General features: G+C 38.7%; 3 protein-coding genes across 4 annotated transcripts in view; all 3 read right to left on the bottom strand.

Annotated features, from left to right (window-relative positions):
- Nucleotides 1-6,053, bottom strand: part of rps19 (ribosomal protein S19) — a 6,741-nt gene extending 688 nt beyond the window's left edge. The window contains exons 1-5 of the mRNA XM_028823198.2: nucleotides 5,974-6,053; nucleotides 5,205-5,275; nucleotides 4,392-4,492; nucleotides 680-863; nucleotides 516-570 (exon numbers count right to left, since the gene is read on the bottom strand). Coding sequence (XP_028679031.1) covers nucleotides 516-570; nucleotides 680-863; nucleotides 4,392-4,492; nucleotides 5,205-5,275 — 411 coding nt within the window. The 5' untranslated portion in view covers nucleotides 5,974-6,053. The remainder of the gene's footprint in view (nucleotides 1-515; nucleotides 571-679; nucleotides 864-4,391; nucleotides 4,493-5,204; nucleotides 5,276-5,973) is intronic.
- A 1,722-nt stretch (nucleotides 6,054-7,775) lies between these two features.
- LOC114668147 (adenosine receptor A1-like) lies at nucleotides 7,776-10,875 on the bottom strand. The gene is made up of 2 exons (XM_028823777.2): nucleotides 10,534-10,875; nucleotides 7,776-8,546 (listed from the first exon to the last, which is right to left on the bottom strand). The coding sequence occupies exons 1-2, from the start codon at nucleotides 10,857-10,859 to the stop codon at nucleotides 7,817-7,819; spliced, it is 1,056 nt and encodes a 351-aa protein (XP_028679610.1). The 5' UTR covers nucleotides 10,860-10,875; the 3' UTR covers nucleotides 7,776-7,816.
- Nucleotides 10,876-33,794: 22,919 nt separating this feature from the next.
- Nucleotides 33,795-65,734, bottom strand: LOC114668194 (guanylate-binding protein 1-like). Of its 2 annotated transcripts, XM_051920591.1 has the most exons (19): nucleotides 65,583-65,734; nucleotides 62,719-62,941; nucleotides 58,514-58,638; nucleotides 58,305-58,399; nucleotides 56,378-56,565; nucleotides 56,093-56,293; nucleotides 55,643-55,818; nucleotides 52,870-53,001; nucleotides 51,170-51,250; nucleotides 50,816-51,053; nucleotides 50,190-50,317; nucleotides 48,092-48,201; nucleotides 45,223-45,416; nucleotides 41,476-41,718; nucleotides 36,884-37,164; nucleotides 36,570-36,782; nucleotides 35,976-36,078; nucleotides 35,088-35,281; nucleotides 33,795-34,952 (listed from the first exon to the last, which is right to left on the bottom strand). In XM_051920591.1, the coding sequence occupies exons 2-19, from the start codon at nucleotides 62,903-62,905 to the stop codon at nucleotides 34,797-34,799; spliced, it is 3,045 nt and encodes a 1,014-aa protein (XP_051776551.1). In that variant the 5' UTR covers nucleotides 62,906-62,941; nucleotides 65,583-65,734; the 3' UTR covers nucleotides 33,795-34,796. The 2 variants fall into 2 exon arrangements, with proteins under 2 accessions (XP_051776551.1, XP_051776552.1); XM_051920592.1 differs by lacking the exon at nucleotides 52,870-53,001.
- Nucleotides 65,735-72,089: the final 6,355 nt, after the last annotated feature.

The following is a 72,089-nucleotide window of genomic DNA, read 5'->3' as shown; positions in this document are numbered from 1 at the left end:
ACAAGCAAGTTTCTTGTAAAATTACAAGACCAATTTGAGATGGCCAGTCTATATTAAGGCTGCTCAGTTTCCGCTAGATGATTTTATTGCCAAGTTGCATCACATCTGTTAATTTAACCACCACCAATGTGCAAAATCCACTTGGGTGATATGACTGCAGCCATTTTTGCATGAGTACACTCACGAAAAATTAGCTATTATGTGATAAAGGGAGGGAATACAGATATCCCATTAGAGACGGGATGATTAGAGGGCAAGAATGGACAAGGCAGAGAAAGCATTTCTAGAACCTTTGTTGCCACTTTCTATTGTACCCACTTCTCAAAGTTTTCAACAATCCAATATCATCAGTCTCATAGAGACAAGACTACCAAAGCAATTTCACACTTTTCTACACATTAATAAAATGCAAAAAAATCCAAATTTAATTAAATTCGCATGGCCTTCCATACGTAAATCATTAGAATGAAGCTGCTAATTGAGCAACAAGATTTTATTGCTAACAATATACCGACCTGTCCAGCAATTCTGTCCAAGTCTCTCTGGCCCTGAGGAGTCAGTTTACGACCACTACAAATATAAAAGTAAACATAAGTTTCAGAACAACTACTTCAACAACTGAACAAGTCAACTTTACTCAGGACTCTAAATTAGACACTAACTTTTCATAAATCCTTACCCATTGGGGTCTTTTTCAACCATCTTCACACCTTCCAGAGCTTGCAGAACCCTTCGAGCCACATTTTTTGAACCTCTGCTAAAGTGGCTGGGACAAACACCATTTCTTTGGCGCCCACCATAGATTTTAGTCATGGCTCCAACACCAACTCCTCCTCGCAGGTAGAGGTGGCGAGCTGTGGAAGCTGCAAAAGCACCATTTTTATATTCATATTAATACATAAAGTAACAAGATATGAAAGAAGAGTGAACAAAGACTATTGTTTGAGAAGCTGCATCCCAGTTTATTGAAGACTGGCAACTCTAACTGTAAAGCATTACTGGCCTTTCTTTACCCTTTTCTAAATTTTGCAGAGAGTCCTACAAGGGAAACCTGTCATTTTTTGCCTTCCAAAACATTTAAGTGATATTGGAAGTCAAACTAAACAGTAAACTATTTTTTACAAGAAAGGCTGCATACAGCAGAAACTATTTCATAAAGGTGAGGAATGACGGCCTTTTTCCACAATAGCAGCACCTCCTGGAGCCTAACTGGCATTCTGAACAGGTGGCTGGGGGCATCACAAAGCCTTTTAGCACAGTATTCAAGTACCAACGACTGAGGAGCCTCCTCAGTTTCCTATAACTTGGTCATCAGTTAGGAGGGACAGTGTACAATGATTGTAAAAGGTGGCGTCACCATTTGCAATACCAATTGAAGGGGTAGGAGTAAATAAAATATGCAATCACTTTTAAAAGTGAGCTATGGTTATGCAGTATACCGTTACAGAAACTCCCATCTTGCAGGTGCATGTGTAAATTGCGGGTACTTAAATTCTGATCTAAGATACTGCTTGGGCGTGAACACCTACTATCTAAAAGGGTGGCCAGATTTTGTTTTTTTGAAGTGGCTGTGATGTAATCAAACCTTGACAAATATCATCATATACAGTGTATTTTTATTAGGGATGCACCGATACCGAAACTGGTATCTGGTATCGGCCTCGATACCACATTTTCTAAAGTACTCGTACTCGTTAAAAGTCCCCCGATACCACGGTCTGAGAAATGTCTATGTTTGAGCGGCGTGTAAGGGGTTAATCACAGGCACCGAGTGCCCGCCCCAGGCCCAGGCCCAGGCTACAGCTCAGAGCGGGGAGAAGGCGAGGCGAGACATGTCAGCCGTGTGGAACTATTTCAAAGTGAATGAAGACGACAAAACAAAGGCGGACTGCAAATTGTGCTCAGCGAAATTGTCCAGAGGAGGCTCAAAAGGTAGCGCATTTAACACAAGTAATTTAATCAAGCACCTAAAATCCCAACACGACAACGAGTACAAAGAGTTTACCCACGCTTCTAAACCAACACAACCCACGCTGGAGCAAACTCTTGCAAGACGAGAGAAAATGTCCAGAGACAATCCACGTGCTGTGAAAATAACACAGGCAATTATCGAGTACATTGCATTGAGTGACCAGCCACTCTCGGAGGTAGAAAATGTGGGATTCCTGCGTCTCCTCCATGTTCTGGAGCCCAGATATGATGTCCCAAGCCGCCGCTACATGACTGACACGGAGCTGCCTAAACTACACGACTCCGTGAAAAAACATATCCACAGCCTACTGCAAGCCTCCTCTGCGTTTAGTTTCACCACGGATATTTGGACAAGCAGTGTTAGCCCCGTGTCGCTAATTAGCCTAACCTCCCAGTGAATAGACGAGAGTTTCTTGTTTTTTTTGTTAAATTATATGACTAAAGCTGTTACCTGTAAATTTAAATCATGTTTTTATTAAGTACTCGGTATCGGCAAGTACTGAAATGCAAGTACTCGTACTCGTTTTACAAAAAAGTGGTATCGGTGCATCACTAATTTTTATTTTCTCTTCTAATCAAACAAATTGATCATTTTAAATGTCTTAGTTTATATTCAATTACTTAGTAAACTACTGAAGGACTTGTTTAAAAGCAATTTTTTTTAATGCACACTGACAATATTTGAAGTAGAAATGAAGATGCTACATGTATGCTAACCTAGAAGCCTCACTGGTTTTAAAAATGATCCCTTTTATAGAACTTTTAGAAATACAATAAAGCAGGCATCACCAAGAAGTCTGCAGCTTCGGTTGAGGACCCCTCGTGAAGTCATTTTGTGCTCAGGAGTCGCACAGTCTGGACTCATGATTACATATTTGATTTGTCCTATCAAATATGTGGGTAGTATTGTTTTTATTTTACCTTTTTATGGGGGGCCGTGGGATTGAGGGGGGGAACAGGACGGTTTGTTCTTTTACGTCGGTATTGAATAGGAACAGGGGTCAGCCCAGTCCTCCAAGCAGTCACTTCAGTCAAACTGCCCGGTGTTCTCCTCCCACCCCCAAAAACCTTGTGCTGCACACGAATAACAATGACCACAAAATATGTATGTGTCACACATGGATTGGACAAAATCTGAAGGACTGCTATGTGGTTACACAGTCTAAACAACTGTCAAGTCAAAATCTTGGATAATTTTTGTGACTATATAAATACAAGTCAAACCATTGTTTCAAGTATCAAAAAGAGGACAGCGTTAGGAAAAGAACACATCTGGTCACCATTTACCTATTCATCTATTATTATTATTTTTTTTTAAACAGTATCAATAAATCAACTGACATTACTGTAAAAAAAAGAAGAAGAAAAAAAAAAAAAAACAGTTGCAGATCTACTCACATCTGCGTGACCTCATTTAATTCAACCGAAACAGAGAGTCTGACTCAAAAGTCTTTCAAAGGGGAAACTGGGAATGCAGTCGGGAGCAGAATGGAACATAAAGTGGGCATGAGATCGCAGGTGGGTACAGACAGATGGAATGGAATTTTCGGTTGGAACGGCAGAGAACAAGACAGTGAGGCACGCAGTAGGCTCTGTGTAGGACAATCACCCTGAACCCACCATTTGACGGGCTTTAAACTTCAAAATGTAGCAGTGACGCATTTGATTATGTGGGGCAACGCGTGAAAAAGATGGTACTGTGAGGGAGGAACATATTGCCACCAACTGCACAAAATCCATGTAGAAATTACCAACAATATATTTTCCTTTAGCGTAAAAGCAGAAATTCCACAAGATAAATTTGGATAATAAAATTCTGTAACTTTTAAGCAAATACATTTTTTTGCCAGGCAGTACAGTAGCCTTTGAAGTTTGCACAGTCTCCTTCTTCATGGGTTTTTTTTCCCCACACCTCCAAAGATATCCACGTTGGGTCTGGTAAATCGTCCCAGTGTGCACACACCTTGCTAAGGACTTGTGATGCATTCAGGGCTGGTTCCTGATCTGCCAGGCTCCAGGACCCCTACATTGGATAAACTATGTAGGAGAATGTGTGAGGAAAAATTTCAAAGAGACACAAACTTAACAGTTTAATAAGGCCATATAGCATAGGTTTCCGGTGCATTGTAGCCTTAATAATACAAATGGGTAATTTACACTATTAACATTTAGTCAGTAAAAATACATAAGGCATACACAAAAACAGAATCCAAGGGTGATTTACACACATTTAAAATGTACAAAACATACCAACATTTACAACACTCTAGTATAAATAATAGTCTAATTAAATAAGCTCCTACTGAGATTTAACACAGAAATAACATTTACAAGTAAGCAATTTAGTTGCAGTTCTAAAACGCAGTCAACAGTAAAAAATATTTTCAAAATTTCAAAGGGATTTTCCGTCACTCACATACCTGCTCTTGTGTAGAACCAGTTTTCATCATATGGAGCTAACTCTTTGTGCTTGGCAAGCTTGACGGTGTCAACCCATTCTGGCACCTTTAGCTTTCCGGACCTAAAATAAGAAACATCATAAACAGCTGCATTAAATGCCGCACCATAAGCAGATCTATTAAATGGCCAAAGTAACCAAATTTATATACAGCAAAAGGTAAGCCACTCTGGCAGCACTGAATACACAGCAGGAATCTACCACAAGACACAAAAGATCTAAAAATTTAAAAATATTCTATTTACATTAACATACACAAAAACAAGCATCCACTCAGAGTGGATCAAACTGAAGTACAGATAAATGGATGGATAGTATTCTTTGGTCTAAAACCAACTTTACTCGTGTTGAATAGAACAGTACATAAATATTAACACAAGGAAACTTAATTGGACATGGTTAACAAAAAGCATAGAACTAAAAACTAAGGTTTTGGGTAGATTTCTTAAGGCATCAGATACAACAATAAGACTAAAAGAAAATGTTATCTTAAATAAGCAATTACATACAAATGCACAACTTTCATAGAAATGTATTTTTCATTACTGCATTGGTTTAGTATACCACTCGCAAGCTGAAGAGGGGCAAGCGAGATGCAACTAAACAGGTAGAACAACACTGTCCTATATGAAACATGTCTAAATTCATTACCACCAAGATTAACACATTACAATATTTACTTCAAATGTGTAAATTAATTTCATGTTTACAAGTACTTAAATTACAAACACGTAAAACTATGCTAGTTTATAAGTTTCAATCTAAAATCGCTTACTTCTTGAGGAAAGCTGAAAGGGCTCTGACAAATTCTTGCTGGTTGACGTCTTTCACCGTTACTCCTGGCATCTAAAAGACGAAATAGAAAAGGCATGAAGAGCTGCAACATAAGTATTTTCTGTTTGGGAAACTATTCAGTGTTATGAAGCTAGCGCAAAAAAAAAAATGATTAAAGGCAAACGTGTAAACGTTTTAAAAACCTTCCCTGCCTCACCTCTACTGCAAATGTTTGTCTCCGAATTTCGTTATTCCACCAAAACACACACACAACTGAAGACATCATACTGAAAAGTTGTAAGGATACAAAGGTTTCCCAAAAGCAGTTACCAAAAAAACCGAGTTTCAGTGATGGTCAACTTGAGTTGATTTAACACGTACAGGCGGAAACTGCGTCCACATGGAACTCACATGGATAGACAAACGCCACCACATAATATTGCAGGCTTCAATCTGGTGAAGCAGACACTAGTTATGTATACATTTGTCGTAAAAGATCTGTCCAGGGCACTTAATCAAGCCTGCACAAACGCAAGCAGCTCCGAGATGCAGATCAGATTCAGCGGAACTAGGGAGACAAATCAGCACCACACTAGGCGGCCTCAGAAATAAATCAGCGTTCTAAGAACCAAAAGCCTTTATAGAGGCAGTTTAATCACAGTAGTAACTGCACTTTCAAATGATAAAAACCTGAAACATGCCGCATACTACTTTCTTTGCTTAGTTAAAATTGTTTCATAATTAAAATTCTAAGCCATTGCAGCACCTACCTTGCTCTTCGGCAGGCCGGAACGAAAAGGGAAGAACGGGGTTGCCTATGCGCTTAGGAAGGGGCGGATCTCGCGATAAACGAGAATTGTTTTACTGTCAGTCCTTTTGCATTGATGCCACCTGCAGGTGCGGAGGGGTATATATTTATGCATTGACTTTCAGCAGTCTATTTCCAGAGCCCTTTTAAAAACTGGGAATCCCTAATGAGAATCCGGCATGACCTTTCCATGAGCATCAGTAGAAATGCAACAACCAAACGTGAAGATTTCAATTGTCAGAGGTAGTTATGGTTAGACCTTTCTAAAACACACTACACTATTCATACATCCTTCAATTTTTATAAACTGAATTTAGTTTCACCCAGTTCTCAGTAGAGACCTGAAAAAAAGTGCAGGTGTAAACTTATGAAAAAAGGGATCAGGGTCCTGTAGCAGGAGAAGTCAGCAGAGACCCACACTTCCCAATAAGTGACATCTTTTAGTAAGAGTTTGCATGTTGTCCTCTATTATTGAAGGTTCAACTTGGAAGATGAATGGCACCACAAAAAGCAAAGTCATTCAGCCATGGCAGACCTACAATTTTGGGGCCCTGAAGGTTGAACTGTTTGGTAGTCAATTTGCAACCAGCAAAGAGGTCTGGGTACCCACTGTTATCTTCTTCAATGTGGTTGTTTAATGACAGATACAATACAATACAATTTATTTTTGTATAGCCCAAAATCACACAAGGAGTGCCACAATGGGCTTTAACAGGCCCTGCCTCTTGACAGCCCCCCAGCCGTGACTCTCTAAGAAGACAAGGAAAAACTCCCAAAAAGACCCTTGTAGGGAAAAAATGGAAGAAATCTTGGGAAAGGAAATTCAAAAAGAGACCCCTTTCCAGGTAGTTTGGGCGTGCAGTGGGTGTCAAAAAGAAGGGGGTCAATACAATACAATACACAGAACAGAACAAATCCTCAATACAGTATAAAAATTAAAATTTTCCAAGTACGGACCAGAATTTAACAGTAGATGATATCATATAATATGATTTGGATTTGTTTAGAGTCCTGAAGACCTCAGCCATCAAGCTGCCTCCCCCATTTGGCCATTCCACAGCTGAAACAGCGCTGGGCCAGCCAATCCTATGAAAGGATCCCTGTACCCCATGACTCCTGCGATCCTCCATCAGGGATGACTTTACCTTAGGCAGGCAAAACAACATGGCGTGTGGGCCGTGGCACCAAGTGATCACCAGAATTTTTTTTTTTAAAGTAACCAGTACATCTCTGATTTTGTTTAAATATGATATACTGGATTATCTCACATGTCAAGGTCACTGGTGTGAATAAAAAAATCCTATGCCTTATAGTGTTCAAGTTATGGAGGGATGAAAATTAGGGAAATGTTATATAAATGCATTATGCATCATAGAATGACAAAATAAAACATAGAAAAGACCAGTCAATATAATCTTTTATTTTAGACACTGTTACCACCAGAGGGTGCACATCTCCCCAAACACCGGACACAACAGGCACAGACACAAGTGCAGCACAACACAAGGCTTTATTATTTCAGTCCCAAGCACACAGTACTTTGTTTTTCTTCTCTCTCTGTCACCTTCTGCCTTCACTCCACCTGGCAAGCTTCGTCTTTCTTCCTCCTGACTCTAGCTCTCTGTATGGAGTGAGGCAGCTCCTTTTATGGAGCACAGCGGAAGTGCTCCAGGTGTCCCGTGATCTCCTTGGACCCAGCTTTCATCAGTTCTTACCTTGCTGCAGCTGTTTCAGTTGAAGGCTACTTTTAAAGAGAACGCCATTGCTCAGGGAAGAAGCCCTAGCATACTCCAGTCTAATTGACCTTACACTTTGGGGTAAACCTTTGTGTCAGGACAACATCTTTTACATCGAGGGATGCAAAGGATATAACGTACAAACACCAGACGCAGAGCAGCTCCAAAGTTCTTTTTCCGCATGGCATACAGTAACGGATTAGTAAGAGAGTTCAGATGAGATAAAAACACAGTCAGTTGGGAAACCCAAAGAGGCTGGGAGCACGTTGAACAAAAAAGCCATAACATGTTGTTAACATTCAGTGGGACCCACAGCAGGCAGAAAAGGCCTAGCATAAGGAAGAGGCTACGTGCGGTCTGCACTTCACTCCTCTTCGCTGTTGGCATCCCTTGGGCTGCATAATAGCTCTGGACAATTCGGAAAAGGTCTACATAAAGTCCCAGCATGATTAACAAAGGCAGAAGAGTGCAGACGAGGAAATGAAAATACACAAGGTACTCGGGGCTCACTGTAGCCTCAAAACTGCACTGGCCAAGGTGACCTCTGTGGATTTCTGAGTAGCTCATGTTCCTTCGGTTGTTGTAGTAAACCTTGGACAGAAAACCTCCATATGGAAGGTTTTTTCCAATGATTGAACGCTCCAGGGGCTGCTTGATGCTAGTGGTAGTGATGTTTCTCTCAGTATACGTCTTCATCTGGTTCCAGCCCATGAGAGGAGTAAATCCAGCAATCACTGAGACTACCCAGCAGAGGAACACAAGTGCTATCACCTTTCTCTTGTTCACAATTGCTGCGTACCTGCAGAGGAAGGATAGATCAGACAAGAGGAGAAAAGAAACAGAATTAGGCATTGTTCTGACTCACAAGGAGACAAAAAAATATTTTTTATGAGAAAGGACAGAGAGATGGATGTAGTCAAAAATTTAGCAGATTAACTAAACAATCTAGACTATCTTACGCCAATGCCAAATTGCTAATCAAGAATTAAAGTTGCTAAGCCAGAAATAAATTTAGTTGAACCGAAGAAAGTATATCTAAAGAATCAATGACTAGCACAATGTTTATTCGAATCACAAATACTTAAACGTCACATTAAAATATTTTTATATGCATATTTTGAGTTATTTTGTTTATGTGATGTATAGTATCGCACCATGTGACCATAGTCATCACTTTCGTTAATTGGGAATATACTGTGACATTTCTGTTGTGAATTATCCCTTAGGTTGATAAAGAAATAACTTCTTAGTGTCAGTCAGTTTCTACTTTAAAGTAGGCCTAGCATCAGGTATCATTTTCAGTTTTTTTCATCCTTGACTTTGCTACTCATTTTTGCTCATTGGTTTTGGTTTACCATGCTGATATTTTTTCTGGCTTTGACTCAGCTTTCGCTTTTCAACTGAGATTTTTGCCTTACATTGCCATCTTCTGGTCAGTTCAGACACTCACAGTACCCTTCAACACATCTGTGTTATACCAAAAAGCACCTGCCAGCCTTTTTAAGGTCACTACGGTGACAGCATATGCCATGCACCTCTCGATGAATTCTAGTTAATTTTGCCATGGTAACCATCAACACCAAACTGCGAAACAAATAGTTAACAAGAAAGTGGTGTTGCAATATTATAATAAAAATTGTAACTTTTTTCAGAAGAAAATAAATGAAGAAAATGAATGCCTTGGGTAAAAAAATAGATGCATATAAATGAAAGAAGGTTTTGAGAAAACTCTCAAAAATGGATGAAGAGAAAAGCCAAGCAAAATGACACCTTTTATTGGCTAACTAGAAAGATTACAATATGCAAGCTTTCGAGGCAACTCAGGCCCCTTCTTCAGGCAAGATGTAATCCATCTTGCCTGAAGAAGGGGCCTGAGTTGCCTCGAAAGCTTGCATATTGTAATCTTTCTAGTTAGCCAATAAAAGGTGTTATTTTGCTTGGCTTTTCTCTACATTCATAATGGCTAACACGGTACAACACCCTAGTACTAAAAATGGATGAAAAACAAATCATAACAGATTTCCTTCTAGCAGTTGAGAAGGCAAATCAAGAATGTGGGTAAGAAATAAAACAGGAGAACGCTGAGGTGAAACCTAGAAATGGTGATGTGATTTCTGGTATTTGGATGTACATACAGGTTACTTTCCATGACAGTCCATCCATCAGTTTTCCATCAGTAATCTCACGTTATAACTCAGATGTTCGTAAACATTAACTAACAGCAGATGATTCAGATCAGCAGTTGATATATTAGATCAAATGTCTGGAGGTAGAGTAGTCAAGAGAACACGCACAAGTCCTCACATCAAACATCTTAGGCCGGAATCAAACTGGTGTCCAAGTGCTGAGTATAATACCTTCCAACCAAGTCAGAATTTCTTTCCAAGCAGAGAATATTTGATCAAACATCTTTCATTGTACCTCCCAGTGCACTTAACCTATATACAGTAGGTCAGTCTTTACAAACCATCTAAAATATGCGATTGGATCTTGCCATCCAAAATGAATTCAACTTTTTAGGCCTCAGGCTCATGTGTGTTCTCAGTACTTCTGAGCTTTCTAGAAGTCAAAGGTGGTTTAGTCACAGCGTGACCAAGATCATGTGTAGTGCTGGGACCGGTTTTTAATACTCCCATTCTTTTCAGTGAATTACACCAGACATTTCAATTCTTGAACATCTGCCCCTCTTCTTTATGTTTTAGGTGGGTGTCTGGTCTAGGGAGATGAGAATAGTATTGGGCAAATGGAAGGAAACTGTTCATTAGTTTCACTATCTAAATACCCACCTGGCAGAGTGGCGAATCTTGAGGTGCATGTTGATGGCAATGACCAGCAGAAGTAGCATTGAGAACTGTGCTGTGACCAGAGGGAAGCAGGCCATGAACAGGCAAGAGTAGAAACAGAGCGTCTTTCCCAGGCTCAGCACCACAGAGAAGGGGATACCCAAGGCCCCCACGCCCAAGTCTGCCATAGCAAGGCAGGCAATCAGATAGTTGGTGATTGAGCGCAATTCCTTGTGCAGGTAGACAGTGACACACACCAGGATATTGACCAGAACCACCAGCAGTGCTAGGATGGACTCCATCATGATATAGATGACCAAAGAATCCATTCTGGAGTTTAGTTTGATGAAGCCAATTAGAATATAGTAATAGTCACTTCCTTTAAGGGTGGACCAAACTCATGTTCCCTTTCTGAGGGACTAAGTGGTCTGTCAGCATATTTCCATCAAGTCAAGGGTGCTTCACATTCTCAGAAACCTTAAATGGACATCAGGAATTGTTCAAAGATGTAAAGAACCAGAATGGAGATTTGAATCAAGATTCTCAATAGGTCAGTAAGACGCAGAATCACCTGCAATGAACATAAAATGAATTTTTTCAACAATTGAAAATGACTTTGTCTAATGAACATAAATGGTTCAGAAAATTCCTCTCCTGCTTTTAAATTCACTATATTTCATTCTTAATCCCTGGTGTTTTCCCCTAGATATCTTTTTTCCCTCCCTCCTTCCCAAAAAGGCAAGCAGGCTAGGCTAATTGGTGTCTCTAAAGTGACCCTGCAAAAGTGAGTGCAGGTGTTTGTGTGAGACTGTCTACAATTGGTGCCCAAATTACATTTTCTCCTGTCAGGTTGGACTCTGAGCTAAACGTCCTTCCATCGTACTGGCCTCCAATCCTGGAAAGCAACTCCTATCTATGCAAGCTGGGACACTAGTCTAACTGCATATTCCTGTCACCTGGATGGGACCAGCCCAGGGTCCACCTCCATACAGATGGTTGTCCATTCAATACATATATAAACTGTATGTCTGTGTGGGTTTCCTCCATGTGCTCTGGTTCCCTATCATAGTCCAAAGACATGAGGGTTAGGTGGACTGGTGATGCTAAATTGGCCAGTGTGTGTGTGTGTTTATGTTCACCCTGTGATGGACTGGTGCCCTGTCCAAGGATTATTTCTGCCTTGTGTCTTTCCGATGACTGCTAGGATAGGCTCCAGCTTCCCCACGACCTTGCTCAGCATACATATATAATATATTGCATGCTACACATACTTTTGTATGTGATTGTCTTTGAAAGTATATTTTTTATTGTTAACTGTTTTGTGGACATATACAAGCAATAATCTCATTGTACTGTGTACATGTGACAATAAAGTAAAACTTGATGGACTAGCACCCTGTCCTGTGCTGCTTCCAGCCTTGAGCCCACTGCTTGTGAAATTGGCTCTGGCCCCCTCTGAACTTGAAATGAATTAAGGGTGTTTCAGAAAAATATGGTAACTTGCAAGTGGGCAGCCTGTTATAATTGAGCATTTTTGTATGCATGAAGGTGCCCCTACAATTAATTGGCTCCACATTGGGCTGGCTCTATGCTTTGTGCTGCCAGGTTGGGCTCTAAATTCCATAACCCATATGACTGGTTTAAACAGTTTTGAAAATATTAGGATGGAGTTTCCATTTCCCTTTCTTAAATTCATTACTCATTTCCCTTCCTTTACTTTCTCTTACACTCATGACCTTCCATTTCTCTTACCTTTTCTGTCACTCTGTCTGCCGTCCATGGGGATGAGGATTTATTCCATGCTTTTAAGGCATTCCAGCGGCTCTGTGCATGCATGCATCTGTACCCTTTGCTTCTCAGTCTCAGTTGCTCTGTTCTCTTTTATAAGTCTCTGATTGACCAATAAGCTGGGAAGAGTACATCCCCGGGCTCTGAATAAACACATTTACGAGGCAATGACTTGAGAGAAATCAATCTGCTATTTAAAAAAAGACCACAGCGATGTCTCCTACTGTCATTTACGCAGGGGTGCCATGTTTGCAAAGGAAGTTACTCTCATTGATTTGTAATGGATGACTGGAAAAAAGGAGATATTAAAACGAGAACGACAGCAAAAACAAATAATTTTAGAATGGTTTTATGGATTTATTAACAAGTTGGACAAGAGAAAGAAAAAGCATGGGATTAAATTGTTGCAGGCACAGCCGTGTTGTTTCCGGAGTCTCCTGGCTGAATCCAAGAGGGTGATGGTTTGAGGAAGAGGGTGCTTGTTATCTGTATCAGAGATTAAGACTGGGTTCATTATGGTTCAAATGCTGCTAGCTACCAGTCAGACTTTAATTCCTTCTTTTTGATCCTTGTGATAATATGCAGAAGTGCACAATCGTACTTTAAAAATTTTTTCACAAAGTTTATACAATGAATAAATCATTATCTGTTGATACTACAACAAGTCAAGTCGAGTCAAGTTGGGGAGCATGCACTGGTACAGTGCGTTGCCGCACCCACTACACGTCGAAACAGCTCGGGATCCCGGTTGCAACCACCCAGGCAGACACATGGTCCAGTCCTACCCTCCGGAAATGACCATCTATCTGGCGCAGCCAGGTGTTACATGGGCGACCCCTTTGCCTGGTCCAGCCACTCGGGTCCCCAACAATGAGGATCTTATGAGCCAGATCACCCTCGGGGAAAGGCGCCACATGGCCGTAGTGCCGTAACTGACACTCCCTCTCAGTGCAGGTAATGTGCCTCATTCTGGACTCCATGAGTAACTGCTCATTCGACACAAAGTCAAATCAACGGTACCCAAGGATTTTTCTGGATAGACACAGTACCAAAGGAGTCCAGTCTTTGTCTCAGGTCACTGGATAGCGTTCATGTCTCACAACCATATAGTAAGACAGGAAGCACCAGGACTCTAAAGGCTTGGACCTTCGTCCCTTTGCATAGATATCGGGAGTGCCACACACCCCTTTCCACTGACCTCATGACCCCTCATGCTCTTCCAATTCGTCTACTGACTTCACTACAACAACAACAATATTTATTTATATAGCACATTTTTATATAAATGATGGATGAAGAAAGAGGAAAAAGACAACATATTAAAATAAAATTAGTCAATAATAATTAACATAGAATAAAAGTAAGGTCCGATGGGCAAGGAGGACAGAAATACTACTTGTTCAGCAAAAGCTTACTGTTGATTCTTTCTCTTTTCATTTAAAGCCTTGGCTTGATACTAAAACTTGTCCATTGTGAGTCCACTCCGCCTGCTTTTACTAAGCAGATTATTTTTAAACTGTGATTATAATTATGGAGAAAGCAACAATGGGACTTGTGTGTACTGCATACAAGACAAAGACAGATTAGAATTTTGGCTGTTTGTTGGGTAATTAAGGCCTTCATTTTATGACACTCGAACTATCTGAGGTGTACTGTGCCCACTTGCTAAAGTGCGATGGTACCCATTGTTATGAGAATAGTGTAATAACATTATAATTAAAACATGTACTTGGGAAAAAATACTTTAGAAATTAATTGTACTTGCTACAGGTTGTAACTATTACAAATAAAATCTTAGGAAAGGCCAGTTAAAAATCAGGAATTGACTGGCCAGCTAGCCTGGGGAATACAGGTTTGCTAAGATGAAAGGCCATTAACAGGCCAGTAACAAGATTAGCATGAAGTAGAAGGGATAAGATGAGTTTATGAGCCTGTGGAAGAGAGGTGGGCTTTTAGAAGTACAAACTTAAGCTGGAATGGGAGCTGAACCTACCTGAACTCAGTTATGCCTGAGCAGAACTGCAATGAATTGGGGGAGCTGGCCCGCACATTGATATCTCATTGGTCCAGGAGGCACATCAAGGAACATAAAAACAGAGTAACAAAGAAACTCTCAATCTGCCATTTTCCATCCTGAGAAGAATCTATGCCATCGCTCTCTCCATTTAAAGGCCATGTGGGGACAAAGACCAAGGCAGGTTTGAACTCTGCTTATATTTTGGGCATATTATCTATAATACATAAAAATAAGAGTGTCATTTTTTCTCCTGCCTGTTCTGACACTTTTGTCTTCTTTCCTGAGTTTATAGATATTACAGCAGGCTAGAGCTATCAAACTGTCATCTGTCTTTATTCTTCTAGATCTCTTTTTTACCTCAGACACGGTCAACCACCAGATCCTCCTTGCCACCTTCTCTGCCCTTGGCATCACTGGGACTGCCTACAGATGGTGTGAGTCCTACCTGTTTGGCAGATCCTACTTTATGTCCTGGTGAGGAGAAATTTCAGGTATGCACAAGGCAAGCATGAGGGTTCCCCAAGGATCCTTGCTGGGGCCTCCCCACTTTGTCCTATATACCTCCTCACTGGGCCCTATCATCCAGTGTCATGGTTTCTCTTGAAAATGCTATGCCGATGATATGCAGTTGTTAACTCAGTCTCTGCATGTCTCACTAATATTGCAACCTGGATAAAGAAACACCATCTCCATCCCAACTTGGCAAAGACAGACCTTTTTGTTATCCCAGCTTGTCTGTCTGTTTAGCACTCCATCTCTATTCAGTTTGATTCACAATTGCTGACACCTGACAACTTGGGATGATCATTACTAGCTGTCCTTCAGGGACGATGTTGCTACAGTCTCTTGGTCATACAAATTCACTCTATACAGTCTGCACAGGATCAGACTGTATCTGATGGAGAATGCAACACAAATCCTGGTTCAGGTTTTGGTCTAGTAATGTCTGGACTACTACAACACTCTGCTGGCAGGAGTACTGGCATGTGTCACCAGTCCGCCGCAAATGATTCAAAATTCAGTGACATGTCTGGTGTTCAATCAGCTGAGGCGGACACATGACACTCCTCTCTTTAAAACATTACATAAACTCCTTGTAGCAGCAAATTATAAGTTCATATCTTTGATGCTTGCCTATATAGTAGTCAATGACTCATCACACACACACACACACGCACACACGCACACACACACACATATTATATATATATATATATATAGTGGGTAGCGCTGCTGCCTCGCAGTTGGGACATCTGGGGACCTGGGTTCGATTCCCGGGTCCTCCCTGCGTGGAGTTTGCATGTTCTCCCCGTGTCTGCGTGGGTTTCCTCCGGGCGCTCCGGTTTCCTCCCACAGTTCAAAGACATGCAGGTTAGGTGGATTGGCGATTCTAAATTGGCCGTAGTGTGTGCTTGGTGTGTGGGTGTGTTTGTGTGTGTCCTGCGGTGAGTTGGCACCCTGCCCAGGATTGGTTCCCTGCCTTGTGCCCTGTGTTGGCTGGGATTGGCTCCAGCAGACCCCCGTGACCCTGTGTTCGGATTCAGCGGGTTGGAAAATGGATGGATGGATATATATCTACTGTATATATATATATATATATATATATATATATACCTATATGTTGTGGCATGCGGCTGGGGGTGGTACCCAGCCGGGACGCTCAAGAGGACCGGAGGAGGGCTCACGCCTCCTCCAGACCACAAGGGGGTGACCGCCCTGGTTGTTGTGGGGACCACAGGTACAGAGCTTTGAGGCTCAACTCTGTAGAGGCCCGTGGTCACTGCCAGGGGGCGCCTCAATGCCTGGAGAGCCCTGGACCTCAGCACTTCTGCCACACCAGGAAGTGCTGGGGGAAAGAGGAGCAGGGACACCCGGAGTGCTTCCGGGGATGCAGCTGGCACTTCCGCCACACTGGGGCATGTCGGTGGAAGATTGCCGGAACACATCTGGAGCACATCCATGCAGAGCTGGAGTCGGGTGGAAGAGGATGAGGTCTGGGAGAGGAAAGAGGCGGCCTGAAGAAAGGAAAGGCATTTGTTGAGGGCCTGGACTGAGGGTGATTGGTGCTGCAGCACTGGGTTTTGTGCGTGTTCATATTTGTACATATTGTAAATAAACATGTGTTGGGTGATAAAATGATGTCCGTCTGTCTGTGTCCAGGCTGCTTCCCACAATATATTTATACATATACAGTACATAAATTGTAATTGTAATGCCCGGCCGGGACCGGACCTGCTGTATATGGTCCGGGAGAGCAGCCATGGGCTCCTCACTACCTCCCCCGGGACACTTGGTGGCAGCCTCCCTAGGTGACAATGGTGCCTCAGTTTCCCACAGGGCTCCATGGAAGATGGAGTTCTCCACAACCCTGTGGGGATCTGGGGTGGCCGCCAGGGTGTGCTACATGGATCCCGGAGCCAACCTGGACACCTCTACAGCCCCACCCAGAAGTGCAATTAGCAACAGATAATCAAGCACCTGGAGCACTTCCGGGTGGGCTATAAAAGGGGTCAACTTCCACCACTCGACAGCCAGAATCGGGAGGAAGAGGCCTGGGAGGAGTGGAGGTGGCGCCAGAGGAAGGATTTGTTTGTGCTGTGTTGACTAAGTGCTTTGGGACTGTGTTGGGCCTGTGGGACACGGGGAAGACGTGCCCCATGGCTGAAGAGAAAATAAATAGACTTGTGATTTTACACGTGCCTTTGCGTCAGTGTGTGCTGGGTCGGGCGCTATATAGCGCCCTATCACAACATATACATAAATACACGAATGAGAGTGAAAGTTTGTGATACGGTTTGCATATTTGTAGTTGGAGATCCACAAAGGGAGAGAATGAATCATGTATCATAAAGTAGTTTTTATTCCTGAGCTTTCAGCTCCTGCCAGGAGACGTCATCAGAGGGGATAATAATTAGACATTCCCACACCCATTGTAATAGGAAGGAGATAAAAACGAATGAAAGACGCCGTCTTTTCCATCTTTTCACTTCAAACAGCTACCAAAAGACATTCATTAAACAATGCCTACATAGGAGATGCCAGAGAACCCAGTAAATAGTCGACTCCAATCTGAACCCCCATCTCACCTGGTACACACCTCCTTATCATCACGGAGTGTCAGAAGGAGCAGCACGTATCCTGTCCAAATCAGGCATCAGAATAGCACACAAACCTATGAACAATCTGCGCACTGTCCTTTTTAATTCCAAAAACAAGAAATCGGCAGCAGAGACGCGAAATGCGGTTTATAGCATTCCATGCAGTTCTTATCCAGCGGTATACATAGGACAAATGTCAAAAAGAATTGTGACACGTATACAGGAACATCAAAACGCCGTCAGAAGGAAGGACTTACTGATCACTGATTTATACGCACACAAATTCAACTGGACATACATTCAACTGGGACAATGTACAAGTAAGATTTAAGGCCAATACTAAAAGTGCCAGAGAAATGGCTGAATCTTGGCTATGAAACGAAAACGCCATTAACAGACATTTGGACATGAACCCAGCATATGCAAACTTAAGAAGAAGAACATCCTCATAATAAATAAAACTTTACAACCAACACCCTCCTAACCCCACCTCTTTACCTCCCCCCCCACCTAATTTTGCTATATATTGCCTTTGATTCTTGTATGTCTTCTACCCTGTTGCTATTAGGGCACTGAATGCCACCTAATCACCTCCAGTGCAGCAGTGCAATAGATGACATCTTGTGCAATAGTGTTCATGTGCAATTAAGGTCTTATGTTGAATGTTTGTGTTCTATCTTATTTCTTCTTATCCTTTCTTATCCTTTTTTTAATTATATTTTATTTATATTTTGACACCGCAGGAACTGCACCTAATTTCATTGTGTTACAATAATAGATAGCAATAATAAAAATCCTTAGGTACTGTTTAGAACAGTGGCTAAATTAACAAATGGAAATTCAGATCAACAGTGCAAAATACCAACAGATATTAGCAGTACAGACTTTATGAACTTCTTCAATAAGAAAATAAAAAATAAGATCCCAGATCTCTGCATCACAGTACAAACCAAATACTAGCTTAGCAGACCCTGTCTCACATTGCATTCAGCACTTTAATAATTTTAATCCTGTAACTGAGCAGGAAGTCTTAACTTTAATTTCTAAAATGAAGCCCACTACTTGTTCCCGAGATCCAGTGCCAACAAAACTAGTAAAAAGTGCAATGGATGTTCTTGCAGCGCCTATTCTAAGCATTATTAATAGTTCATTATTGCATGGCACAGTACCTGAGTCAGACCTAGACCCACACATACTAAATAATTATGGGCCTATTTCAAATTTACCGTTTCTCTCTAAAATACTAGAAAAAGTAGTCGCCAGTCAGCTTCAGTCACACCTTACGCATTACAATTTATTTGAGAAATTCCAGTCTGGTTTCCGCACTGGTCATAGTACAGAAACGGCACTAACGCGGGTTGTAAACGACAATCTGATATCCTCTGATGAAGGAAACTCCACTGTAATTATGTTGTTAGACTTAAGCGCAGCATTTGACACCATCGACCATTCTATTTTACTACACAGGCTAGAAAACGATGTTGGGCTAAAAGGCACAGTGCTCGCTTGGTTTAGTTCTTATTTATCAAATCGATTCCAATATGTACAGAAATGTGCTGACAGTACTCTATCATTATACACAGAAGTTCAGTATGGTGTCCCGCAGAGCTCAGTACTGGGACCTTTACTGTTTTCACTTTACATGCTTCCACTGGGATCTATCATTAGGAAACATAATGTTAATTTTCACTCATATGAAGATGACACCCAATTATACCTTTCATTTTGATCAAATGAAGTTTCTCCGATGTTGTCTTTAATTAGTTCTGTTAGTGAATTAAAGGAGTGGATGGATGAGAACTACTTGTCTTTAAACACAGATAAAACAGAGATGTTCATTGTTGGAGGGAATGACGCTGATCACAACAATATTTTGTCATCATTTAACTCAGTTGGAATCCCCATTAATTCTACTGAATCAGCCTGCAATCTAGGAGTTATCTTTGACTCTAAGATGTCATTTAAAGCGCATATTACAAAGTTGTCCAAATCATGTTTCTTCCACCTTAAAAATGTTAGGAAATTAAGGCGCTTTCTAAATAAACAGGACTCTGAGAAATTAATTTGTGCATTTGATTCTAGTAGGATTGACTACTGCAATGCGGTGTTCACTGGATGTTCAAACTGTTCTTTATACAGCCTCCAGTTAATCCAAAATGCGGCTGCAAGAATTATTACAAGAACAAGAAAATACGAACACATAACTCCAGTTCTTAAATCCTTACACTGGCTCCCAAAATCCTCCTTTTAACATATAAAGCATTAAATGCCAAGTATCTCAAGATGCTGGTCTGCTTATGATTCCAAGGATTAATAAAATAACAATGGGAGGTCAAGCTTTTAGTTACAGGGCCCCTAAACTGTGGAATGGTCTGCCTGCTACTATAAGAGATGCCCCTTTGGTTTCAGCTTTTAAATCCCGGCTGAAGACTCACTACTTCAGTTTAGCATATCCTAACTAGAGCTGCTGATTAACTGTACAGACTGCATCTCTGTTGTTAGTCATTAGCACTAAAACATAAGTAACATGATAGTTATAATTGGATACTAACCCTCACCTATTCTGTTTCTCTTCTCGGTACTCAAATGTGACACTTAGTGCCATGGCCCACCTGTCAAGTTGTTTTGCCTGCCTAAGGTAAAGTCATCCCTGATGGAGGATCGCAGGAATCGTGGGAAAGAGGAGTCCTTTCATTGGATTGGCTGACCCCCTTCTTTTGATACCCACTGCATGCCTACCTGGAAAGGGGTCTCTCTTTGAACTGCCTTTCCCAAGGTTTCTTCCATTTTTCCCTACAAGGTTTTTTTTTGGGAGTTTTTCCTTGTCTTCTTAGAGAGTCAAGGCTGGGGGGCTGTCAAGAGACAGGGCCTGTTAAAGCCCATTGCGGCACTTCTTGTGTGATTTTGGGCTATACAAAAATAAATTGTATTGTATTGTATTGTAATGACAATAAAGATATTCTGAATTCTGAATGATGACAGCTCCCGGCAGGAGCTGAAAGCTCAGGAATAAAAACTACTTTATGATACATGATTCATTCTCTCCCTTTGTGGATCTCCAACTACACACACACACACACACATATATATATATATATATATATATATATATATATATGTGTGTGTGTGTGTGTGTGTGTGTATATGGGCTAACCAGCAAAACGCTGAGGAAGGGGGGCGCCCACTTGATAACCCAGAAAGTCATTTGACAATTCCACAGAATCTAAGCTGAAGGTCTCATGTATGCAATTAGGGATGTAAACTAGTCCTATGAAACAAAACTAGCTGTTTTATAACCTGGGCATTTTTACTAGTTTATAATTTTGTTCTGAGCTCATCACTAGTGTTGGTTAATTTTGTAACCTTGCCCTGTAACACTTATTCCCAAACAGTCACCCAGACTTCACTTGATTGTGTTGACCCCCTTTGTGAGTCACTTTGAATAAAAGTGTCTGCTATGTAAATACTGTACATTTAAATGTAAAAGGTAGTGTAACATATGAGTGCTATAGCAGGAATTTGGGACAATTTGTTAAGATCTTCAAAGGAAAGAATACGATCACCCTAGGAGCCTACTATGACAGAACTCCTGTTTTAAAATGTGTACCCAGACCATCATCCCAATGTATTACAGATTTGGGACAAGACAGCAGGTGTAAGATCCATGAAAACATATCTTTGCTCGCATTCCAACTTCCAATCAAAACACTAGATGAAACATCCATGTGTGTACACAAGAGTTTTACTGGGTAGGTAAGTAAGTATATCTGGTACCTCTATAGCAATTAAGGGAAGAATTTTACTAGGTAGGCAAGTACAGTATGAACCTTCATAGCAATCGGATACTACACATATTGTTAGAGGGTAGCGGCTTTTCTTTCTTTTCTTTTTTTTTAATTTTATTGATTTTATTGCACAACATTCCATAAAAATAGATCAATTTTTACAAAAATAGGATTGAAAACAAATCAACCCCACCCCTGAGAAAGAGAGCATAGCCAACAAAGTAAAACTTAAAGCTAGTAAAAATAAGTAAATAGATGAATTAATAAGCGGATAAAGATAAATGGAGAAGAAAAAGAAATGGGGAGAGACTCTGCTTCCTCAGTGCTTCAAGAGCTTAACCTAAAATGTTATTCATTAGATCCTGCCAGGTTTTGAAAAAGTTCAGCACAGATCCTTTAAGTGAGAATTTGATTTTTTCCAATTTCAAATAATATATAACATGAGTTACCCACTGACTTTAAAGAGGGAGAGTTAGACTTATCTTGCTCAACTGGAAGAATCCTATGTGTTAATAGTGAAGTAAAGGCAATTACAGTTTGCTTGTCCTTCTCAACTTTAAGACCATCTGGAGGTACACCAAACACCGCTGTTAGTGGATTAGGAGGGATTGTGATGCCAAGGCTATCTGAAAGGCATTTAAAAATTTTGGTCCAGAAAAATGTTAATTTGGCGCAGACCCAAAACATGTGGTCCAATGAGGCTGTAACTTGATTGCAGCTTTCGCAGCTTGGATCTTGCCCTGGAAACATTTTGGACAATTTTAAAACGAAACAGATGTGCTCAATATATAATTTTAAGTTGAATAATTGTATGCTTTGCACATATGGAGCTCGAGTGAATTCTCTGCATTGCTACCTTTCACTCCTTTTATGTGATATTGAGTAAGAGATCCTTTTCCCACTGTCCTCTTGGATCTTTAAAAGGGAGGGACTGTAAAATGGTTTTATATATTGCAGAAATGCTGTCTGAGTCCTCGAAACTGAGCAACATTTTTTCCAGCATACAGGGAGGTGGGAGGTGAGGAAAATCGGGTGTATTCTGTTTAAAAAAGTTTCTAATTTGAAGACAGTGAAAGAAATGTGTTGCTGGAAAGTTAAATTTGGAATGTTATTGTTCGTAGGATGCAAAAATGTTGTCTATGTAAAGATCTCTAAGTGATTTAATCCCAAATGTTTTCCAGATATTAAAAACTGCATATGTTTGCGATGGTTGAAAAAGGTGGTTCTCGTGTAGAGGTGCCACAGATAAAAGCTTCTCTATCTTAAAATGCTTCCTACATTGGTTCCATATTCTGAGTGAGTGAAACACAATTGGGTTGATAGTATATTGGTGATAACTTGCATTTATAGGGGTATAAAGCAGGAAATATAAAGAAGTACTACAGGATTTTATTTCAATTGCGGACCAAGCCTGTGTATGTTCATCTATTTGTGTCCATGTCCAGGTTTTTATTGCATGTATGTTTGCTGCCCAGTAATAAAACTGAAAGTTAGGTAGAGCTATGCCACCTTCTGCCTTAGGTCTTTGTAGGGTCGCTCTTTGGATACGTGGATGTTTTAAATTCCAAATAAAGATAGATAGATAGAGATAGATAGATACTTTATTAATCCCAAGGGGAAATTCACAATAAAGTGATAGGAGTGATCAATAAATAAAAATAGAAAAATAAAAGTAGAAAAGTACACATACTGTACACATACAGTCATACACGGAGCTGCTGAAAAGGCTGCCACTCTCGGCGGCGCCGGAACTAACAGTAATAATATAATAAATGAGGTTACGGTTGAATCTAATTGCTTAAAAAACGATTTATTGATGTATATTGGAATGTTTTGAAAAAAAAGAGAAGGTTAGGAAGGATATTCATCTTAACAACATTAATTCTTCCAGCTAAAGTGAGATGAAGGGTTGACCATCTATGCAAGTCTTGCTTAATTTTTTCCATACAGATGGCAAAGTTTTGTTGATAAAGAGCTTTATGTTTGCTTGTGATATTTACCCCTAGGTATTTAAACTGATCTGCAATGATAAAAGGGAAGGTGTCCAATCTAATATTGTATGTTTGAGAATTCACTGGAAAGAGCACACTTTTATTCAAATCAATTCTGAGACCAGAAATCTTTTGAAATTCTGTAAGTGCGGTTAGGACTGCAGGCACAGTATTTTGTGGGTCTGATACTGTATATACAGTACCATATCATCTGCATATAGAGACATTTTCTGCTCCAGTCCTTCTCTGATAATCCCCTTTATCTGATAAGCATTTTGACAGTGAACTGCCAGTGGCTCAATGGCGATTGCAAAAAGTAGTGGTGACAAGGGGCATCCTTGTCTAGTACCACGTTCTAGTTTAAAGTAGTCTAAATTAATGTTGTTAATACAAACTGAAGCTCCTGGATTGGTATACAGTAGTTTGATCCATGCACAAATGTTTGGGCCCAACCCAAATTTCTCCAATGTAGTGAAAAGGTAGTTCCATTCAATCATATCAAATGCTTTTTCTGCATCCAACGATGATAATATCTCTGGGGTGTTTGACTTTGCGGGTGAATATATTACATTAAACAGGCGTCGAAGATTGGAAGCTAAGTGTTGGCCTTTAATAAATCCTGTTTGATCTTGTGATATTACCGAAGGCAGCACTTTCTCCATCCTTTTAGCTAGGACTTTGGAGAGTATCTCAATATCATTATTCAGAAGTGAAATTGGTCTTTATGATGCACATTGTAATAAGTCCTTATTTTGTTTAGGAAAGATGGTGATTAATGCTTGGCGAAAAGTCTGAGGTAGAATTTTATTGTCTCTAGCTTCTGTGAATGTTGCTAATAAAAGGGGAGCTAGCTGAGTGGAGAATTTCTCATAAAATTCGACAGGGTAGCCATCAGGGCCTGCTGCTTTCCCACTCTTAAGTGACTTTATAGCATCTAGTAATTCTGATAGTGTCAAATGTTTATCCAATTCCTCTGCACTAAGAGTATCTATTTGTGGTATCTGTAGTGCATCCAGAAATACATTAGACTGTGTCTTGTCTTCTTTAAGTTCAGTAGAATATAAGGATTTATAGTAGTCTCTAAATGTGTGCATTACATTTTTATGGTCAATGACTTTGTCTCCGTTTGTGTTGGTGATTGCTAGGATTGCATCGCGAACTTCTTGCTTGTGGATTTGTTGATCTAAGAGCTTATGCAGTGATATTTCAGTTCTGATATTAATTGTAGTTTTAGTTTTTATTTTATTTTATAAAATTAATTTTTATTTTTATTTCATTCTAGATTTCAGTGGAGTCAACAAATTTTATTTTTGTTTAGTTCTGTGTTTAAAATTTTAGTTTTTATTTTATTTAGTTCTGGCTTTTTTACATAATATTAGTACAATTTTAGTTTTTTTCTGTTGCAAGACCACAAATGCTGGCCTACACATATTTCAATGCCAGTTATGTTTCAGTCAACAAAATACACTGACAGTTAAAAATACCGTTAAACACAGCTTGACTATCAATGATCAAACAGATGAAGTGGACTAATGAGTAAAGTCAGCAAGATCAAATGTTTCAACCCAAGAAACCAATCTGTGCAAGCGTGTTACAGTTAAGCTTTAAACAAACGCGCATTTCGAGAGATTTTTTCATGTTGTAACAACGTCCATTGCGGAGATAGACACACAGTGAAAATATTCGCTTGGCAATCGTCTGTAATGCAGGTGCACAGACAAGGTCCTATCCACTGGTGCCAGCAGACTGTATGTTGAAGATTTCTGCTGCCAGTACTGAAGCACTGACGTGCGGTGACATTCATGGCTGGTGAGGCACGGACTCCTTCAGAGTCAGATTTACAAATATATGAACCCAAAAGAGTAGCTTATTCACTATTCAATTGGCAGCATGCACATTGACTACTGGTTATGTTTCATATCTCATCAGCATTCTTTACACACACATAGGTATAAGGTGCAAATTTGGCTAAAAAAGAACATTACATGTATAGTGATGAGAGAGAGCGGAGAGAGCACATTTGCTCTGCACCCGCCATGTGTTCTAAATTTGTTGTTGCAATTTCACAATTCAGACTCATTTGATACAACTGAAAGTATAGAGTGGTGTACAAAAAATGGATTTCAATTTTGACATTAATTGAAATATTGTTTTTAAAAGCTTTTAATTCTGATACTTTAATCAATTTTAATACAGACTGTTCAACAAAAGGAGAAGGAGGAGGAGGTTAGGAGCACGCACTGATACACCGCATTGCTGCACCCACCACACGACAAACCAACTCAGGATCCAGATTAGGACCCGAGTGCAGCCATGCAATGGGTGGATACCAAGAAAAAACAAAAGAATATTTTATTTAAGGTGAAAATTTAGTTATTAAATATAGGATTTTTTTTCTTAGTCTGATCCCATTTTTTATAAAATTGAAAACCGTTTATGGTCTTACCTTTATTTGTAAATGAAGTCCATGCGCCTATCCTTCTCCACAAAAAGTCCTCCTTATTTTCCTTTAGTTTTAAAAGTCTTAATTTTCCATTTTGGCAGTAAGTCGAAATAAAAAAATAAATGGGCCGCTGCAGTGCATTTGACTTTCTGATCACTGGTCTACAAAAAATATTTTGTTTGCTTCTGGGAACTTCAGAGCATCTCTTTAATAAGTTTTTTTACACTGATTTCATATATGAAATCGGAATTAAGCTAGCTCATCAGGTTTTTTAAATACACATCATTGACGTTTTGACACTTTTGAATATCAATATAATATATCAACACGATATCTGGAGTTTGGACTGTCCCACCAAAATTGTTTTGATGTGTTTATTCTGAAAACAAACCAGAAGATGATACCAGAGACATGTTAAAGCATATTTATGTCAATTTACCTCAATATAAAAGTGAGGTCAGCGTGCCCAAAAATGTTGGAGGCACTCGCTTTTTGCGCTTGTACTGCACATCCGTCTCTCTTTGCAAGAACCAACAGTAGTTACCCATCATGCTCGGAGTGAATTTTTCCCGATATCAGTTTTCCATCACCTTTATATCTTGATGAAATCTTTCCCCATACTCATCTCTGACATCACTTAGATTTGGTGGAAAAAAGTCGAGATGAGAATGTAAAAAATGCGTCTTCAGTGACATTCTGGCTCCCGTAAGCTAATAAACTTTCAGCATATTCTCCACAAGTTCAGTATAATTCTCTGATCTGTGACTGTCAAGAAAATTCTGGACAACCTACACGAATGAGGGTGCTGATTCAGTTGGCTTCAGTTTTCTTTTGAACTCATCATCAAGCATCAGTTCACTTATTCCAGGGCCAACAAAAACACCTTCATTAATTTTGGCTTCATTTTTCTCGAGACCAAATTTATTTCTTAAATGCTGAAATGCATCGCCTTTACTGTCCAGTCACCCTAGTTGTCCAAGACCTGGAACATCATAACTAAAATATGGGATGTGCTGGATGAAAACGGTTTTTAGATTTGGAGTCAGCAAGTGAAATTTGTTAAAGTACAGATGAAATAATCCCAGCAGCAAAATGCTTGTTGACCAGTGATATTGCTAACTTATTGGCGCCGAGAGTCTCTGCGTAGAACAGTAGCAACAAGCACCTGTTGGGCTTCAGTGTGGTTTGTCTCCACTTGTACCTTTTCACTGCGGTTTTATGTCCTATAAGCAAGGCTAAATATGTCACACACATTTATTAAAGATATTAGCAAGACTGTGGAAAGTCAGGTGTAAAATAAATGTGCGTGCAAACATTATATTGCCGACATACAGAGAGACAGCAACAGGCATGCGGCAATTACATGCATCAACCCAGTGTTGAGGGATAGCGCTGTCCGAGATGAGGCTTGGCTCGTCTCATTGCTGCCATACCTTGCATTTCTCCTTTGTATTTGATATGGGAATGTGCAAATTCAGCGATTTTGACTATAAAAATGATCATAATTATTAGAATCATGCAGCCCAGTGGACAAATTTATTTTATGTTATCATTATTAGTTTTTTTTTTTTTAACTTTTCATGATGACAGGTGTGACCGCACATCCCTGTATTGAAGTGCAGTCATGGTACCAGAGAATTGCTACCCACAAACACTTGTGCAAAACTCGCCATCGTCACCTACACTTGCTTTCTGCTTCAAGCCGACGAACCAAATATGCGCAAACAAACAACGATCTTTTACGGAAGTTGTGCCACGTGACTCTAGTAAGCCTAAGGTACAAGATCATCGCATAGTAAACAGCGCAAAGTAACTGAACGCTCATGGTGACCTACAAACAACCCCTCTGCACGACTGAACCGGACTGAATGAAAATGCTATTGCTATTATTTTGTTTTACTCAATTTTTGTTCTGGTTTAGTTCATTCACATATCACTGATTTTAATCTTTATTTAGTTTTAGTTTCTCTGTTTGCCTCAACTTCAGTTCTCGTTCTTGTAAAATGAAAAACAATATTTTTAGTTCTAGTTCTCGTTTTTGTTAGGAAAATATCACTGCTTATTAGCTTTCTCTCCGTGTTCATAGTAATAATGTCTTGATTTAAAAATGAGTTGTTCAGTTTCTTTAGTTGTTAAGAAGCTGAGCTCTGAATGCAGAGCCTCACTTGGACACCTGGCATGTTCTTCATCTATTCTAGTAATTTTGCTGGTTAGCTCTGATACCTTCTTGGTTTCTAATTTATTTCTGTGGAAAAGATATGAGATAATCTGTCCTCTTAAGAAGGCCTTCAGGGTTTCACAGAGTATTCCTGCGGAGACCTCTGAGGATGTATTTGTCTCTAGAAAAAACTGATTTGTTTTGATATAAATTCCGTACAGTTCTCGTCTACTAATAAAAGTGGGGTAAGACGCCCTCTGCGAGAGTATGTGGGGCATAATGATTTTAGCTCCAAGGTCAGAGGGGCATGGTCAGAAATAATAATAGCGTCATACTTGCAAGATTTAATCGTAGGCAAGAAATTGTTATCTATAAAGAAATAATCAATTCTTGAGTAGCAATGATGCACTGGTGAATAGAAGGAATATGTTCTTGAGTTTGGGTTTAGAAATCTCCAAGGGTCTGATAAGTTGTGGTCAGTTACAAACTGTGTAATTGTCTTTGCAGTGTTAGATGTCATCATCCCTGTGGCTAGGAGACCTATTTAGGTCTGGATTTAAAACACAATTAAAGTCCCTAGCCATCATAATTTTATGAGTGTTCACATTGGGAATGGATGTAAATACATTTTGCATGAATTCCCTGTCATCCACATTTGGTGCATAAACATTTATCAAAATCACTTTACAGTTAAATAAATTGCCCATGACAATCACATATCTCCCTTCAGGATCAGATATTACATCTGATGCCACAAATGAGACTGTTCTATGTATAAGAGTTCCCACACCTCTAGTTTTCTTTGTAAAGCTGGAATGGAACATTTGGCCAGTCCAGTCTTTTTGCAACTGGAACTTATCCTTACTTAATAAGTGGGTCTCCTGTAAAAATACTATTTTAACGTTTAGACCTGTTAGGTGAGAGAATACTTTCTCTCTCTCTTTAATTCATGATTCAGGCCTTTAACATTCCAGCTCACGAAGTTAACTGTCCCGTCATGGAGACATTGATTCTAAATTTTTGATGTCATTTTGTAGTCTTAATTGAAAGTGAGACAGTTTTGACCTTAATTTCCAGTTTTCCCAGGAGTTATTGCCATGCAGTGTATTGTTACATTGGTGGTTACAATTACAGTGATCCCCCGCTGTATCGTGGTTCAGCTATCGCGCCCCTGCTATATCACGGAAAAATTCAATAAGTACATCCTACCTGTAGTGTACTTTGCAGCCAATTCATAATAAAGCATACGGTTTTCAGCAGTCACTACGGTAGACAAAGAGTTTCGCGTTACACCCAGATGATTTCTTACAAGGCCCGTTATTGGCTGAAAGAGGAGACTCAACCAATCAGAGTGTGATTTTCATTCTCTTGGGCTCCGATTGGCTGCTGCTAACATGGTGCAATCTCATAAGAACAGCGAGTGTGGGTCCCCGACGCATCTAATTTCTCTGCGTATCGCATACATTGCTTGTGGTCCAATTGTTGTGAGCAAACTTTTTGTGAACTTTTCATTTTGTTTTAAGCACTACAATGGCTCTCAAGCGTCCTGCATCTTCTAAGCCTTCAAGTAGTAGTGAGCCTAACTAAGTGCTAGAGGAAGACCTTGACCATTCAGGAGAAGGTAATATACAACCCCAATTCCAATGAAGTTGGGACGCTGTGTAAAACGTAAATAAAAACAGAATACAATGATTTGCAAATCCTTTTCAACCTATATTCAATTGAATACACTATGAAGACAAGATATCAAGTGTTCAAACTCATAAACTTTATTGTTGTTTTGCAAATCTTCACTCATTTTGAATTTGATGCCTGAGAAACCATTGCAAGAGAAATTGTTAGAAAAGTCAAACTTTGTAATGAGAGTGTTGGTTATCAGGAAGTATTTGGTTAATCGCAAAGCTAAAAGCACAGCAGTCAATTAAACAAATGTACCGCCAGTGCCTTCAAAACAAAAACTTCCTGGTGCAGCACACACAAAGGGAGGTCCAAGTCTTCTGCTCTGAGTAATTTTTAACAATTAGCTAATGCCTCTGCAATACATGACTCTAGAATCAGCATATGTTATTTGAGGTGTAAAAGTAACTAGTTAGTAGCTACTACTACTGTTTTGTTTCTAAAAATTCTAATAAACTAATGCCACTAGTTGGTAATAACATAGGAAGACTTCTGTATTTAGGGGGGCACGGTGGCAGTGCTGCTGCTTTGCACTAAGGAGACAAGAGTTTGTGTCCCCGATCCTCCCTGCATGCACTTTGCGTGGGTTTCCTCCCACAGTCCAAAGACATGCAGGTTAGGTAAATTGGCTCTTGGTGTGTGTGTTCGTCCTGCAATGGACTGATGCAGGGCTTGTTCCTGCCTTGCACCCTATGCTAGCTGGGATAGGCTCCAGCATGCCCCAAAACACCCCCAAAGCACCGGTTCAGGACTAAGTGGGTTAGAAAATGGCTAAATAGAATGACTTCTGTATATAATGGAATATGCCAAGAGTTAGAAGAGTGAAGACATAAATAGAGGTGCTGAGAAACTGATGTAATACAATGGATGGCAACTTTTTATAAAATGCACTTATCACTCTTACATCTTATTCATTCTTCTTCTTCCAGATTCATTTCCAGATTCCATTCATTTGGAAGAGATTTCTCAAAACAAACATTCTCAATGGTCATCTCAACTACAATGTTCATGTAGTGGCTATTTACACATCCTTCCAGAAACACTCTGACGGGCAAAGGTTGCTCATAATTATATTCAATTCGATTTATCTATCTGTCTAGCTAATACAGTTCAGACCTGACAGGAAGAGGAGCCTATCCTAACAGCATCAACTGCAAAGCAGAAACTAACTCTCAGTGGGATGCAGGGCACAATCCTGCATAATTACTCATACTGGGTCAATCAGCATAATCTGCATGTCAAGGGGAAACAGAAAAAAACATAATTAGGCAATAGGAGAACAGGCAAACTAACACAGACTGTGACTGGGCCAGAACTGGATGTCTGGACCCTGAAGCTGCAAGGCAATAGAACTACCCATTGTGCCACCGCATCACTCAGTTTAGTTCAGTTCAAAGTATTCTTTTGCTGTGCCACTCTCCAATGGAAAGCTTGGACTCTAGAAGGTTCATAGACATTAAACAGAACAGAAATGCTTCAGAGATGATTTTTACTGTTTGGGTTGGATAATGGATGGATGGATGATTGTTTATTGTTTATACTGAGTGACTTATATCATTGCTAGCAGTTAGCTTTTGCCCTTAGCACTCTTAGAAAGTATTTTAATTAAAGCCTCTTGAATCTGTGACTTCACATATGGATTATGTGACACAAGTAACGTGAGAATTTTTCATGGACATTTTGATATTGTTTGCTATTGTTCAAAATTATTTACCATTCACTTAAGTTGTATCAGAAACTTATTTTTATCTCCATTCTGCATGAAACATGAAATTAAACTTTTTTTTCGGCCATCAATACAAACTACATGGGGTAAGTAACATATAAAAAATACATTTTTTGGTTAGATTATTCCTTTAAAAATTCCACTTCAGACAAACTAATCACAACAGCCTTTTTTCCCCAGGAGGATCTCTCTCCTCCCTCCCTGGAAGTGTTAATTGCAACAACAATTGTCAAGGGATAGGTTTGTTCATTAATGCTGGTCTTAGAACGTGTTTAGGGATGGTGTAAGGAAGTCTTTGTCTGCTTATATTTTTCTGTGCAGAGGCTAAGCCATATAGTTTTAATTGTCCAAAATGTTAAATCATGCTTTGCCAAATTCCCCAATTTTACATTTCAGAAGTTTGTTACCCTATCTACTTTCAGCCTTAAAAGCTACTGTGAATGATATGGGACCCTTTTGAGCTGTCCGCATATCCAGAGCAAATTTCAGGGTATATGAAAGGGTGTTTTATTGTAGGAAAAGAACATGGAAAAGAGCATAAAAAGGATTGACTAAGGTACAGTATAAAGATAAACAGATAAATGACAATCCACTGTGTATTTGTTGGGATGGCAAGTTCATTATCCTCCTCCTTAGTACCAGACAAAGCACCCTTCTATGTATCCTTTTCATTGCTCCTCTGGTCTTCCCAAACATAATTCTCAAAGCTTCATGCTTCCCCAAGTTCTGTCTGAAAAAAGGCTTTTCAGGACCAAATACGGGGTTGTTCCAACTTCATTGCAATAACTTTATTTTGGGTTATGATTACCTTCTGGAAGGGCTTAGGGGTGTCACTTTAGGGATCCCTTTGGCAAGACCAAGTATTCCTACAACTCTGCAATCGCTGTCTTGTCTGTCCTTCATCTTATAAGACAGGAACCCACATTTACTGAACAGCAGCTCCTTGGTTTCACTGATTGATTATCTCTCTAACAAATTTGTTTAATTGCCCCCAAAGATTCTTCTTCCATCCTTCTGTAATTATGACATGCACCCAAATAAAAGCTGTTGAGAAAAAAGGGACTACTTACTGTCTGAAACTGAATTATTATGAGGCATCATGGCTGTAATAGAGCCGTTTCTGAGGTAAGTAATAATTCAGGAAGAGAAAGTGAAATAACAATCTCTCTATTATAAAAAGAAATCTTTGGGAGGGAGACTAGGGAGACAAGACATGATCTTCTTGGAAAACAATTTGAAGTCCCGTGAGAGACACATTAACTTGCTCCCAGCTCTTAAAACAATGACAAGTGACAAGCAAAACACACAGCTCACCAACAGCAGAAACCCAGCAGATGATCCGAATGCTTCTCCTTGTGTGTGTTCAGCCACCCTAACCCTCCCCTTCATAACGCGAGCAGCAGAGACATGAAATGGCAAAAGGACAGCTGCCGTACAGGCTTTAAAATGATCGACGGTCAGTGTGACAGCGACAACAGCAGCAGAAAGACAGCAGATGATCCGACAGCATCTCCATAGCATGCATTCAGCCACCCCTACTTCACAATGTGAGCAATGTTATATGTCCTGCGAGAAAGAGATTTAACCACGCCTGGGTCCGGAAATAATAGACAAGTATTGTTTTTACAACATCATGTGAGACAAGGCAGTGAGACATCATTTAAAACAAGTCCACGGACATCTAACCTAGCAGTTGTTGGATTGCTTTTGGCAGACACACTTCATGTGCTCCCAGCTCTTAAAACAATGACAAGTAACAAGCAAAACACACAGCTCGCCAGCAGCAGAAAGCCAGCAGATGATCCGACCATTTCTCCTTAGCGTGCGTTCAGCCACCCTAACCCTCTCCCCAAACCCAAAGGACAGCTGCTGTACAGGCTTTGAAATCATCGGGGAGCGAGACAAGCAGAACACGCAGTTCACCAGCAGCAGAAAGACAGCAGAGGATCCGACGGCATCTCCTTAGCGTGTGTTCAGCCGCACCCCCTTCACAACGCGAGCAGCGTTATACGTCCTGCGAGAAAGAGATGTAACCACACCAGGGGCCAAAAATAAAGGACAAGTATTGTTTTTACAAAAGTTTTAAAGTAAAAGTGAAAATAATGCATATGTAACAATTCCCATGAAAATAACAATCTCTTTAAATTGTATATCCGGTAAACCAAACCCGGGGGTGGGCGAGTGAAGCGAGCAGGGGGCAGAGCCCCCTAGTAATTAATTAAAACAAAGAGGCTGGTACACTGGGCCGGCATGTTCTCTCTGTGTATGTGGGGTATCCTCCAGGTGTTCTGGTTCCTCCCAAAAGACCGGCAAGTTAGGTGGACTGACGATCCTAAATTGGCCCGAGTGTGCGTGTATCCTGGGTTTATTCCCTGCCTTGCAAGCCATGCTATCTGGGATAGGCTCCAGCAGATCCCTGCAGTCCTGTTCAAAAAAAGCAGGTTAGAAAATGGCTGACTGACTGATGCTGGTAGACTAAAATTACTATAATAACGAACAACATACGTCCATGGTTTCAACTGTCTGTATTTTAAATGCACATTGAGAAATTGTAAAACAAGAAACACTGAACAATGACACCTAAAATTAAAAGTGTTTAACTGATTTTCAGTTTTAAATAACTGTATAAATTATACACTTGAGAACTACTGTTTTCAACAAAATCCTTCTGAATACGTGTTAAGATGTTTTAGCTACATCATAAATCACATCAATTTCAAAACCAAACTAATTTGCCTGAGCCTTAGAAACCATAAGCATCATCAGTCAGATATGAAACATTTCTAAGGTGTCTGTCTACAAACGTATGTAGAATAATTTAAAAATGATTCACTTCTTTATCTATGATTTGTCAGTCTGTGCAAAAATGTCAAACTTTCCTAATTATTTAAGAGTGTCAGTCAACACTCATATTTAAAAGAAGTTTGTAACAACTTAAACAAAAAGCAATGTATTCATTCTAAGAATTTCCATTTAAATACCCACACTTTATACTGAATTTTGTGGATTTGTATTTTCAGTTGGATAAGTCATTCAATTCCTATGTAATATGGTTCCACAATTCCAGGATAGAGGCAGCTTTAGACGGAAGATTATTAAAACTATTATTTGTGAACATAATGTACATATTGTGCAAAACCAAAGCAAACAGTCCACTGAGCAAGAAATGATTTTTTGACATTGCAAATCACTGACAACAGCATTACACATGAAATGAAACAATGAAGCACTGGCTTCAACATTGACAAATAATTAAAACAGTCACATATTAAGCATAATAAAAAGCATAGTGTAACATCAAATGGATGTTTACTAGACACTTACCTCAGGTAGCCCATTTAGCAAAGACTAAATTAACCTTGCATAACAATTGATTCACCCAGCTGTTAAAAGCTGGTGACTAAACAAAAATAAAAGTACAATAAGGGAGCTCACTGATTATTGACCAATGACATGAAAGATTGGAAAGATTAATCAGATTTGTAGACTTTCAGCCAATATGTATTGTGCAGGGTGGTGAATTTTTGTCACACCTGGAATAAACACATTCATGCGTTAAAATGATTCTGTCCTTGATGTCTAGTTAAAAGCCAAACACTCTTCCAATTGAACGAACAACGTTTCCAAGAAAGGAACCACAAGGACCTCTGCCTGTTCCTTGTGACCTGAGTTGCCTGATCTCTGCCTCCAATTGATCTGCTCTTTCTTTGAATCCTTGTTCAAGCATAGCTTTTTGTTCCTGCAAGAAGAGAAATCAAAAACTACATTTAGTTTAGTCCAGCTTCAAGCCAACAGTGTATACAGTAGTGAACAACCCTCTTCAACCCCATCAGCAATGTACATGGGAAAATATGCACAAAGACAGATGTACTACCTGCAGCTTTTTGTTTAGAAGTCTCTCGTGTTCCTGTACAGCTTTTCTTCTGTCACTTTCCATTTTGTCTTGGAGTTGCTGTATATGCAGATTGTAGGAGGAACGCTGATCTTCCAGTTGCATCTCTGTGTCCTTCAGCTTGGCATCTAAAGTTGCTGCTTCCCATTTAGCCAATTCCACTTTTGCTTGCTCCTCTGCAAATGAGATGATTAATGAATTTCTCTCTCTCACTTCTCCAATCCTACAATCAGGATTTTTCTGCAACCACACTACTGAATATCTACACAGATCTAGTAAATCATACTTTTGCCAGCATTCGTACAGAACTGTTTGCTAAATACTACTTTCAAAGTGGCGAAGTCACAACCCCTAAATTAAAAAATGTCAAAAGTTAGCCATGTTCACAAACACACTGAAGCAACTTGTACCATACAACTCCTAAAATATGGTCTAGCCTACTTGAAAGATCTGAAGGAAAGCACTTTAAAATTAATGAAGCTTGTCAGCACAGTTAATTACAAACGGATGAAAGAAGGTTTAGTTATGGTCATAATCAAAAGATGACAATAAATTATTTATTTTAAAAACTTCAAGACTCACAGAAGTGTGCAGAACTTAAAATCTCCTTATTGGATATACAGAAACACAATTATGATATGTGTACCTTGCCACTTGTTCAGCTACATTTGAAATGTATTATATTTAGTTTACACCCGACTTTGTAATTTCAACTCAATGAAATGCATAAATAGTTTGTTTATTACTAACGTGTTGATATCTTAACTAAATTGTTACTTATTTGTATTCGTGACCAGTCACTGTTATACACTGAGCATATACAGTATATAATAATAATATAAACTAAGAAGATAGTATGATTTACTTCACCTTTCTGTTGTTTCTCATTTTCAGTCATAGCTTTGTCTGCAGCAAGAATCATTGATCCTCTAGTGTCCTTTTCCTTCAGATAGTCACTTAATGTTTCTTTTGCCTGAAATGAGGGGACAATAGAATGGGCTAAAGATATGGATGCAAAGGTGCTGTATTGCAGATTAGTCTTGTGCAGTATACTAGTAGTTAAAAAGTACTGGACAACTAAAATTTGTACCATCATTAAGCCAGCTTTTGTACTGGAAGTAAATGATTGTGCTATTGGAAACGCTTCAGTTATTTGCCTCCGTTTTATTGTGGTACTGGTACTGAGGTACAAAAGATGGTATCAGTACCAGTCAATATTTTAGTGCCAATCCAACACTACTGCAGATACAGTATCCTAACTTAGTCTGGAATGGATACATGTTACCTACAAGCAATCTAGAAAGGAATGATCAGCTGATAACAAAATGTGTAGCTTTTAAAATTCTCTTTTACCAAACTCCTAAACTATATGGGTTCTCAAAGCTTGATAGTGCCCTTAAAACAGCCTATAAGCAAGCAACCCTCCAGGGATAAACAGGGTCAGCTGCCTTGTTCCTATAATACCTTTATTCCCTTTCTTGTAGCTTCATTGTACTGGCTTATGGTATTTCCCAAGTCTTGTTGGAAATCTTCATAACCACCTGGCTTTAGGTAGTAATTATTTTCTAAGGAGTACTCCAAATCTTCCCCCATCTGCAGGAGGAGAGCCACACAAAAATTCTTTGACTGCTCAGCATTCTTTTGACAAATATCTTCATATTCTTTCTTTATACGTTCCTGCATGAAAAATAAACAGTATTTAAACTAGGGAACTGAAACGGGAGCAACAATTTCAGAAGACAAAGGCCCCACTGACTCCAACATGAGCAACCACTTACCGCCAGCACTGCCTGGAATTTTTGGTCATCATCTTTAAAAGAGCGAGACATGAATATATGAAGAGCTTCTTTCTCACACTGGCTATGCAAATCTGACATTTCTTTTTGGTCCTCTGTAGGTAGATCAGCTTTCTTATTTATCTCCTCCTTATAGTGTTGAAAGGCCATTTGCACTGCACTAGAGTTCTCAATTTCTGCCAAAGCATGGACAGCATTCTCTAGACATGGGATCTTTCCACAGCGGATTGCATCTACGTAAGTAACAGCCAACTTCGCCAGTACTGCAAAAAATCACACAGTAGAGTTTTAACTGTTCTTTCATATGTGTTGTCTAATTCATAGCTTTAACCTCAATGAAAAAGCACATTTTGAAATGAAAGAGAGAATAGGTTTATAGGTTCATTATTGTCACCTGCACAGAGTTTAGTGAAATTCTAACTAGTATGTACTAATCAACAGGCAACACATCATCACTGTCTGGTATCATGATAAGTGAGTATAACTATCTTAACCTGAAATATCTGTCTTTCTTTTTACCTGAAAAATCTCAGAACAACTTTGTCATAACCAACATTATGACAAATTCAAAATGCTACATAGTCACTTTATAATAAACTGCAAGTGAATAATCTTCATGTCATGAAGAAGTACTTCACTCTAATTTCTCCATTACAATTTCTGTTGGAGGCTTCCAGGCAATCTATATAAAGTGCCTGGGCTCGCTGCCTATTTCATTACACTGCTTATTCATATTTATTCTGTGTAAACCAAAAAGCTAGATAAGCCTCCCATGTGTACAGCAGAGAAAAACTGTTTTTGCACCAACATTTAACTCCTTTAATAACATTATGGTGAAGACCATGAAAGTCTAAAGGTGAACATTATAAAATGACACTGACTTGTAGTAACTGGACCTTAGGCTTATATCACAGATTAAAAATAAGGATATCTTACATCCATTTTTTATTGCCTGTTTTGGCACACACAACAGCAAAGATACCAAGAATGCCTAAGGGTGTTAATATGCTACCTACAATACAGTTGCCATTACAGAATGCTAACAAAAAGCTACAGATTTTGATAAACTTGCCTCTCAGTAGTAAACAATTAATAATCATGAGAGAAGAACACCTTACTTCCTTATGTACAATGGCTGACTTGATGGGGTGGGTTAAAGCAAAGCCCAGTATAGGGAAACAGAGCATTTGCAGTCTTGATGTGCTAGAGATGATGCAGCCTAGCAAGTAAGCTGTTAGTCCTGGATTCAGTGGCTTACATACCATGTCTAGTATTCCCCCCGGGAATATTCATAATTTATTGTTATACAACATTGAATCACAGTAGATTTAAATTGGGTTTATTGACATTGATCAACAGAAAAAAAAAAGATTCTTTAGTGTCTTTCTGACTCCTCAAAATTAGATTCCAAGCCTTTGTCATCTCTTTATTTTTGGTACAAGCTGCATGCAATATCTGAAGGTCATAGCACTAAAATAGAAGTGACAACATGTTGATGGTGATTCTTCTCCTTAGCATTGAAATTAATGATTAACTAGAACATACTTATTGGACACTGTACTAATAATTACCTAAAACAGGGGTTCTCAAATGTGGTCCTGGGGACCCACTGTGGCTGCAGGTTTTTGTTCCAACCAGATTCATAATTGATGACAACACCTGACAGCACTGATCTTATTTAATTAGCTAGTGTTTTTTTCTTTTATTCTATTTTCAGAAAAGCACAGCAGCATGATTTTTACATTTATAAGACATTTAGGAATATTTCTGCGTTTGCTACAGATTTAAATGCTTAACTCTCTTTTGATGATTTCATTATATTCTGCTCTTTCTCTGTGCAGTTTTCCCCCTTCATTGTATCTTATTAATGATAATTAAAAATGAGCAGAACAGACACCCCGGCAAACAACACACTGAATAATCAAAGGCTTCAACTACTCTAGCATCAGACCAGCTAATTAGTATAAATAATGGATCAATTAAACAATTAGAACACCTGGAGAAAAAGAAAAAAAATTAAGCAAGACTTGCATAGATGGTCAACCCTTCATCTCACTCTAGCTGGAAGAATTAACGTTGTTAAGATGAATATCCTTCCTACGCTTCTTTTTTTATTTCAAAACATTCCAATATACATCAATAAATCATTTTTTAAGCAATTAGACTCAACCATAACCTCATTTATTTGGAACTCAAAACATGCACGTATCCAAAAAACGACCCTACAAGACCTCAGGCAGAAGGTGGCATGGCTCTACCTAATTTTCAGTTTTATTACTGGGCAGCAAACATACAAGCTATAAGAACCTGGACACAAATAGATGAACATACATAGGCTTGGTCCGCAATAGAAGTAAAACCCTGCAGTACTTCTTTATTTTCCCAGCTCTGTGCTCCAATAAATGCAAGTTATCGCAAATATACTAATAACCCAATGGTGCTTCATTCACTCAGAACATGGAACCAATTTAGAAAGCAATTTAAGATGGAAAATCTTTTATCTGTGGCACCTCTGCAGGAGAACCACCTCTTTCAACCCTCACAAAAGCCAAGCAAAATGACACCTTTTATTGGCTAACTAAAAAGATTACAATATGCAAGCTTTCGAGGCAACTCAGGCCCCTTCTTCAGGCAAGATGAAAACCCTCACAAACATATCTAGTTTTTAATATATGGAAAAGATTTGGGATTAAATTGCTCAGAGATCTTTATATAGACAATATCTTTGCATCCTTTGAACAATTACATTCCAAATTTAACCTTCCAGCTACACATTTCTTTCACTATCTTCAAATTAGAAACTTTGTTAAACAGAACCTGCCCGATTTTCCTCATCTTGTACCCTCCACCATGCTGGAAAAAATACTGCTCAATTTCGAGGACTTAGACACCATTTCTGCAATATATAAAACTTTATTAGAGTCCCTTCCTTTCAGAGATCCAAGAGGACATTGGGAAAAAGATCTCTTAATATATCAGAAAAGGAGTGGAAGATAGCAATGCAGAGAATTCACTCGAGCTCCATATGCGCAAAGCATAGAATTATTCAACTCAAAATTATATATCAAGCTCATCTGTCTCGCTTAAAACTGTCCAAAATATTTCCAGGGCAAGATTCAACCTGCGAACGCTGCAACCAAGCTCCTGACTCACTGGGTCACATGTTTTGGGCCTGCACCAAATTAACATCATTTTGGACCAAATTTTTAAGTGCCTTTCAGACAGCCTTGGTGTCACAATCCCTCCTAACCCATTAATAGCTGTGTTTGGTGTTCTTCCAGATGGATGTGAAGTGGAGAAGGACAAACAAACTGTGACTGCATTCACTACACTTTTGGCACGCAGACTTATTTTGTTAAATTGGAAGAATCCTAACTCTCCTCTGATAAGTCAGTGGGAAACCGATGTTTTATATTATTTGAAATTGGAAATAATCAAATTCTCAGTTAGAGGATCTGTACAGAACTTTTTCAAAACCGGGCAGGATCTAATCAATAATATTTTAGAATAAGAAGAAATAATTATTTGCGCATTTCTTTTCCTTCTCCATTTATCTTTATTGCCCTATCTATCTATCTATCTATCTATTAAGCTCAACAATTTAGGTACGTTTACAAGCTTCAAGTATTACTCCTTTGTCAATGCTCTCCTTCTCAGGGGTGGGGTTTGATTTGTTTTTAATCCTATTTTTTGTAAAAATTGATCTATTTTTATAGAATGATTACAATAAAATTAATTAAAAAAAAAATAAAAAAAAGAACACCTGGAAAAGTAGAATGAAAATCAATATGAAAATATTGTTAAAAAGAAAAATATACATTATTTCCATATAACTGCTTACATTTAATTTTTTTTTTAACCAAACTTGGTTTTCTAATTTCTATATTGTTCCCAAAACTCAGAACTTGGGAAATAACAGTTCACTTAATTAGCCCAGGAGTCCAATTAAAAACAGAAGCTGATTGGAACAAAAACCTGCAGCCACAGGGGGTCCCCAGGACTGAGTTTGGGAAGCACTGACCTAAACATTTGATGAACAAGGTGCAATGCCATCTGACCATTCCCAATGGTTCCCTAATTTTAAGCTACCAATGTTGCTGCTTATCTTTTCTTGCTGAAATCATTTTAACATAACATTCTCAAGCTCACTTAATACAATCCAGGGTCACAGGACCTGAACTCCTTGCAAATTTGGGAGCAAAGGAGAAATCAACAAAGGACTGGGCAGTAACCCACGGCATGATCAGCTCACACCCCCACACACACAGTTTAGAATTGCTAATTAATCTAACATGAAGGTCTTTGGGATGTGAGAGGAAACTGGAGTACCCAAAACAAACAAATAAAAACAAAACCCAGACACTGGGAGAACATGCAAATTCCACACTGACAATGGTGTGGGATTTGAAACCAGAACACTATATTGATGAAGCAGCAGCATTGAAGTAATTTACTACACACAGATCTCATTGCAAATAATATGGACCTTCTTCAAATGAGGATATTTTTAGTGCTGCTTTTCTATATGACATGATCTCAGATGTGTAATTAATATCAGAATTCATTGTACTTACAGAAGCCAGTGACACCAATGCCTCCTTTGAGGGTTTTGGGCATTGAAGCACCCAATATATGGTCACAAAAAGCCTTTGCTTGATTTACAAAGTCAGGCTCCAGCTCACACTCTTCAAGCATTTCCAGCTTTTGCAAATTTGCCCTGGAAGATGGACGATCAAAAACAAAACACTTGCGCCATGGAAAATAGGTCTGGATACACTCCCGTGGCATGTTGTATTCTAGAACTTTTTTGGATGTTCCTGCAAGAAAAAGAGCAAGTTAAAAACTGCCACTCACTTCAGTAACCACAAGCTACACTACAGGTGAAACAAAGCTGAAAAAGCTTTGCCCAAAGAAGCTGTAAATTACTCAGAATGCTATGCACTAACTGTTGGAGAGAACAGTAATGACTTTATTCATTATTACAACAATTATACACCAACCGATTTCATTTTACCTAGTGTGGTTGCATAAAATTCCTTAACAAAGCAATCAAATTCACTGTTCTAAATAACATAATGCATCCATTGAAATAATATATGTAATTACAGTATAAATGCAATGAAACCCAACATAGCACTAAAAAAGGTTACTATAACAAGAGGAGACACATTTGCAGGAACAATGAATACCCACAGTAATGTGAAGAAGACCAAATATATCAAACTGAGAAGGATTCAGGAAAGAGAAAAAACAAAAATACCAAGTTAAATTTTTTTTTCTGTTAACCAAAACCCTTCTAGCACTTAATGGGTCTTCAGCTCTTGCCTACCCACTGGGATAGTGACACTACATTAAAATTACCACCAAGCTTTTCAAGCCTGATCCAGCAGCTAAAACCAGCGGTTTGTCTGGGACTAAGAAGAGTTTACAGTCAGCTTGTGTCAGCCTATCATACTAACAAAGACCACCAAAGAAGCTACTAAGTGAAAAAAACAAATTGTGACAAAGAGGTGTAAATATGATAAGTATTTCAAGCTGGATTTCACTAGTATCATTATAGGTGATTACCTATTAATTTACAATGAAGTGTGTTGGCTGTCATGAGGGGAAAATGTTGAGCCATTTGTTTGAGTTACAAGTTGAGATTAAATTAATTCTGTTCACACTTTCATACTGCTTGCATGATGCCAATTGGTTCTCAAGAATAAGCTACCTTCCTGACATATTTTTCTTAAATATTTAATGGGCATGCTTAAACTAAGGCAATGATTCAAAAGCTTGAATTCTGATGTCATTGTTTAGATAAGGACAATACACAGTTTTTTTTTCCTTCCCAGAACACACTCCTTTTTTCAAACATGTTGTCTACCAGGGCATTTCACACAGCTGGCTCTCAAGTTACTTGACTAGTTTTATGCGCTTGCTGCAACAAAACATCTGGATTTGTATTCCTTTCAGTTTCTGGACCAGCACCCCCACTCATGGTCTCTCACTAACTGAGCAATTTAAAAAAATGAACATCAACACAAACCTCTAGTGGAAAACATGCTGAACATCCACAGCTTTGCAACATGGCTATGATGTTTCTGTTGCCTTTTCCAACTACTTACTTCTGTGAGAGTGGTTTTCTTGTCCTCACTACATTTAAAATTGAGTACAGATATAGACTTATGTTGAGAACAGCTGAAGTCTAAACTGTCCAGCATTTTTCTAAAGTTACAGAAACTGTGCTCAAAGTCACAATTTTTCCTATTGCGTGAAGTCTATATTCTGCAGGCCAGTTATTGGCACTTGTATTGGTAGTGGTATGTACAAGGAATTTTTCTGCAGAAAACAGAAACTGTTTCCTTAAGCGGTATGTAAAGAGTCTGCGAACCTGAAATGGAGTATTTAATCTTAAAAAAAATTGGGAACCATTGCTGCAGAGTAATAGAGATCCCTGGTGCCTGCTGGTTCAGCTGCCAACTACAGATTTCTCCCCAGGAATTAACTATTTCTTCAACATTGGTGGTGCTACTCCAGTTACCCTGCTGGGGCATTCAGTACACATACAGGGCTTTCTACCATCTGTAGGCCCAGACTCCTTATCCTAGCATGTTAAGGTAATCTTGTTTCCAGTGTAGTTCTCTCTCTGTCTTCTCCAGGAATCTTGCGTTGGGTTCTACCCTGTTCTGTACCATGCAGGTGGTGCTATTGATAGGTGGGCATTGCTTAACACTGGAAAGTACAACTTTAGGTGGAAATAAAGCACACATAACAAATTAAATGACCCATAGCTAAAGATTCAATTGTAGTATGTACATCAATAAAGAAAAAGTGCTCATTAGTTGAAATATACATGACAGAAAAGGATACTCATAGAGAGAAATAAAAAAACTATAGTTATTATTATCAGGAACAGCTAAAGGACAGAAGCAGCAAGGCTACTGCCTCAGGCAGTATTTTGGGTTAACCTTTTCTTAACATTCAGAAATAGTATCTTGTAATATAAAGCTAAGGGTGACCCTTAAGAATTACATGGACATTCAGTACATTATTTATATATACTGTACCTGTAAAAATATGAGAAGTATTTCATCATAAAGTTTAAAATTAATTAAAAATTAATCATACTGATGAAACCTAACAAACAACTGTAATTACCAACAACATGCCGTTTTCAAATTGTTTGCAGTGCAGGAAATTTGCAAACTGGTCAGCTCATGATGGCAAGTGCTCAGAGTGCTTTGAGTGGAATCATCAATGCTGAATAAAATGACAAAAGTCTAGGAACCTAAAGAACAATGATTATTCATAAACATTTATGTATGTACGATTCCTGTTTATACTTCCCTCGTTAATAGAAGCAAATACTGCAACATCATCATTGAATCAATGCACGATGCTCAGCAAGAGCCTATAGAGAACTTTTCTAGTGTGACAGGAGCAAATATGGAGAGTATAGAGTATAATTATCAAATCATTTAGGTTTACTAACAACAGAGAACAACATTATATGGAGTTTTAACAGACGTTTCACTGTAAGATCATTCGAGGGATGCTTAATTCAGCCTATAGGAATCCATTCAAAGTTCAGAGTTGCAGTTCCGTTGCTGTGCTTAATGTTTCATTTTAATTTGCCGCATCTGTGTCTCCTATACAACATTAGTTCAAGAATTATTATTGTTATACAGTATTATTATTATTATTTTTGTTGCTGCTGCTGGATTATTATGTCTGTTGTACCCTTTAATTATTTGCCCCCAATGTTTATGACAGGTTGGCACGCATGTATATTGCATTGTATACATACTGATTATGTTGGTCTGAAAAATTGTGCTAATTTCTGGAATTTATTGTCAGTCACAATGTCTGTTAAGAAATTCTCTTAAGTTTGCACTGTGTGTGTTTAGTTAAAAAAGGCAAATGCTTTTAGCATGCAGGACACTCTGAAACAGCCAAGCCAAAAGGAATAGGTGGAATGACACAGCTGAGTTTCATTTTGCATTCAGTTTCATATTATGGAAGTGTATTATTTATGATGCTGGTTTTGTGTTTAATCATTTTAAAGCTAATCTTTTTCATTGTTTCAAATTTTATCCAAAAATAATGCATATCTTTTTTTGTTTAATTTTCATAGAATGCCAACTATCATGAAGTCTGTATAAAAATGTGTATTGTATATGAATTAAGAGTATTGTCTAATACCTAGTACAAATGTACGGGTGGCAGGGAAGCAAAAATGTACTTTTCCTCATGCAGCATGATTATTATTGTTATTAAATCTGGGAAGTTTTGACAATCAGGGAGTGTTTAGATAATGATAACATAATCACGCTTACCACTTTTGAGCTGTAGGGCAGTCTCCAGGTATTGATCTTCAGTGATGGGCTTACCATCTTTCTCCAATTCGAGGGTGAAGTCTCTCACTGCCCAAACAAATGAAGGAAAAAACCCGGAAAACCCTGTTGAGCTTTCCTCTTCTGACTCAACTTGCGATTTTACCTTAATGTGCTTTGTTAATTCTGTCACGTAGCTGTCATACCAGTTAAGGATAAAAGGTAATATTACACCAGTAAAATTAATCTAAAAGATTAAAGGATAGCTGGAGAACAGAAAGAAGACACCATAGAAAAGTTGGACAATGCAATACTTATGTCCATATAAACTAAATCTCATTCAAATATGATCAACTTTAGACATTTACCTAAGCAGAATTTCACACCTTCTGACTGCAATGTTCTGTGTGCAGCAGCAGAATGGTAGACTGACAGGTCTCCATCCAGTGATGAGCCAGTCTTTAGCTGCCATGTTTACCATGTCCCTAACAGTAAATGGATTCTGTGCACTTTATATAGTAATTATATTCTACTAAATGGCTGCACATTCAATGAATCAGGGTGAAAATGTTCTCTGAAACTGAACCACAAGATAGACATGAAAGAACCTAATACGAGACCAGAACTTATATTAAATATACCATATATTCAGGTAGACAAGCAGATATTAAGCATTGTATTTCTCTTTCTTCTAACGGCTTGGGAAGGCTTCTTGTCTTGGCGAAATCAACGGCAGCACACTCTATCAGATTCTGCTATTTTTTGGTAATCATTTATCATTTGTTTGCACTGACTGAGTAAAACCAAAAAGGATAAATTTAGGAAAGCCTTTTAGAAAAGCCTATTAAGATCAGAGTAGGGTCGACAAGTTCAACAACTTAACACGTAAACAAAAGCTTCCCAGAGTAAAGAGCTTGTGTTCCAATATTTACAATATGTTGCTTGCAACTGGAGCCTTCATTTCTATACATATAAAATCCAACGTCTGTCTGTATGTCTGTCCGCTTTTCACGAGAGAACTACTTAACAGATTTTAGATCAGGTTTTTTTCTATAATTTGCTTGAACATTCCAGTTGATTTTGCGACTTTCCTCATTGTGTTAAGTATCACAGTTCGCTTGCGGTAATGATTTATTTGTGCGAATCCCACAGACATGTAGCGGGCGGGGCCCTCCTCACTCAACTGTCAGCCTCGGGGCGTGTACCTTACCTCTGCTTAGCTAGCGAACGAGTGAACTACATAATGGATTTTGATCGGGTTTATTTCTATAATTTGCTTGAACATTCTGGTTGATTTCTCTTATTGCACTAAGAATCATAGTTTGCTTACAGGAGCGATATATTTGCGCTAATCTGAGACAGAGGCTGCGGGCCAAGGGGATGGAGAAACGTGACGTCAGGACTGGGGAGCCGGGCAGGGCCCTTCTCACTCACATGCCAGCCTCCGTTCGAGTCAATGTGGTTCTTTGTTTCGGAGTGTACCTTGCCTCCACTTAGGTAGTGATACCTGTTTGTTCATTGATTTTTAAAGTTTGTTCCGTTTCACTACTACACAGGCAGAGCTGTGGGGGATGGCTAGTTTTATATAAATTAGGACAAAATGGTTCCAAATAAAAATCATTAATTAAAGTAACACCTAGGCCTCTACCTTTGGGTGATGTTATACAAGCTGACTTTAAATAACTCAATACTTAATACAGGAATGTAATGGCAGAGTGTATTTTTCTGACTTAACCTTAAGCTTCACACACAGGATATAAGCCAAGAGGTAACACGATTTAAATTCACCACATGCACCAGCCAGATAGGCTATTAACCTCATGGTCTTGGGTTCACTGGTTGACTCTTAGAACCCACAAATATGCACAGTATGTGAATTGGCAATTCTGGATTTGCCCTGTGTATATGACAGATTGCGGCTGTGCCCACAGTGTACCATTCAAGGCTTGTTTCTGTTGCAAACTCAATGCTGCTGTGACAGAATGTGGCCTCCTGCAAAGTTCAAATGCACATCAATAGCAAGCAACATTTTTTACCTTCCCAGATGCCCTGATGGGGCAAATACAAGTTGTAACTCCCTGTGGATAAATGGAAGGTGTTAAAGGGTCAAAACTCTCTGAGGGGCACAATAAGAGAGTAAGCTATTAAAAACTAAAAAAAAAAAATAAAATAAAAGCAAGAATAGCAAAAACAACTAAAAGCTAACTTTCATATTTTTATTCCCAATCATGGTATATGTTAATTTTCTACATGAAATTGGGTTCCAAAGTGAAGAAAACTGTACCAATTTTGAAAAATGACTAATGTTTTATAAGGAGCTAATGGGTACCTGGGTTCCAATGGAAAAAAAGCCTTAAAACTTACTGAATATGTCCTCTTTGAAGTAGCAAATGTTTCAATTTAAATAAGCATGCCTTTCGGGTTTCTGAGGCATGCTTGAGAGAACAAAAGTAAACCGGAAATAATTCATTTTATCATAGTTTGTTGGTACTTTGTACACTTTAGAAACAATTTCAAATTATGATATACTGCGATTGTGAAGAAATAACTTCAACTTGAAAAATTGTGATTTATGTTGTAATACAGGTAGTTACTCTGGTATAAATGGATACAATTAGAATTATATTTTAACAGGTTTAATGCTAATAAAGGTAACACAATTTAAAAACAAAGTCAAGCTGAAACACAATGTGTACAAACTTTATTATTTGCATTACCCAGACTGCCTTTTCTGGTGCCGTATATATGCATTCTTATGCATTAGATATACTAACATACTGACACTCCCCATAAAGATATGGGAATGTATTATAATAACTGAATGAAAATAATTTTAGCACACCAGTGTCCTCTAGAAATGAGCTAAGGATACTGCAGGTTGAGAAGAGCCTCATTGTTGATAGTTCCCATGCTGTTGTATACCAATGTGCTACTAAGAAGGACAGCCATTGCAAAGATCCAGTTGTCATTCTTTTGATCTCCCTAGCAAAAGAAAAAGTGTACTTAAAAGAACCAAAAAAAAAAAAACTAAGTGCATTTTAATTACATACCTATTAATATTTAGTCATTTTTTACCTATGGTATATTTATATTAACAAACACAATATCGAGAAAAGCCAAGCAAAATGACACCTTTTATTGGCTAACTAAAAAGATTACAATATGCAAGCTTTCGAGGCAACTCAGGCCCCTTCTTCAGGCCTCGAAAGCTTGCATATTGTAATCTTTTTAGTTAGCCAATAAAAGGTGTAATTTTGCTTGGCTTTTCTCTACATTCATAATGGCTAACACGGTACAACACCCTAGTACTAAACACAATATCAAAAGGGATGAAGTGGATCATAATAGGATCATTTTTTCTCATCATAACAGCAAGCTGGATTTTTGTGAACAATGTCAACATTCTTTTTATTACTTGGAAAACATGCAGCTGACAAAAGTGTGAATTCTCTATACATGATCATTTTGAGGTGTATGATACCATTCAAGGCAACCAATAGCATGCAATGTTAAAATTGTCATTTTTGTTGGAGAGCTCAAAAGTCCTCATCTTTCAGTGCAAAATATGCCATACACAAAACATGTTCTGCTCAGCATTTCTTTAGATAAGACTGACTGCCATTACAGTATTTAATGCTGTTCTATAAGGACAATGAATGGAGGACTGAACTTTAGCTTGCAGGCTTTGCTGCCATCTAGTGTTCTTTTAGTCCTTAACATGAATTTTGTCCACCTCTATCTTCTATCCTTTATGTTGACTTTAGAGTTACAGAAGAAAAACCTCAAAAGCAAAGTATCCTATACATACTTAATCAAGGACAGATTTGGTGATGCAAATTGAACAGTTAAGGGCAGTGCTGTCATAACCATGGTACTACATATTGGCCATTGTCGTTACAGAAAATGGAATGTAGGAGGTATGTAATTAGTCAAAAAATGATGGGTAATGAGATATGGTGAAGAAGAAGTTGGTAACCGGCTATTGTAGATACAACATTGCACATGCTCTGATTGAACACTACTGTCTGGTTCACACTAATTTCTGTATTGTCTCTGTGTGAGGATATGGTGGTTAATAGTCTCAAGGTACAAACCAGACTCACTGCTGAAGATGGGCTGATGTCAACAATATGTAGCAAGGCTGATTAAGACTGAAAGTGTATTCTGGCTAAACTAAGGATTTTGTTCCTCACCAGGATCAGTTTTAGAACAAAGGTAACAAATTAATATCCTAATAATACATGGACAGCACATCGGTGCAGTGGTCATGCTGCTACCACCTAATATCAAATAACTTGTGAAAGAATGCTATAACATCAGAAACAATGTTTGGAATAAAAAAATAACATATAAATAAAAATCAGTTTTTTTTTTTTTTTTTAGTTTTACTGTATGTGTCTGACAAGCACAAATAATCAGTGCAAAAATCATAAGCACCAAACTCAACATCAACTAAAAAGTAAAAGAGGTGTTCATTTAATGTTAACCTGTGTCTCATCTCTGTCACTGGGAGGAGTGTTCCAGAAATGGCGGCATTCTAATGATATTTAAGTTCTGAATGTTAGATTTCCCAAGTATATGTATTCATTATGCTATGTGTGCGTCTGTGTTTTAGTAACAAATCATGGCACACTATTGGTGTGAAAAGTTGAGACATGGATTAATGGAATGAGGTACATAGGGTACTTCAAAGATTACTCCCAGTAAGACTAGTATTTCATTTTATTTTTGCTGAACTATACAGTACTACTTTTTTTTTAACCTTAGCACTGTGAATCAAGAATTTGTATGCCCTCATAATCCCTCCAATCCCCTTCACCTACAATAATGGCACATTTAGTCCTTTAAAGATGTTTTGCATTCTGAACTATGAGGTACAAAATATAGTGCAAAATGAAATGACCAGAGATTGTGAATTGGTATAACACAGGACATTAAAAGCATTTTTAAAATGTTGAGATGAGCAATACCTTCTCCACATCTCCAAGCCCTTCTGTGTCCAATAGCACTAGTGTATGGCCAGGTTTTTTAGGGTGAGGTAGGCACCACATCCAAATACCTTTTGTTTCGGACTGAATAGTTGATCCCAGAGAAAAACCTGGAAAAGAAAAATTTGGAGGGAAGAAGGAGTCTGAATTAATAAATGTCAATCCTCCCAATGGAATAGTTCATTCACAATTGAAAATTCACAAAGGCTTCTTCACTTTGAGAAATATCTATGGATACATAAGGAATCTGCACTTTTTTCAACTAACTGCATCATTTTTAATATTTTCCAGTGACATTTCACTCTCAGCCAATATAATGCTGTAATCCATAAAATCATACTGTGAGCAGAATATCAGCATTTCCATGCATTGCCTCTAAAGATTGACAACTATCAGTTTCTCAATATTTTTTAAGGGAAGAAATTGTTTGTAATTTTCTTTTTTTTTTTTTTTAACTTTTAAATATTAATTTAACGACAATGTTGCCCTCACTCCTGTGTGTTCCTTTTATCATTTGGCTTAATGCACAAAAAAAGAAAAGAAATAATCGGAAGATTGACAAGAATTAGGAAAAATGTAATAAAGAAACTCAAACAAACTTACAGTACCTGTTGGTTTACCAGCCAACTTGTTCATTAGGAAAGATTTCCCAGTGCGATAAAGTCCCACAATGGCCACAACTACCACTGGCTGCTGAATGGACTCAAGTAGCATTAAAGCACTCTGACACATTTGTAGCTGATTGTCCTTTGTATTTTCTATAAGGCATACTGGGGTATCCATTTGTATGCTGTCCAGGACACTCTCCAAATGGCTGCCTGAGGCATTTACACGTGAATATATATCCTGAAACACCAGATACATTATACTTGAATATACAGAATTGCTATTATTATACAAAACTCTGATAAACAATATACCTTGATTTAACAATATTATTGACTATTTTAGAATGGCATTACCTGGAATTCCAGGGAAGGTCTGCCACACTCTGCTTTGTTTCTTGATGAAGTGTCTTCTCCAACATATGGGGTAAATTTGACCTGAAGTTAAACAAATTTAATCAGATACTTCTGACTGGACAAACTGATGAAATATTAAATCAAAATGTCAAATCACACACACAAAAGTCATAATTTAGAAGACATTACTTTGCATTGTTAATTTATAAGATGACAACCTAACACTTTATTCATAATTTCAAACAGCTTTAGCTGTAAATCCGGGATTATCATGTTTAACAAAAAAAAACAAAAACATCTGAGAAATGAAAGCTGATAGGCAGCCAAAGAATTCAGTAAAAAATAGCAGTCACTGCAGAAGTTAGCCAAGGAAGTGAAAGCTCTAATAATGAAACGAAACCTGGGAAACTTACGTTAAAGGCAAGAGTGAACCTGCGCCCACCGCCAATGAGCTTAAAATATTAAATCCACAGGAAAAATATAAAATTTGATTTTCAGCAAAAATTATTTTTAGTTTGATTAAAAACGGTAGACTATGTCTTTAGTCAAGAAGTTCAGAAAAATCAGGAAAACCTTTAACAGTAACAAAGTATTGACAAAGAGTGAAATCGATTATGAGAAACCAGAACTAAGTCACAAAACTTCATATTTTCTAAAATTTAACAGATTATCACAAGGCATTTAAAATTAAATAGTCACGATAAACTGAAGACCTTCCAATTACCCTTTATTCATTCTATTTAAGGCAGCACAGTAAAACAGTGGTTAAAACAGCTGTCATCATGGGGAGAGAATCCAGGATTTGAATGCCATGCCTTGCCATTGTCTGTGCAGTCTTTACTTTCACATTGTCCTTGTGTCTGAGTGGGTTTCCCCTCAATACTCGTGTGTTCCTCTCCACACCCAAAGATGGGCTGGTTAGCTCAGCTGGCAATTCCAAATTGGCCTCTGTGTGAGTAGAAACAGCACTGATAACCACTATGCTATCATGCCATTCAGGTTAAAAGAATAGTCAGATGGACACAAACATCTTTAATGGTGGGCCCAAGGTTGGCTATTAAACTTCAGCTCAAGGAATCTGCAGTCATTTTCCAGCATGGATATTCCTCTTATTTAGTGTTCACCCTGTGTCTACAACTACAACCTGCATGTTAGCAAAGAGTTTTTTCTATATAGACCTGATTATCCTGGTATGAGCTGTGGTTCCCCATGAATCTTAGTAAAGTATTAAGTGGATAAACTCCTCAAACTCATGTACATTTACTTTTTTACATGTATTTGCATAGCAGACTCTCTTATTCAAAGCGGTCTAAAAAAGAAGTCAACATAATTGAGTAAATGTCACTCTGAGGGACTGTTTGGGAACAAATTCACAATACAATCTAAATATTTTCATATTTTTAATACCAATAGGTAAAATGACTTCATTACTAGTGCAAAGTGGGCCAGGAATTAGACATTAATGTTCAATCTTTTATTTACTTTAGCTGCTGGAGATACCCGACTTTCAAAGAATGGAGAAATGAGGAAATTGGCTTTAAGGAGAAACAAGTACATTAAAGTTTACTCTGAATGTAAGGTGTACAAGCGACTGCTATGACCTCAAAGCATCTATTAGACTGTGTTCTGAATTAAAATCCTATCAATGGAACTGCCTATCCACACTTGAGAAGCGGCTCAGTAAAAGTTCACTTGAGTACCCTTGGTTCATAGGGTAGGGTTGCTGCGCACTTTTGAAGGCCCAAAGAACAGGTAGCTTGATAATAATCCTCCCATATCTGAAGGTCAACTTCATCTCCTTCAGAAAACACAACTGGTGTATCATGAGAGAACTAAACATAAACAAACAAACAAACAAGTACAAAGTTAGTCCTCTATGACTTAGAAAGTAGGGGTTACCTTTTTGAGGGTGAGTTTTACTTTAAATGCAGGATTTATAGAAGTATTGAAGTATTGTGCATTTGCATGGATTTTCCTCTGGTTTTCTTTTCTTCCCAAATCTCCATGGATGTGTATAATTACATTTATCATGGACTCCAAATTTGCTGCAGTGTGTGACTGTATGTATGTGAGTGAACACTGAAATGGACTGGAGCCCCAGCCTCCTAAGTCCCTGAACTGGATTGAGTAGGTCTGAGAATGATTGTCTGACCTGATAAGATATGGGTTTATTTAAGAGTTAATTTGCATAATGCCAATAAGTGTTAAAATTCTAAATGTATCATGCTGTAAATCTTTTACTTTGGCCTAGATATTTTTATATTAAATAAAGCACATACTACAATTACGTAGTTACTCCAAGGGAAAACAAGGGAAGTTACATAAAAGATTACAAAATCATTAAAATTGGCGATTCTAAATTGGCCCTAGTGTGTGCTTGGTGTGTGGGTGTGTTTGTGTGTGTCCTGCGGTGGGTTGGAAACCTGCCCGGGATTGGTTCCTGCCTTGTGCCCCGTGTTGGCTCGGATTGGCTCCGGCAGACCCCCGTGACCCTGTGTTCGGATTCAGAGGGTTGGAAAATGGATGGATGGATGGATGGATGGATAAAATTAAATACAGGATATACACCAATCCCAGACCAGCCACCGCCCAGTACTTAGCAATTGTCTTCGGCTACTCTTAGGGAACTTCTGGAGTTCCTAAGATTTGTATTAAGATACAATTCTTCCAGCATGTCCTGTGTCTGCCCTGGTAAATCCCCTGTGGGATGTACGTCCCCACAACAAACATCAAACCACCTTAGCTAGTTCATCTTAATCATGAGGAGCACTAATCCTACTGCAGGGGCACCTCATGTTATCACAAAATGAATCTAGCACATTTGCACAGAAACTTAATTTTGGCCACTTATACACATTCTTTCTCTATCTTTTAGTCAATATTCAAAACTCATGGTGTATATCAGAAAAGTGATGCAGACTGATCCATAAATCAAAAGTTTCATTTGAAATGTTAGCTCCTGCCTCACTACCACAGTATGTTACAAAGCTCACAAAACAGCTGTTTCCGACACTGCTAAGTTAGCCATCTCATGATCTCCTGTAACCACACTCATTAATAAGACTCAAAAAGACGTGAAATCATCCATCTACAGTAGCTGCTCACTCCTTAACTATTCTTTTCTTTGACAGAATTAAAACCTCCGAATTCTGAGTCGCCGATTCTCATCCAGAAAGTGCCATACTGGGATGAGATGGCCTCTAGTGGGCAGTGGAGATCACAGTCTGATAAGTCAGTCAGTCAGTCAGTCAGTCAGTCAGTCATTGTCCAACCTGCTATATCCTAACACAGGGTCTGATAAGGCTTAGAAGAAAATATCATTAGCAAATAGCGATGCAAACCCTAGATTCCCAAAGTGGAAAGTTTTAGTTCGGCCCTAATATCCTGTCCATGAAAAATGTTGATCAGGAGTGGATACAACAATCTCCACTAAGGAGGCCCTACTTTATACTCACATTAAACAGGCCTAACAAATATGTAAACATAACTTTTATATTGGAAATACAGTGATCAAGCAGCAAGTAGTGGCAACTACTGAAACTTATATTTTTGATGGAGCTGCCAGGTAAGAGGAAAAGAAGAAGGCCGAAGAGAATGTTTATGGATGTGGCAAGAGAAGACATGCAGGTGGTGGGTGTAACACAGCAATATCCAGAGGACAGGAGGATATGGAAAAAGATGATCCACTGTGGCACCTCCTAACAGGAATAGCACAAAGCAGAGGAAGAAGGAGTTGCACTTTCCCAATGATAAAACTGGGTGCATGGTCATAAACCTTTTCTATATACAAAAGCAGGATTGGGAAATTCCTTTGAACACTGAAATATACGTATGTGCAAAAATAATGAGTTGCTACAGACAAATTAAAGTGCTGATTCAAAGTTGACATGTGTATTCAGAAATGAAAATATCGTTGTGTGTATAGTATAGGAAAAAGCAATGTTACTCTTATTTCAACCCATTACTACAGCTATCTTTTTGCGTCCCATATTCAGATGGAAACAATTCAGACATACCTTACTGGTCCAGATCTAATGTGGCTGCAGCTAGAAGGTACCTTTACATCAACACCCCTAAAGCATTGGGAACAATGTCTTGGGGGTTACTAGGAATACTTGATCATACAGTATGTAACTACTCCAAAGTTCCCCTTCTTGTTATATGCCACCCTTACCACATTAAAGTTAAGGAGGACTCAACCTGCATGTAGAAACTGAAAGGGTTTGCTGGTGTCTCCAAGTCTCTCTGAGCTCTTTGTCACTAGGATGTCAGTCTCTAAAGGGGGTGTAAACCCATTAATGAACAAGCACCTTTTAACTATTGGGAGGGCCTATGCAGCACCCTAAAATAGCTTATGTAAAATCTCAGAAACCTTAGCTTGGCATACTATTTGAAATAACAAAATGTTGAAAAGTATTTCAAACTGAGCATCACATCTTTATTCAGTAGGAAATCAAGCCTCTGAATACTTACTGTAGGCATCTTTGCAGCCCCCAGCTCTGTCAGATTCTGACTTTCGAGTTCAGGTTGCACTGGCAAAGCCTGATCATAGCAGTCTCCTAAAGTCAGCTCTTCGTTGATATCATCCAGCACAATATTTATCCCAGCTGACAGCTTCTCTGCATACAGTTGTAGCAGTGTCCCTAGAACTACAGCAACACAGACACATAAAGACAAAAAAGGGCACATCGTGCTGTTATACAAGATCCAGTTTCAACAAAGGATAATTAAAAGTGAATATGGATAGGCAATAGGACAGACATTTTGACCTGGGAAGAAAATAAACATCCATGAAAAGAAATGCTCCTCTGATCTACACCAGTTTGCATCCTTACTCTCCTTTCTATGATTTATAGAAATGAAATGATAAATATTTAATATTTCTACTCTTAAAGTATAGGTCAGGGTATCAGCCATACTCACTTTTTCCATTCACAAGCTGGCCACCTGTGAACATTTTTGGGTGGGTCTGGCAGATGTGTCTCTGCAGCGTTTGCACTTGGTTTAGGAACTGGGGCTTCAGCTGCATAGCATAAGACCTGTCACCATGTGGCAAGCAGAAATCAAATAGTTTGTGGCTGTTGAACAGATTCTGAATGTGCCTCCCTGGTGCCTCATCATTATCTGGTACAATGAAAACAATGTAAACAATTTCTTACAGATGAAGGGAGATTAGGTTTGGTAAGTTCCTCATGCCTTGATATTTACCTTGAACTTGATTGAACACTGAATCTAAGTAATCTTGAGCGTTAAGGATCACCTCTCCCATAGTCAGCTCTAGCTCAGCATCCCTGACACACCAGACAAATTCTGGCAGTACCCCCGAGAGGAGGAAGCTTTGATTCATTCCATCAATGGTGGTCACCTGGACTGTACTGGTCAATTTGTTTACATGTCTGAGAAAATTGGAGACCGTCAAGAGAAAAATGATGCATAAAGCACAGGAGAAGATGTAAGGGATGTTCATGAATTACAAAAAATATTACTAGGAAATAAGTCTACAGGAAAATCTATATTTATGCTGACTTCAATTACAAGTTCACATATGTCTAATTTTCCACATGTAAATCGAAAACCGAGAGATTTTTATTCACATTTATTCCCTCAGTCAAAATATCAATGACAAGGAAAATACTAAAGGGGTGGTGTGATGGCAGAATGATTGATACTGCTAAATTTGCAGCTTGTTTCTGTTTATTCTTTATGCACAATTTCGTTGTTCAAGTCACAGCACACTGGTACTTCTCACCATAATTAAGATTTTTGCCATATGATACTGGTTTTGCCCCATTGGAAGGGACTCAGAGTCAGACTGAGTGGCATGACATTTTTCATTGTGATTTATCAAAAGAAAAAAAGGCATTGTAGAAGTTGCAATGGTGGTGAAATGGTTAGCTTGAATTTTAACCAAGAAAAATTGAGTTGATTCCTGACCCATACAATAAACTTTTTTCTTTAATCATCTAATTCCTTAGCTATTTTTGTCATGGGTCATTATGACAGTACAAATTAAAAAACAGCGTACCCTGCCCAGCTACTGTACTAAAGGGCCCTTTAAAACTGAGGGATGCAGAGACACTACGGGCTTTAATATGGAGCCATAAGCCCATGTTGATGAAGAAAACAAGATGCTTCTTGGTTGAGTCCTAACTAAATGTCCATGGAGCACAAGAGGTATCAACCCTGAACTGGAAAGGGAAGTGACTCAAAGAAGAGTAAAAAGCCAGCTCACAGTCAGAAAACAGTGTGGAATTTAGAGGAGAGATGGTGGTGAACACCATATAAGAAGGAGGAAGATATGACAGAGTAAGTGGTATAGGAGGTGGCAAAGGGGGGTGTTGGTACAGGATGGACATGGACTACTTTGATAAACCAACACCATGTGCTATAAAGGGAACCAGACCTGTGTAGGTAGGCCTAAAGGGAAGCAGGTTACTTGTTTTCTCAATTTATTTTATACGTTGTGTTGATTTAGTTTAATAAATATTGTCACATATGTGAGACAGGTGTGTGTCTTAGTATCTTTTAACACTTCCATTCCCGATGCAAAAAAAACAAAACAAAAAGCACTAGCACAAGAGTATCTTTTCATAATGAACCGAACTGAAAATGGTCAAACTTCTGGTTATTTGTCAGGAAAAGATGGGATAAGGTGGACAGACTCCGGCAGTGTCACCAGAGCCCTTAAGCCGTCCTCTACTGTATGTGCACACATATGACACTGTCCTCAATGAGCTGGAAGCCTGGGCAAACACTGAGTTGAAGTCACTTTTATCCTGCTAAGATTCACCCATTTCCATCCCTTCCCTAAGCTGCCCAAATCTGGCAGAAAGTCATCAGATGACCACAAGCCATCCTACAGAGTGGAACTCTGGCATTATGGGACATTGACTAGGGAATATGGAACGTTCTTCTGTCTTTTTTCCCCATTTTATTTCAGCATTAAATGAGGCTTCCCAACTTGGGATTCCACTTTTCTGTGCCTCCTAATAACAAATACAGTATATATAAAGCAATCATTTATATGTCCACTAAAACTTGCTTATGGCGAAATCTTAACTGTTTCTGTTAGGAAGTCCTCCAAGGTATCACATACTTTGGCTTGCCACATAGGTACTCTCTTGTCAAAGGATACGTAAGCTTGTTGAGTGTCTCCAAGGTGATATCTTTTTTTGTATTGTACAGGAAAGTACTACTGAGAAGGACTGCCAGGATGAAGAACTGTTCTGCCTATAAAAGAAAGCAAGAATAATGAAGAATTGTTCCTTAATGTAAGGATGCGGCCTATTCTCTGGGTATCCCACTGATTTCTGAGTAATACAAGCAATAGAGCTTCAGTCCTACCTCTTTCTCATCAAAGCCTTCCGTATCAAGAAAAACAAGTGTCTTGTCCTGGGGCTTGCAGTGACGCAAAACTCTCATTGTCATGTTTGGTCTTGTAAGTCTGCCGCAAGTGGGTACAGGAAAGCCTGAAAAAACCAAGAGCAAATGTAGGGCAGTGTAAAGTAATGATTAAAAAAAGTACTATTTTAAAAATAAAGTCACATGTTTTATTTACAGAAAAGATATAGCCTTAGAAGACAATGCTGCTTGTTTATTATAATCAGTATTAGTGTACCTGGGTCTGAAATCAGTCAGAAGGATAAGTACATACAATAGCTGATGAGAAAGAAGCATAAAATACACAAATAGTACTTAAACACTAAAGCCCCTGGCTTAGTTTGCATAGTTGCGATGTCTGTTTGGTTGAGACAAAACTGAGCACTCAATTGCAGCCCAAAATCTTTCCAGTTTTGTTTTGATCATTCCTGTTAAAATACTAAGACCTAATATTGACTTGTAGATATATCTTCACTGTTTGATTTGGTTTCTACACATCCTTTCCATAATGAATCGATCAATACAAATGTGGGCTGTGCCACATTTTCTGGATTTATGAGAAACAGATGTCACTTAGAGTCCAATGGGTGTGCTCTTTCCCCTCATACTTTGTCCCTCCACACCTTAAATGACTCATAATTAAAACTGTTTAACTGTTTAAATTTTCACATAGCACCATCCTGATAAGTGCGATTACTGAGAGCCAGTGGGTGATCACTCGGCAGTGGGGATGGAAATAATACAATGTTATGGATCTAAGTGAGTATGAGTGAGGAGGTCCTGCCATGGACAGTACTGTCTGACAATAAAGCGGATTTGAAATTAACTGAGTTTTATTCAATTTCACTACATCTAAAAGATGTATTTATGCAAAGAGGAAGAAAAAATTGAAAGAAATATACCAAGCTAGGGGGCTGCCCCCTGCTTGCTTTTCTTCCCAAGCAACTTTGCATCTCTGCCAGTTGTGTTGCGAAGAGGGGGGCTGAACGCACCCCAAGGAGACGCGTCGCTCCTCCAAAACCCCCTCTCAAACGGTGATACAATGGGAAACAAATACAGTTTTTTTCATTTAACCTCCTCTTTGCTCAATCAGCTGCTGGCTTGCTGTTGCTGCCGTTCCACGTGATCTGCATCTCGCATGGTGCTTCGAACATTTAAAAGCCTGGACAGCTGCTGTCCTATGCCTTGGGCATGGTTAAATCTCTTGGCACAAATTCTCGTCTTGCAGGACGTGAGTTCTTGATATTTTTTAGTTTATAATTTAAAAAGAGAATAAGAATCTGAAAATCTAACATTATCACATTAAAGTTCGATAAATTCTGACAAGAATGACACCAAACATATATATCTAGGTTTTAAACTATGCCCAATTTAAAGCGTGACATAAAAACGTCTCTGTTGCACTTTTAGGCTTAGGATTTTATTACTTATATAATATAGATAGATAGATAGATAGATAGATAGATAGATAGATAGATAGATAGATAGATAGATAGATAGATAGATAGATAGATAGATAGATATTTTTCAAAATACGGTTGCTGTATTAATCTTATATATATATATATAAAAGTCAAAGTATGTATGTATGTATGTATGTTCCAACATCACTTCTGAACGGCTGGAGCAATTTTCATGAAACTTGGTACGCATGTTTCTCATTGGTCATCTAAAAATACTGTAGGGTGAAATTAGCTCTAAGCCACCCCCTTCTGGGTGGGGGGCGGTGATCTTGCGGTCTTGTATGCATGTTATCATCCAGTTGACACTCGGAATGACCACCAGAGGGCGAACAGGGGGTGACTGCCAGTAGTCTGTATGTTTGAGCAGCACCGCGTGCCTGTTGCTTCTGAGATTAAATAGTGCTGGCCGGTTCTGAGCATAAACTGAATGATAACATATATACAAAACCGCAAGACAAGCACATTAGTGAGTCTTCATTGTTTGTTAATTTATTTTGATTTTTAAAGCTGTGTTTTTTATATTATATTTTTCTCAAAACAATTTAAAAAAAACTTTATTTTCCTCCCAGGCAATGCTGGGTATTTCAGCTAGTTCTTCCTATCAGATGGTGTAGTGGACAGTGTGGCCACCTCCCTCCCAAGAGTCCTGCATTCAAATCCTGTGCCCAGACGATGTCCATTTGGAATTTTTGCATCCTCTACATGTCTCTGTGTGTTTTTCTCCCACATCCCAAACACTGCAGCTTACATCAAAACTCTGATTCTAAATTGGAGCTGTGCAAATGTGACAGCAGGGGTGTGTGGGCCAGCGGGCTCTGTGATGGACTGGCATCCAATTCAGGGCCTTTGATTCAGAGAAATACTCTGACCCTATTTGACCACAAAATAGATTAAGTGGCTTTCACAATGTTATGTTAATTCATCCTACCAATTACAGTTGTGCATTGGACCAACATGAATATTTATGCTTAGGCCTACAGGTAATATTTTCCAAAAGGGGAAATAAATTGCTGCTTGAATAAGGTTAATGTTTTATGTAATTGAGCCAATTCAAGATCTGTTTCTCTGGAAAAACCAACAACTTTTACTCAGAATTACTGTATCTCAAGTGCAAAAATAATTTGGAATTGTTCTGCGTTCTGTAACATATGAAGTGAAGAAACTGAATAATCTGTTATTTTACAAGTCAGTATTTTGTTTCAAGAGTGCCCTGTAAAATTTCCAAATCACTGCACCACCACAGAGACAAGCAGAGGTAGGCTTGGTTATACTGGTAAAAAGAGGAAATGTGTATGGGCAGTGTTGAGCCACAACTTCCGATTCTGTTATTTTTGCAAACTTCAGGGTGTTTTTTTGGGGGTTTTTTTTTTTACTATGCTTTTGAAGCCAAGTATAAGTATACAGTGTGATAAAGATTAATGTGACCACAAAACAAAATCTTCTAGGTAATGATGGTTTGAGACACTACACATATATGGATGATTAACCAATATTTTTAAGGGGAGTACCTTATCTATGTTTTTATCTGACTAAATGAAACTTGCGACTTACTGTAGAATTCAAACATCATAGAACTGCAAGCAGATATACACAAGGGCTCAGCTGATGACATAGATGTCTAACCTATTATATGGACAAAAACCAGTACCAAACCTACTAATATTTACATCTTTGGAATGGAAGATATTATTGTTATAATTATTTTTTATTTGCATTTATATAGCGCTTTTCTCACTACTCAAAGCGCTCAGCAATTGCAGGTTAAGGACCTTGCTGAAGGGCCCAACAGAGCAGAGTCCCTTTTGGCATTTACGGGATTCGAACCGGCAACCTTCCGATTGCTAGTGCATTTCCCTAGCTTCAGAGCCACCACTCCGTTAAATAAAAGAATCATCCTGCTCTCCTTCAAATTGTTAGGTGAAATGAAACAATGCTGAAAAAAGAGAGTTACAAACAAGCTTAGAGTTCTACTAAACAAACAAAAGTAAAACAAAATGAAACAGTTGCTGAACAAAGCACCATGTGTTATTTACAATTACTTATGCCTGTGGTCTTCTGCTCTTTGTCACTATGTTCCTTCTTACCACTTTCTCTATTTGTTGACAGTAACGTTGAAATGAATACTTAAAGATCCTATTTGTGTTAAAGGCTATTTGCAATATTTGGCCCACCAACAAGATATCCTTTTTGAAAAAACATTTTTGATCTATTCTTGTTCTCCACACTTCAGCTTTTTTCAAAGGGTTACACCTTGCCCTTATAGAAGGGTATTTCTGTGCTCGTATGTCCCCGCACTGCTCACTGCCTGCCTGTGGCACTAAATAATGTGACTTCTGTTATTTTCTGTAAAAGGAAATATGTGAGCAAAGGGTGGTACTTCAGCAAACATATTCTGTAGGGTTCTAAACATTTTCTGTGCTTATTATGTTTTTGGTGAAAAACTTGGCTTCCTTTAACTGTGCGCCATCACCATCTACTGCATCTTTAGTTCTTTTCCCAATTGACTATAACCCTAAAACTTGATGAAGGCAAATAGAGGGGTCTATTTGAATAACAGGTTACTTCTTTTAGTAAAGTTCACAGGTGTATAGAGGAGCCAGAAACAGAGCCAACAACATATACACTTAAGTCATAAGATAAGTTCCACCTGCATTTTACTCTAGTGCAGAAATTACAAATTAAACACAGGAATCCCTCTGACCTCACCATTTTGATCTCCTGCAAGCTGATTCAACAAGAAGGACTTTCCAGTACCATTGGGTCCAAATGCTGCAATGACATGAACAGGCTCATAGATTTGCTGCAGGAGGCACAACCCAACGGGATTTACCTCCAAACTCCCATCATAGGATGAAATCTGCACCAGCCACACAGGGTCTGCTAAGTCAGACATTCTACGATTACAGCCCACTGCAGGGTGTCCAGAAACCTGAAGAAGAAGAAAGAAATGACAGGTTAAGAACTAATGTATAAGACAAAAATCAGGGCAAATGCCAAATCTCAGCTTGACTGCCATGCAGAGAATCTGCACTTTAAGGCTAAGGTGGAAGTTTTAATCCTGGGTGGCATTCACCACTGGGCTTCATTACCTGGTTTACACAATCACAAATTATGTATGATTACTTAACATTTATATTATAATATAAATGATTATTGTTTTCTGTGGTGTACCAAAGAGCCTCTGAAACGAGCCACCATTCAGGGGGAGGACTTGGAAGTGCCTTTGGGGATCTTTTCTGCCCATGATATCAAGCAATTCGGTGCTTCCTCCTTACATCAGAAACTGAATGCTTATGCTATTTTAAGGTGTTTTTGCAATTTCTTAACAATATACATATGTTTATTTGTTAATTTATCTATTGATTGTTTGTATTTGTGTTCCTTTAGTCTGTATCCTTGTTTTTTATGTTGCTGCTGCTTCATGCACCTCAATTTCTTATTCTGATTAATAAAGTTTACTTAGTCTAATCTAATCTAATCAAGCAAACCTACATTCTTTTTCATTTAGTTTCAGTGTCTTCTATCCATTTTCTGAATCCACATATTCCAGTTTAGGAACATGGGGAGCTGAAGCCTATCCTGACTACATCAGGTAGGACTCAGCCCTATACTCATAAAAATAAAGATGCCAAAGCAGTTATTTAGGATGAAGGCATAGGGGAACCATTTTTAGCCCTGAAGAGACTCCGTAGATAATCAGATTTAAAATAAGAGATTTGTGAAATATGGGTTCCTGGGACTCCTGTTGCATACAAAAGCACAGACTGAATTCAGGTTTTCTTGATCTGAGAGTATCTTGCTAGACAGACCATTTAACATTAATGATTTCTGTATTATCCACACGTCAGAAATCATTTCAAACCCAAAGAACCAATCCATCCATCCATTTTCCAACCCGCTGAATCCGAACACAGGGTCACGGGGGTCTGCTGGAGCCAATCCCAGCCAACACAGGGCACAAGGCAGGAACCAATCCCAGGCAGGGTGCCAACCCACCGCAGGACACACACAAACACCACCCACACACCCAAGCACACACTAGGGCCAATTTTAGAATCGCCAATCCACCTCAACCTGCATGTCTTTGGGACTGTGGGAGGAAACCGGAGTGCCCGGAGGAAACCCACGCAGACACGGGGAGAACATGCAAACTCCACGCAGGGAGGACCCGGGAAGCGAACCCAGGTCCCCAGATCTCCCAACTGCGAGGCAGCAGCGCTACCCACTGCGCCACCGTGCCGCCAAGAACCAATCCATATATAAAAAAGTCAATGTTTGTGTATGTATGCACGTTCCAACATCACTTCCGAACGGCTGCAGCGATTTTCATGAAACTTGGTACATGTTTCTCATTGGTCGACTAAAAATACTGTAAGGTGAAATCAACCCTAACCCACCCCCTTCTGATCTTGCGGTCCTGTATGCATGTTATCATCCAGTTGACACTCGGAACGACCACCAGAGGGCGAACTGGAGGTGACTGCCTTCATTCTTTACGTTTGAACAGCACCGCGCCCCTGTCGCTTTTGAAATTAAATTGAGTTGGCCGGTTCCGAGCGTCAACTGGATGATAACATACATACAAGACCACAAGACAAGCACATTAGTGAGTCTTCACTGTTTGTTAATTTATTTTTATTTTAAAAGTTGTGGTTTTTCTAAATTATATTTTTCTCAAACAATTTAAAACAAAACACTTTATTTTCCTCCCGGGCAATGCTGGGTATTTCAGCTAGTTTAATATACAAAGAACAATTCCAAAGAATTAAATGATTTTTTGCCACTTTAAAACTTATTTTTTAAGAGTGTGATTTGTAAATCCAACCAGGGTCTTGAGGAAACAGTGCCAGGCCTGGCATAAATGAACACAACGCAGAAACCGACGCAAACATTCTCACAGGTGCAAACTCCCTTTACCTAAACCAGTTTCGAGCTAACTTCTAAACTAGTATGGACGTCGCACCTATGGGGAAACCCCCGGCAAACACTGGAGCTGTGAATCAGCTGCATTAACCACCCCCTATAGTCCAAACCAGCTCGATCTAATTCAGAACATGCCATGTTCGGACAAATTTAGAATATTTTCATTAATAGTGCATTTCATTCACTCCGCGGTTTGAGAAGACATTCCTGAACTTCTTCGTCATCTGACGTAGCTGAATTTCGGAAGTGAGCTCTTTAAAAATCGCTTTACGTAAGCAAGCTTGTAGTTCGTTATCAAGTCAAGAAGAGCAAAGTAAGAAATGTTTGATCTTGTTTTAAGCTCATCTTCGAATTGTGCGCTTCCTACACCACAGCAGCTGTCACCTTCAATATTTGTAAGATGATCCGCAGTGGTCGGTGAAAATTCATGTTGGTGTCTCACAGCCTTTCAGGATACGTTTAATTAATGCGGAAAGGACATCTCGGATATTCTCAGCCATGGCAAGTTTTATGTTTGTATTAATCCACGTGCTTCAAATTTAGTTTTGTTTATAGCGTGTCGCGTAACCAGCGCCTGTCCTTTCACCCATCTTCAGCCTGCTGTTCATTCCCTCTCCCCCGCTTCGCCCCCGCCGTAAGTGCCTTACCTTTGGAGGATCACATGTAGCAGCGCAGTCTCGGTGAAACCGGAAAAAAGACGAACAGTAGATATGCGTCCCTTTATCTTCAAACACAGAGATTCGTGCAACACGGTCTGGGTCCCTGTTGTTTGTTGCACAACTGATTCTCTGATCAAAGCGAAAGTGAAACAGATAATAGCACCCCGGCTGTCAGTTTTCTGGACGTTAACAGTAATTCGGCAGCGGCTTCCACCCCAGACAAAACACGACACACCCACAAAAAAAAAAAAAAAAGCGTGAGCTGAAAGCTTTGTCTCCCAGTGGGGAAAGTACACAACACACTGATCCAGTTACGTTCACTTAAAATTGTTAATCCATCCATCCATTTTCCAACCCGCTGAATCCGAACACAGGGTTACGGGGGTCTACTGGAGCCAATCCCAGCGCACAAGGCAGGAACCAATCCCGGGCAGAGTGCCAACCCACCGCAGGACACACACAAACACACCCACACACCAAGCACACACTAGGGCCAATTTAGAATCGCCAATCCACTTAACCTGCATGTCTTTGGACTGTGGGAGGAAACCGGAGCGCCCGGAGGAAACCCACGCAGACACGGGGAGAACATGCAAACTCCACACAGGGAGGACCCGGGAAGCGAACCCAGGTCCCCAGGTCTCCCAACTGCGAGGCAGCAGTGCTACCCACTGCGCCACCATCTTACTAGCATGAAACCAACAATCAGCCTGGTCTGACTGACAGCGCCATTGTTTAGAATATTACTAATTTTAACATACAATACAAATAGCGTATCGATAAATATCTTTATACCCATCTAATCCGATTCCTCTGTCCCACTTAATGTGGGGCTGACAAGATGCCCAACTCTTCATAGCGTTGCATTGATGGGGCTGCTACCTTTCAGTACAAGAGATGGAGTTCGGGTCCTGGGTGCTCCCTGTCTTGAGTTTGCATGCTCTCTCCGTGTTCAAGTGGGTTTTCTACCGGTACTTTGGTATTCCTCCGCAATCCAATGACGTGCATATGTAGGTGGATTGGCAGTTGGTAATTTCGCTCTAATCTGGGCATGTGTAGTAGTGTGTTCAGCCTTCAAAGAGTTCGCTAAATGCCCTGTCCAGGCATATATGAACTGGAGCTCACTGACCATCTAGCATTTCAAACGTGTTGAACTTTACAAAGGAATAACACCCCAGAAACTCCCACCCCCACTCTTTGCTTTGTGCTCTTCAATCAAGCTGCTATGCCCACCCATAACCCACCCACCCCCTTTTTCTAAGTTATACCCGTGCCTTTTAGTGTAACTTGTTAACAAGGGGACTCCAAAGTTTATTAAGCTTAAGGCCTCTACAAGTATGCAATGGGTACTGAATGCAGGGATTGCTCCTGCTTTGTGTCCAGCGTTCGCTGGGACCAGCTCTAGGTTTCTCCTGCGGCCCTGACTTGGAAAATGGATGGATGGATGACTTTCAAAGGTTTACTTTTAAGAAGTTTAAGGTGTATTTAAGGTTTAAGGACTTTGACATTGTATTATATTGCATAAGTGAAAACAAGAAAAAATATTATTTATTTGTGATTTATGAATATGTATTCATTATTTTGGGTAAATTTCAGATTCATAAATCAAAATGGTCCAAAAATACAGGTGCTGGTCATAAAATTAGAATATCATGACAAAGTTGATTTATTTCAGTAATTCCATTCAAAAAGTGAAACTTGTATATTAGATTCATTCATTACACACAGACTGATGTATTTCAAATGTTTATTTCTTTTAATGCACCTGTACACCCTCTTGCAACATCTTCGAAGTGGATTTCAAATATTGTTTAAAGTTAACAAAAGGTCTGAAAAATGCAAAAGCAAAGAACATGTTTGAATAAGGAAAAATATATAATTGGGTTACATAAATGTATAACTAGTTAATTCTGGATGTAATTAATGTAGGTTTCCAATATTGTGTTGGTTTGGTTCTTCTTTGTTTGTTTATGTAAAGCTTTATAAAAATAATAATAATTATTTTAGTTATTAGCATTATTTATCTTTGATATCCTATTTCTCAGAGATGTGTTTTCACTTTGACATTAAAGAGACTTTTTCTGTTAATGAGTGTCGGAAAAGCCAAACTAAATCCACTGAGATTCAGTGTTGTATAACAAACAAATGTGAAAACTTCCAAGGGAGTGAATACTTTTTATAGGCACTGTAAATACAAAAAATTAAAATTTTAATTAAAAATTTTGCAGAAGCTCCAAAAAATAAAATAAATATGATAAAAACAACACCCCCCCCCCCCCCCCCCCCAAACATACACACAAAAACGTATGACTTGGATGACAAAGTGTAGCTACTGTCAAAACAGGCTTGTAGGTGGCATTAAGATGTGGTCAGACCTGCTCATATTGTGCCACAGGTTTATATTTAAAGACGTTAATATTTGGAGAGAGCAATGTTCATGAAAGGAACAGGTCTAACAGGCCTTGATTCCTTCTTTGAAGTCACCAGCATTAAGAATGATTCATCAAAATGATGTTGGTACACAGTGAATCATTTCTGCTGATGAGGCAGCCAGGATGATGTAACTTCTTTCCCAGGCGGTGATGTGGATGAGTTCAGTCCTCAAATTAAAGCCTAGATCACAAATTTAGTTTTTAATTGTATTGTGCTCCCTTTTCCGTCACTGCACATTCACAAAAATCTCCAGTCCTCCTCCTGCTTTTTCTAATCAGTCTGATCAAACCTGTCTAGCATTAAAATAACATTTGAAATAAGAGGTGTAAGCTGGTTTCTGGTGCAAGGCCATTTAAACCTTTTCGTCGTTAATTCTTTAGTGGGTAACTGGACAAGGCTGCCCTCGGAGCCAGTATGCTTCTGTAGGTTACGATGGGTTTTGGGCATCCTGTACGATTTGCTTCCAACTGATTCAAACTTGTGCAGTCACCTTGGCCTCTGTTAAGCTGAGTCACTGTCACCTGAGGTCTTCCTCAACTTTACGTGGCCACGTTTTCTTAAGCTCATTTCATTGTACTTTCCAAGCTGCTGGGCAGTTTTGCCATAGTAGTCATTACAGGAGTAACGCCCAAACCAATGACAAAAGGACAAACTACATATGATTTCAATCTAAAGCTTTATTGGTTATTAATAGAATTTTATATTCAGTCCTGTAAGACTCAGGGAGCCAGTGAAGGTGAAGCAGAATGGGTGTTATGTGCTCGCTGTTGCTGGTTCATGTAAGGACTCTTCCAGTAGAGTTAGCTGGCGCTGTGATAAAAGATTAGAAGAAGCACTTGCCAGTAGGGAGTTAAAATAATCAATGTGATAAAAGCAGGGACAAGATTTCTCAGCACTAGAAAAGGACTATGTCAGGGAGGTGGAAGTAATTTCAAATTAATTCACAAGCTCTTATAAAAGTCCAATTCTAGAATTATGTGCCTTAGTACAGAATTGTTCAAGGAGTAAAACTGCAATGCATCTGGGAATTCTTTTTTCTTTTCTTTTCCCACTCCTAGTATAGAAGACTAAAATGGAGAGGTTAGCAACATGTCACACTAGCACACTGGTGTTTTCCTTCCCATTATCCCAGGGGTGGATTTACCATTAAGAAAAATAAGCATGTGCTTAGGGCATCAAGTGAAGGTGGGCGCCACAGAAAGTTTCCATTGCAGGATTTACCATGGACCATATTGAGCAAAACTACAAATGTTGTAGCTGAAATAGATTCATTAAAAAGGGGCTCCCACATTAAATGAAAACATTACATATATACATATACAATAATAAAAATAATAATTATAGAGGTTAATGATATATATTTATCTTGGGAATACAATAACAATTAGAATCTGGTAACTGCCACACGGTCCACCAAGGCTCATGTTTTCGTTCTTGTTTTCATCATGTCGGCTGTCCTGTTCAACTGAACTTTATAAAATAATTATAGGAGGCAATATTGAGCGTGCCTTCCAAATGTAGACATTTGTTTTCATATTTTTTTAACATTGCTGGTCACAAATTTCTCAACTCAATGTTCATTTTCTCAGTTGAAGTATATTAGAAATCCCAACAGAACAATTATGCAAAAAGGCAGGCTGGCTGCTTTACCTCTGCTAAGTATGGAAGGAAATGTGTTATGTAAAATTAGTTTTGAGGATCTCCAAGACTTTGCAGTTAGAAAAAGTAAGAGAAAACTTTTGAAATATGACTCAAGTGGAAGAATACAAAAATAAACATTATTTTCCATCTTACTGTAAGATTTGTTACATTTTGAAAAATACAATTTTATTACATGGCTTAGTATTGTTTACTTTTGGAATTACATGTATATGGTGGCACCAAAATCTTTTTCTCTAAAGGTCCTAATCCAGCCCTGCATGAGCCAAGATGGACATTTCTTTCAATTGGAAATCAACAAGTCAACTAACAATAGAACATGATGAAGAACATGTAGACTGTGTGATAGTTCTGTATTTTTAAGTTAGAAATTTTGGGGGTGTTTTGAGCTCCAGGGCACCCACTGAGCTGGAGCCTATGGCTGTGAGTACACCAGATGAGTATTTACTGTAATTTACATTTGTCAACATGCTGGTTAAGCCATTTATTGTTCTTTAAGGCTGTCCTGTTGTCAACATATACTCAGTTCTAAAATGGCAGTCTAAAATTTTGTGTTTGGCTCCTCATAGGACCACTGCTTGCCAAACAACCATTTATTTCTGGAAAGGGTTCTTTTCATATGAAATTGGTTCTTTGGGCTTTGAGAAGGTTCCTAATATGTGGATAAAACGCAAAATAGTTAATGTATAGCAGGCTACCTAGCAGGATAGAACAGATCAAAAAAACCCGAAGTGAGCCTAGGTTATTGTATATGACAGGAGTCCATTTAAAAGTAGTAACCCATTGATATTTCTCAAGTCTGTTACAATCTAGTCATGGTTATTAATCTAAATAAAGGTTATTATAACCTTCATGTGGATGGTTCCCCTATGACATCACTTTGAAGAAACACTTTGGAACCTTTATTTTTAAGGGTCTACTTGGCCCTGAAAGTAGGAAAGCAATTCCGAAAGGTCACAGCCGATGAAGATTTGACCAAATGTTAATGATTGGTTTCCTGTTAAATTCCAGCTTCATATATTTAATTTTAAATATCTTGAAAAAAGTCTTCAATTTTTATGACTGCAAAACACAATGAGAACACTGAGGAATCAAAACTGGAAGCTGTATAGCTTAACTGTATCACTGTTTTATTGATTCTTGACAAACCTGATTAATTTTACTTATTTAAAATATACTCTGCTGTTTTTAATAATTGGTGTAATTAAAACTTCATACGGAGTTCAATAAAAAAGCAAAGCAGAGTCATAAGGAACAAGCAAAAATAAATTTACTGGAAATTAAGCTCCTTGAAATGCTGTGGTGTATTAGAAAAGTAGTTTTTTCACTCTTGTCAGATTGTGCTGTTTCGCACTGCTTAATTCATTTTTATTAGTCAAAATAAGATTTTAAAACATTTCATAAGGTTCCATTTCACAAATGGAATTACATGTTTTCTGTTTAGTTTTGGTGCTCTTGCTCTGCAGTTTCCAGAAACCCATAGTTACAATAAATACTGCAGAGGCATGGGAAGTTTTCCCTTGTATGCTATTTACGGGGTGTTTTAATTGCATTTCAGATTCATATTTTGCTGACAAATTTATTAGCAAAGATGGTTTTTCACCAATATTCCTTGGCAGAAAACATACAGTAATAAAATAAAACTAAAAACAAAATCAAATAACACAAGAGAAAATAATGTTGCTTTTCTCAATTGAAACAAACAATTTTATTTCTAGGAGCCACAGTAGGGCTGCATCTGTCTGCATTTCCATATGTCAGACGTTTTGTATGAGAGACGTTCAAAAAGTTTCCATGCTCTTTTTTAACTCTATTAAAAATTTCAAAAACAAATGACATCACTTGCTACATAGTCACCTTCATTTGCGATGCAATTTTCCCAGCATCGTATTAACTTTTTAATGCCCATTTACTACTCCTCCTGCCTTCACTGTTTCCAACGAAAATATAAAAGTGCAGAAACTTTTTGAATGTCTCGCATTTAATAAAAAATTTTATTTTTGTAGTGGTAATAAACTTTCACCTTTCTCTGTTTGTAATATGTGTTTACACAGAACATATTTTTTGTCAGAATTTCATAAACTACTGTAATTGAGGACGGCAAATGTGTACAAGGATCCCAAGATGGCAGGCCTCACAGCTAAAGAATAAGAATCAAATATCACACTAGTGTCATCTCTTGAAATACAGTCTATCATCCAGCCTACGAACACAGGGGTCTGTGGTTTATGATGGATACGTCGAGTGCAAAGCCCGACCAAATCCTAAACAGAGTGCCAGTCTACAAAAGACACACTCATGCACATGCCAACACTCATACAGAGCCACTTTATTGTTCCCAAATAATCCACCGCAGAAGTCTATGGGATGTGAAAACAGTAGTACCTGATTAAAAACTGTCTC

This window comes from Erpetoichthys calabaricus, chromosome 17 (assembly GCF_900747795.2).
Source record: "Erpetoichthys calabaricus chromosome 17, fErpCal1.3, whole genome shotgun sequence".
Classification (NCBI taxonomy): domain Eukaryota; kingdom Metazoa; phylum Chordata; class Cladistia; order Polypteriformes; family Polypteridae; genus Erpetoichthys; species Erpetoichthys calabaricus.
This window is presented reverse-complemented; position numbering and strand designations above follow the sequence as displayed.

Bases quoted from the DNA above. Each gene is read 5' to 3' on its own strand.
- LOC114668147 (XM_028823777.2), bottom strand. From the start codon at position 10,859: ATGGATTCTTTGGTCATCTATATCATGATGGAGTCCATCCTAGCACTG. The intron at 8,547-10,533 runs GTGGGTATTTAG...CTTCCTCTGCAG, and splicing joins AAGATTCGCCACTCTGCCAG to GTACGCAGCAATTGTGAACA.
- LOC114668194 (XM_051920591.1), bottom strand. From the start codon at position 62,905: ATGTCTGACTTAGCAGACCCTGTGTGGCTGGTGCAGATTTCATCCTAT. The intron at 51,054-51,169 runs GTAATGCCATTC...CTGGTGTTTCAG, and splicing joins GACCTTCCCTGGAATTCCAG to GATATATATTCACGTGTAAA. The intron at 41,719-45,222 runs GTAAGCGTGATT...TTTTTCTTGCAG, and splicing joins TGCCCTACAGCTCAAAAGTG to GAACATCCAAAAAAGTTCTA.